The sequence below is a fragment of the Amblyomma maculatum genome, chromosome 7 (assembly GCF_055883805.1).
Source record: "Amblyomma maculatum isolate TAMU_Amacu chromosome 7, ASM5588380v1, whole genome shotgun sequence".
Lineage (NCBI taxonomy): Eukaryota > Metazoa > Arthropoda > Arachnida > Ixodida > Ixodidae > Amblyomma > Amblyomma maculatum.
In genome coordinates, this window is record NC_139350.1 from 77,713,901 (window position 1) to 77,785,989 (window position 72,089).

Here is a 72,089-nt window from a genome sequence, read left to right on the forward strand (position 1 = left end):
GAGCTTGCTCTCCGCCCTCAACTCTCGCGGTGTGAGTCAAAAGCACTTACACCTGCGTGCGCGCTCATCATTTGCATCAGGCCGGTGTATTCCGAATCTAAATCTTGTACTTGACCAACGAGATTCATGCAGTCGAAAAGTGGCGCATCCTCATGCTGCTTTTCGAGAACCGAAAGGGAAAAATAATAGTGAAAAACAAAAAAGTAAACCTTTCAAGTGCGGTGTGGTGAGTAATGCTCTGACGGCACAGGAAAGGCAATCTCAGGTCTGCTGGCTTATCTTTGGCCTCCAAATGGATGTCGGCTGTCCACTTGAATTTTTTGGTGGAGCGCCCAGGGAACGCTTCAGCGGGAAGCTTTCTTCCATTCTGTACATTATTCCTTACAGCCTGCTCTGCGAGACTTCCTTATACGGTGGTTTCCGCGCGTAATTTGTCAGGGTTGTTTTTCCTGACTATTATCACGACGAAAATCCAGCCATTTTCATGCGTAAGCAACGTAATCTGAGCGGAAATACCTCCATAATGCAGCTCGTCAGAGTGCTGCTATAACTTAGTGAACTCTACCGGTCTAGTAGATCTCATTACGCCTTAAAAGATACTACATACAGTCTACCTCAGGGGTCTCTTCTGGCATCTTTATTGTTATTGATACATGGCAATACTATTGTTCATAAAGTTTCACGCAAAATCTGCTTGTACGGACAAGACTGCATCATGTGCAGCCTGACACTCAACGAATTACGTTTCCGCCTACAGGATGCGGTCTAGACCACTACCACAAATTGACGCGTCACGGCGGAATAGACGCTCAATTCAAATGAAGGCAATTATACTCCACTGACTAGAAACCGTATATTAAGAAGCTCGGCATGCGATTTCAATTCCAATCCTTTGGAAAGTGCTTCCGAATCTAAATTAGTGGGCGTGCATACCAAATTAGGATATTTCAGGAAAAACTCACGTCGAATATTTACCCAGCAAATTATACAGGATGTGGAATTTCTTGGCGAAAATTTCACACAGTCTGAGATGTATAAGAGCTGTCCCTCCCACTTATTACACGAATTTTTAATTATGTAATCACAGTGTAGGATCCACGTATGGCTACATTATCAGACTCTTAGAACGCACACAGGACCCTGTAGCCGCGTTTTTGTTAATGGATACAATTTTGAACACAACGTTTCATCAGTGATGTAATCTTTTGGCTGGGAATTTTATAGTATACTGGTATTATAGGCGGCTCTACTCCGTTTTGATAAAACTGGGATTGATAAAGCTTTGTAGGCTGCTACTAGCACTACTAAGAAACTCCCAGCCAAGCTCCTTAAACGCTTTGCAGAAATTTGTAGAACAAAGAGGGTTACACAATTTACGCGTTCTAAGATATCTTATAATGTAGCCATATTTGAATCCCACACGGCGCTGACATATTCAAGAATCGATGTAATATGTGTGAGGTACAGCTGATAGTTTACATCTGAGGCTGTGTGAAATTTTCGCCAAGATATTCATTAGCCTGCATGCTTTGCTAGCTGCATATTCTATATGAGTTCTCCATGAAATGTTCTTTCTGATATACACTCTAGGGTATTTAAATTCGGAAGCGTTTTCCAAAGGATTGTAATTTAAACAGTATGCCGAGCTTCTTGGATTACGTATTTTAGTGAGTGGAGCATAATTGCATTCATTTCAATTGAGCGTTCATTTCTGCGTGATGCGTCATTGGTGATGCTTTCTAGATCGTATAGATCGGTATCGTCAGAGTGATAATAGCACTCTGACGAGCTGTATTATGAAGGAATTTGTTTTCAGCTGACGTTGCTTACGCTTGAAAATGGCGTAGTTTTTCATCGTGGTAATTGTGTGCAAAGACAATCTTTAGAAATGACGCGCTGGGACCACCGTTTAAGCAAGTCACGCAGGGCATGTTGTGAGTAATGATGAAAAAAAATAGAACAAAGCTTCCCGCTGGTCTCTGTACGCCGTACCACGTGGAGAGCCGACATCCACTTGGATGCCAAAGATAAGTCGGCAGTCCTCACTTTGCCTTTTCTGTGCGGCCCGACCATTTCCCACCACACCGCACTAGAAAAGCTTGCTTTCTCCTTTTTTTTTCCATTATTTTTTCCGTTTCGTGCTAGGAAAGTAGCACGGCCATCCGCCACTTCTGACTGCATGAACCTCTCTGGTCAAGATCAAGACACTATTATATTGAGAATACACCGGCTTGATGTTTATGATGAGCGCCTCGCAGGTATAATTGCATGCTTTTTACTCACGCAGCGCAGGTTCGGGGTGGAGCATGTTCAAGGCACACAGTCAGAATTCTCCACGCGCTTACGCTCTCAATGAAGCGGGACAACGTGCGCATGTTCCACTTTTTAAATTTCTGTGAGTTAGAAAGCACAGCGACGGTCATTAAATATAGCACAACACTCGCTGCACTGGATGCAGCATTGAGCCTTACCGCCTTGCCTATACCCTTTCTCAATCACATCCTCTCGACACTTATTTCGACCACTACGTAACCAGCACCTCAGAGCGTACAACGCTGCCAACATGTTGATGACATGCGCGGATTATTCAAAATAGAATCTCGTGGATCGAAAGCGAGAACTAAACATTCTAACTCTACATGCAAAGCCGAAGTCAAGCTTTGGCAGTGTCGGACTCGAGCACGACCAGACGCTTATGACAGGTGACCAGCGTCAATCTTCAGGAAAAGTCCGACGGGGTTACGATATCTGATGGAATCGTTCTCGGCCACGCAGTCCAGCCATTGCGCCAACCTCGTCCAGCACACACTACACACCATGGACGGTGCACGTGCGCAAGCCCTGGGGCAAGAAGGTGAGGTCAGCAACAGCCATCACAAACAAAATTCTAACAGTACTCTACATATTGCAAGTAGCAGTCAACTGACGGCCTATTGTGCACCCACAAAAAAGAACAAAAGTAAAATAACGAAAACACCAACCCTCGCCCCACCAGGCTTACCCTCAACAGTAGGATCCAATTTCCCTCTCTCTCTTTTTTTTTTCGCACCCTCTGGGCGATGCCTCTCGCGCACAAGGCCTGAACATCTGCAGAGCGACCCGGCAGGAACAAGGCGCTCGCAAGCCCAGAGTAAGGGAAGAAAGACTGCGCGCTCGGAAGGAAAGGGCTTTGTACTCCGACTCCACTAGCTCCCCCTACTTCTCCGAGAAACAAGGGACCCGCGGACGACGCTTGAAGGGAGGGAAAATTACTTCTAGGCCCAGGCAGCTTTGGGTCAACTTCAAGGTAACCTTGTATTGTAAATTTAATGCTACTCACCACAGGAGTCGTGAAAAGTGCAGCCTATATTTTAATAAAGCGACATGCTTTGTTTCAGCGGAACAGAATATGACGTAATGTCGTAGGGGAATACTGAATTAAGTTTACATGCTTACGTTGCCGCTGGAACCGTTAAATTAAAATTGAACATTAGAACGCAAGCATTGTACATGAATTTGTTCGACAAATATGTAAAAGAACCAAGGAATAATCCTACTCGTGCTCTGTGCAGCTTTTTGCGAGAGCAGTGGTGGTGGTGGTTTCCATGGGGGGATTATCTTTACTCTATCTGCAGGCAATTCCGCGACCTGAGTACTTAAACTTGAAGATCGTGTTTCTACCACAGTCCGCTAAAGCCAAATGTCTCGAAAAACGTCGAGATTTTTTTTTTTTTTGTTACTGCTGGCCGCTCATTTCACGAACGCTCAGCGTGCACGAAGCGAGAGACGTCGTCTAACAAAACGTTGTTTCCTCAACTTGTACCGGAGTGTCTCACTACCGTCACAAAATTCGTGAAGAGCGCAGCTATCCTTGATGGTTGGTTCATATGAGATAAGTTATGTTCCGGACACGAAACTAGTACTAGCATCACGTCCATAAAACAGCTGATTCACTCAGCCACAGCAAAGACAAGCGAAAACAATTAAGAATCTTAGCGGCAACCTGCAACTCCCCTGAATGATTTTTGAGATTGGTCCGTTAGACGCCCTCATTGCCTTCTCCCAAAGATGCTTCTCCAAAGACCCGGTATCCCTGCTTTCAGCATCAGCTTCTGCGTAAATAGTTTTATAGACTTTAATTTGGCTTCTGACCACGGTTGTATATCTGAGCTTACTAAGGCGACGCTTTCGGCTATAGTTGGTATTACACAACGAAAATATACGTCCCTGCGTGGAGAGACATGGCACACTGTGTCACAGCGCCCTTCTTTCCCGGGGTGCATCACTTCTCAAACTCGTGGAGACGCGTTTTGCAAATCTTACAACTACAGTTAGATAGATAGATAATGTTTATTTGAGTGTGCCTCAACAGTCAAGTGGCCTGAAGGAGCGCACACTAAGTCAGATATATCAGAACACTTAACATTTAAAACCAGGCACGAAACCAACAATTAGGCAAATATGTCCGTGTCAATAAACGTTTTGTTATACAAGATTTGTATACGAGTCATTGGACAGTTGGCGTGCAAATCTGGATAAAATGTATCAAAACATTTTGCAGCCTTTGCACGCGGCACACTAAAATTCAGTGAAATCAGTAGGGTCTCACAGTTAATGAAACCGCGCACAATTATTTGCAGAAACTGCATGTCACGTGTGAGTCGCCTGTCGCCAACAGTACACATATTGAGGTCTGCCAAGAGAGAATCGTAGTCGTAGAAACGGCGGCGTCCAATATATCTGTCATAAAAGGTGCGTATGAACTTACGCTGGACATTTTCAATTTTTGCGCAATAGGTGGCAGATAAGTTATTCCAAGCTACTGACGCGAACTCAAGGCGTGGTCTCACAAGGACACAGTGTAGAGTGCGTAGACATTCGTGCCATTTAAAGTTTGTTGTTAGTCTAGAGATAAGGCCAATATGTCTCAATGCCCGTAACACAATTGAATTTACATGCAATCTAAAATCAAGCCTTGAATCAACAACAACACCAAGGTCTCGTACATGGGCCACACGAGAAATATGATCCGCCAAAAGTATATAATCAAACACAACTGCGTCGCGTTTCCTAGTTAGAGACAAGACGGAAGTCTTCTTAATATTCAACATTAAGCGATTCAACAAACACCATTTCTCGACGTTGTTAATGTCAGCTTGCAATTGGCGGCAGTCCTCAATATCTCCAAAATTACGGAATAATTTGAAATCATCTGCGAAGTGCAAAATTCTCGAGTCCTTGACATGTAACGGCAAATCATTAACAAACACTAAAAACAACAACGGTCCTAAGTTGGAGCCTTGAGGCACTCCCGAAGATGATAGAAATTCGTTGGACACACAGCCGGAAAATCGGACCATGTTACGGCGGCTGCCAAGGTAGCTTTTGAGCCACCTACAGTACAGTCCGTATTTTTCCATCTTCATCAGAAGTACCTCATGGGAAACCGTATCGAAAGCTTTAGTCATGTCAAAGTAGACTGCGTCTACCTGACCGCGATTAAATACATGTGGACCAGTATAATCAAGAAAGCTGCATAAATTCGTTTCCACAGATCAACCTTTTAAAAGCCCGTGCTGCAGAATTGAGATCTGCTTGAAGTATGAGCCCATGCGTTCGTACATAACCATTTCAAAAACTTTCGCAAAAGAACAAATCAGTGACACAGGTCATAAAGTTGTTCACATCACAAGCATCGCCAGACTTGAATACAGGAACAACTACTGACAATTTCCAATGACAAGAAAAAACACCAGTTCGCAATGATAAGTTGAACAAATGCGCTAAAACAGGGCCAAAAATGTCAGCGCATCCTTTGATTACGAAGCTAGGAATTTCATCAACTCCTGTTGAAAGTTTTGGCATAAGTTTCTGAATCTCCAAAAGAACCTCATGCTCGGTAACATTATCATAAGCCAAACAGGCAGCGCTGTCTTCAGAAGTGATAATAGCAGGTGCGTTATCATGGCGCACAAAACAAGAGCTGAAGTGATCAGCAAAAGCTTGGCACACATCTTGAGGTTTAAAACAGATACCATCGCGCGTCTTTATCACAGCAGCACTAACTTTATCATTTCTTTGCTTGCGCACAAAATCCCAAAAACTGTTTGGTTCCTTTTTCAAAGTTCTGTTCAAGAAGTTTGTGATACTCAGCTTCATCACGTGCAATCAGTTTTTTCACAATTTTTCTGCACAATGAATATCTTTGGTACCAATACTCACTTTCTGATTTCACGTAGAGTTTATGATACTTCTGTTTTTTCTTCAAGGGATGTCTCAAATCGCGCGAGAACCAGCAAGGAAATCTACACTTCCTCGATTTACGGCGTGGTATACATGTTTTCATTATACCCTGTACAACTGATGTAAGTATCTCGACGCCTGTGTTTGCATCATCAATCTCAAGCAATTCTGACCAGTGGTAGGCCTGAAGATCATTGTACAGCTTCAGGTAATTGCCATACGCGTATCTAAATTTTTCTGGCACCATCTCACGCACTGGACGAAAAGACAAAAAGAACGACAAGGTAAACGGGTAATGATATTTGTCTATCAGAACAAGAGGATCGCGCACCACTTGCACTCCAAAAAGAGGCACATTAGATAGAATTAGGTCTAAAATGTTTCCAGCACAGTTCTTCATTGCATTGCATTGATGTAAACCATGGAAATTACTAAACTAATTAAACATTCGGCTTTTTCTCGACTTGCTGTGCAGTTACTAGTGACTAAACCAGTGGACCAATCAACCTTAGGAAGATTAAAGTCTCCATAAATGTGAACCTTATATTTCGAAAAATCGATTTTTTCCCCAATATCTAAGAAATGATCGGTAAAAACGTTAGGAGCAGAATTTGGTGGAAAGTAGTAACAGCCTACTAGATAGTGCGATTTGTCACACGTTGGAATTTCCAACCACACACATTCTTCGTATGTCTCCAGGTCTGGTCTCCTAAACGCATTTAGCACAGAACGGCAGTTAAACCCTTTTATAAGGTACATGCACTGGGGAGCAGCTTTTATCTCCAATATCAGAGGTCCCTTAAAGCAAGGCATATAATCCCATTTTCTAACCAGACCTTATTTCGACCTAGGCATCCTACAACTAAAATGTGCAAAAACCAAATGTATATCCCTTAGCATAAGCGTTATTATCGCTTTGGTTTACATGTTGCATTTCCTTGATGGACCACCCAACACTGAACGCAATTCGCAACTTTCTTATAATGTTTGCGAACTGCTTTTGAAGTGATTGCAAAGTGCCATCGCGATGTGACGTGGCATCGCAACTAGCGATTCCCAACTCCGGAAAAAGTTATGTGTCTGGTAATACTACACAAACTCAAGTAAAAAAAAAAAGCGCCATGATATCGTGAATGTAGCCAGCTTACCACCAAGGTGCTAGAAGCAGCCAGAACTATAAAACATCACCTGCACAAATATCACTCGGAAGTTTTTGCTTGTTTGTCAAAGGGTAACACCGGCTGTGAGTAACAAACCTGCGAATGTCGCTACTGAGGCGAAAGATTTAAAAAAAGCCAACAGGGCATTTCTGAGTGGAGTTGATACCACGGTTGAATAGCAACCAGAGCTGTTTATTTGTCTTAGCTAGAGCAGAACCACTTCTGTTATCTTGTTTGTTTTGGCCTTAGCTTGGATAGTCTTGCTTTCTAGTCACAATGGTTTGTTTACGTCAGCAGCACAAGCTGATCGCTATCTTCGCATTTACCGGATAGGTTGTTCATATTGGAAAGGTAAAGCTCAAAAAGGCACAAGACGAACTTTCGCAACTGTGAAAAAGATTAAATAGAGAAAAAAGACTACCGCCCTTTAGTTGCGAAGACTAAGATTTTATTTCGACACCGGGATAAAACAACAAGAGAGCTGACGGAGGCCTACTTGATCCGAAAAAGACAGTCGCAATGTTGGGCAATGCGACTGATAGGGCGTGAAAGGGGAATAACGTACGAGGCAATTGCAAGTGCTGACCTAAGTTCAAAATCGAAGTGTTCACCTATATACCATGCAAGAATGCACCACCGTCGTGACAAGCAGGTACAAACGGCAGCGCGAAATCATTATGACAGACTAGCTGATTCCGGTGTTTGGAAGCCATCTATTGCTCTCTCTACAAAAGAACTGAAACATTTGCGTAGTCCCTGAACCTCTTGCATGGTGCGCTTGTGCAAAGTCAGGCCACGACTTGCCTTTCTTTAGCTAGGACGGCTAATTGGGCTAGTTGGTAAGAATCCACACTATAGGAACAGCGCAAAAATGCGACGGTCAAGAAATGAACACAAGAGTCTATCAACTGAATTTTATGGCAAAAAAAAAACGCATCTCTTTTTAAAAGTGTCGCTGTGCTGCAAGTCACGCGATTAAACAACGCATGCCTCTGGTCAATGAACTATCAACACGAGCCGTCAATAAACATGAATTTTTTTTTTTCATGCAAAGTAAATGTGGTGCGGCTAACGTACGAGTCCCTCGCTTTTTGTATTTAGTACGCCTCTGCCAGCTCTCGGGTTATTTTATCTCTATGCCAGAAAAGCACTATTCCTATCAAGAAAAAGCGAACACCCTTAGCATGAATTGCAGTGTTCGGTGAGGTTTCTAAAGGGCCGACATGACAGGGAACGACAATGCTCCCACAATCTCTTATTAAGGCCCGTTTGACCTATGTGTGCTCTTCCGCACTTCAGCGGAGTGCTGTAAACAACGCCTATAGCACATTCGACGTACTTGAACTTGTGCCTAATACTACAGCCTGCCTTGGCGTCCAAGGGGAAAGGCGTCCAAGGTTCAAATCCTGAGCCAGAAGCCTCACCTTTTCTTTTTCCTTTGAAGGTTTAAGAGAAAGAGGTACAAAATGTTTTCTAATAAAATGCGTTTTTCCCGATAAAATTCAGTTGATAGTCATTGCCTTTTGTGTTGTTTTCATGTCCCTTGTCTTTTTGCGCTGTTCCTATAGTATGATTGCCTTTATTTGTCGCTTACTGAGTCGAAATAAATAGTTGCAAGCTTTCACTCGCGTGCCATGCCCTTCCTCGTCTTCGCCTCAATGTGCGCTCATACTTCGATGTCACATGCCCACGGCGTTGTCGGGTCGCCGATCGCCTTCCCACGTGCCAAAAATGCTTAAGCATACCAAATTTTGGGGGTTTTCCATCTAAATTTGCAAGACACCATTAAGTTGGCCATAATCAGATGAGGCTGCACACTAACTTTGGCCCAATTTGGACGATGTCAAAATTTGGTTTCCAGAGCCATGCGCGGCGAATTGCTCTGCACGCGCCCTTCGTAGACTGATGGTCGCCACAGGGCGTTTCGTTTTTTTCTGCGGCATCCTATCTCTACGCATGTACTCTTTTTCTCTGCTCTTGGCTTGGCCGCGCAGACAGCGCGCCGCGTGCGTCCGGTTCTATTCCCTTCTTTTGCTTCCTTGTTTATTTTTTGTTTGCTTACTTTCGCTACTCCCCCCCCCCCTTTTTTTTTTGCATTGCAGTTTTCTTCGCGAAGCGTACTGGCAAGGTCTTGATCTGCGCACGCGGCTCAACTTGTTTTTTTTTTTTTTTTTGTATTTTGCTTGGTTGTGCACCAAGCAAGCACCTATATTTGCGGCCTGGTCCGCAGCAGTCTAGGCCTCTCTGGCTCAAAGTTGAAAAAAAAAAGAAGGTTAAAGTATTGATGGTCAGCAGAGCCTCCCTGATCTCTCCTGGATAAAAAAAAAAATGATAAAGTATTGCGCAGTGCTCACATACCAGCGGTACACGAGAAAGGTTATTAAAGTTAAAGGAGAACCCACAGCTGATATGGTCTCCCAACAAAAAGTACCATGGCGGTTCGGTTCGATATGGAGCTCCGGACACAGTTGGTTCGTGTGTATACAATGGTGCGCCGATGCAAATTAAAGTACAATGAGGGGCTAGTAACGAGATGGATACAAAGGGAGCCAACCGTCACTACTGACACAAAGGAAAATAAGTGTGTGTGTGTGTGAGGGGGGGGGGGGGGGCCTCTAAGTGAGCTCCGAATTTCACGTTCGAGTAGAAATTAGACGAATTCTTGGGAAGTCGACATTTATTCACTCTGTGTACCGTCGTAGAGATTCCATATCTGCTCTGATGGCGTCCAAAAACATTCACGCGCTCCACTGAAGGCAGAAGATCTTAAGCCAAAACTTTTTGCGCTTGCTATAGAATCGCAAGTTTGTCTTAGACTCCAATCCATATTTAACTGTGCTTAGTGCGCGGCAGTACGTTAAGAGATAGGTAGCATGTCAGAGTGGGCCAGATAAATAAGTAAAGTTACTGACATTCAAGTGGCAATCAAGAAGACGAAATCGGCATGGGAGGACATGTAGTGCCATAGCCTCCTTTATACTCTGTGCCTGTCAACGCGCCGCGCGAACAATAGAGCGGCGCCGTCGAGTAAAGTTGCGCGGTCCCCTCGCTCAGGGGGTTTACATGAGACCGACAAAGTCGGGTCGGGGAGGCCTGTCGGGCTGAAAACCGGCTATCGGGCTCATGTATACGCTAGGGGGTCGAGCTAAACGACCGTCGGGTCGGGTCCCGCCAGCCCGACTGCAGGGGGTGGGTTGGCTCGACCCTACCCGATGGGCGAGGGGCATGTATACGCTGACGCGTCGGGCAGGCGCCTCCTCTCTTGCCTCCTTGCAGGTCGGGGACGGGACCGTGAGCTGTTCGTCTGAGCATTCCTCCTCTGCCTCCTCTCCCGCCTGCGCCTGGTTCACTTGCGCGACGCACGGTGTAGCAGCGATCTTTGCCCGACAGAATCGAGCTCATGTAAACCCGGACGGGTCGGGCTGGCTAAGCTCGACAACCGGCTCCCCCCTACCCGACCCGCTTGCGTCGGGCTCATGTATACAAGGCTGCTGAGGGCGCCGATGACGTAGGGGTCGAGGCGCACGGGTACGAATGTCGGCGCAGGGCGGGAGCGCTGTTATTCGCTAGCGGGATAACTGCTCCTAAGCATGAGTCGTGCATATTCAGCATATTTATTTGTAAGGCCGACATCCACTAAGCATAACAAGTGATCATGATACTTGTTAGGCAATAACACCAACGCTATATGACATTTTATGTCAGGCAGTTTCAAGAAATTGCGCATGGCTCGGAAAACTGCATGACTGCTCCGCTAGCATCAATGGTAATAGAAAAATTAAAATGCTAGTCTACGCTGCAATTAAACAAAATTTAAGAAGAAAGGCACCAGCATTTATTTACACATTTCACAACAGCAATTGTGCCTCAAGAGTACCATGTAGAAGTGGTGTGATGAATAGCTGCCACAAGTGGGGAAAAAAGTTCACGGTGACTGCTGTCACTGATAGCACTTCAGAAGCCAGCTTGATTTACAGATGATTGGAACAACTGCATCGCAGTATGCCATTGAGATCTGTAAGAAAAACAATTTTGGTATCAGCTGTTACTTTCAATGATTCAGCGCGTCGTACAAACGTTTTTTTTTTTAACTAGAAAAACAAGGAAAGACAAATATACGCGTTGCATCTTTCTGTTTCGATCACTCCAAAATAATCGTCACAATTTAGGAAAAGCTCGTGTTATTATTTTTTCACAAAATTTCGCAGTTAGCGAAACAAAAAATACTGCGCTGGAGCACATGTAACATACCACACAGACGAGCTAACCAGGGAGGAAGTTCGCATCGCAGTCCAGAAAATACATGTGCACATTTAATATTATTATTACCTTTGTGATGCGTAATAAACCCACTTCTGGTGCTGTCATTATTTCTCACAGACCTTAATTCGGTTGAGTGCGAGAAGGGAAACTAATGTAGGCTTTGCAAGATTTGGTTTAACTCACTTTAAAGTAGTCATCTTCACAATAGGTAAATCTTGTGATTCTATTTTATCACAAATTTTCATAATTAGCGTATACTTCAAAAAGAAAGCTTCGCAGGAGCACTCTACGCAGACGAGCGAGGCAGGGAAGCAATTAGCATTGCAGTCCAGAAAGCACAGGTGCGCATCTAACAATACTCTTGCAGTATTGACGCTTAATAAACACATTGGTGCTGTCACTATTTTTTACAAGCCTCAAAGCAGCTGAATACTACGCAGCGATCGCCGGAAGGATAAAGCAAAGCTGGCACTTACCAGTTGGTGCAATGCTGTATTCCTGCAGCACCCGAAGGCAGAGAAAAGAAGCATGACCTTGCACACAGCAGAACAGTCCACGAAACAGCGAGACAGCGGCAGTGCGTGGCTATCCGGACCGCTTTGCAACACGGCGCACCCGGCACTCGCCTGGCGAAGGTGACCCCATAGAGGAAACGATTGGTAAAGAGCGGTCACTCGGCGAAAACTGGCCCCAGGAAATGACGCGCGACTTTTTGCGCTGCCGCCGATTGATGGATGGCGGCACCAACGTGCGCATGCGCGGACGCGCGCACTACGGCACTCGCTGCAGCGCTAACCCGCCGGAGCAGACGACAAAAAGCTGTCGAAGGGAGCGAGCTGTTGTCTGCTCGTGCCTCGCCTGTGTGGCACAGACGGCATATTTTATCTCTCGTGGGCTGCTAAGCGGAACGACTGCGGTTTGGAACGACGTCAAGGTGAGCAACGTTTTTTTGCTGAATTACGCTGCATTTGAAACAGTTTCCATGACCACGCCGGCCGGTGCTAATTAAGTTTCGCAGCGAGAAGTTCAGGCGCAGTTCGTGACGCTCCTGCAGATTCCAACCGCGGCGAGGATTAATATGTTGTGTTCCTGCGAAACTGAGCCATAGAGAAAGGGATTGGTAAAGAGCGGACACTCCCATAGGGACCAGCGGCCCATTTGACTGTAGTGCACCATGCGGCCGGCGGCAACTGCTTCCGGTCTTGCTGAAAGGCGCGCGATTTGAATGCTAGCCATGCGCTGCGCCCTTCCCTGCCCTTTTGGCGCATTTTTGTTTTAAATGGTCTGCTAGTGTTTCTATTTATTTTCAGCATGCATAACAGGAAAAATAGATTCCCAGTTCTCTAAACTGGCCGTCAACGCAGCTGCGCCACAGCCTTTGCAAAACAGCACTGCAGAAAAGACGCCATGTGCTTTGTGAAATGAATTTATTTTGCTGCATATAAACCACAAGAGATGCAACAGATATAGACGGATGCATTGACAATACTTGACACACATTAGGCGATGTGCACAATACAGAAAAATAAAAATACACAAGGTTAGAAACAGCACTGAGGTAGAGACAAAAAATAGCATAACTGATTTCCGAATAATTGCAAATGATATGTAACAAAACAGGCATTATACATAAACTACACAGTCCCAGTCGCGGCTACCTTAGCAAGGGTAACTTGTATTGTCTATGGCAGAGAGGAGTACTGACGCTTGAGTGAAGGCCACACCATTCACTCGTCGCATCTGCCGTGCTTCGGCTGCAGACCGTGGGTCCATGCAGTGCTGTTGGAAAAGGAATGAACATGATGCAGAAGATTGCAATGAAATGTAAGGCCACTGCACCGCGCACACATCTGTGCATGTGGGTGGGTACTGAAAACTTGGTGGGCAGCAGTTATGGTCCAGAACAGAAAAGCTGTCATTCGTAAAATTGATACGAAAGCTACAGCCCCAGATTGCTGGCGCTCCTTGCGGACCCATGTTCTCGTGCATGTACTTTGGTTCTCGCTTAATCAGTAATTTTGCAGTTCGTACCGGTATTCTCTCACACACTCATTATCGTGCAGTCGCATGTTGCCACATTATGGGGAAGACCACCCGGCATAAATATAAATCTCCGCTCTAAACAAGCGGCGCCAATGTGCTTGCGTGACTCAGGGGCAGCGTGTCTAAATCGAAATCCAAGGATCCTGAAGGGCTGGAATTCAATCTCGTTCTCCCATCTCAAAGGCAAATGTCTACGTTTGCAGCGCCAGCCAGCTCGGCCATATCATCTTGGTCCCGTGACGTCACATAGCCAGACAACGTCCTTAATCGGCCATGTCTCCTGCCAGCTGCCACTGCCAGAGTCATGCCCGCGACCTTTCGTTCAGGACTTTGACACCGGATTTTCGAAGCGGCGAGCTTCGCTACGCCATGTAAATCAAGGTCGATGTGCGCGGCACCAGTCGCTACTGCGCATGTGCCGTAACCATGGCAACGAGGAGCACTGTTCCAGGGGTGTTTCGCCTCTGCACTCGCTGCAGAGAGGAAGAGAAGGGTAGATGTATTCCAGCAGATGCGCTCGCTGGCGCGGAGAGAGCACTGTTCCACGGGTGTTTCGCATCTCCACTCGCTGCAGAGAGGAAGAGAAGGGTAGATGTATTCCAGCAGATGCGCTCGCTGGCGCGGAGAGAGCACTGTTCCACGGGTGTTTCGCCTCTGCACTCGCTACAGAAAGGAGGAGGAGGTACTTATTCATTATTAATATAACAGCGCGACCACGAAGACAAAGGACAAGATAAAAGAAAGCCACAGTACAAGCGCTGACTCACAACTATGCCTAAGCCCTTTACTCCAAGGCCCAGAAGAAACAAACATGAAGAAAACGAAACAGTCACGTGAAACAACCCCGGGGTTCACCTGCTGCACAAAAAATCACTTAAAAAAGACACCTCTTTGCTTGAAAGAGCAAGAGAAGTCTTGCTGACACACTTATTGTCCGTTGAAATAAAATATGATTCCACTATCTCTCTCGTCATCGTCTCTTTGTGGCGATACAAAATCCTAACCTTGTCAAACTTAGGAGTGCACTTCTTCTCCTTCTTCATTATTTCACATGAATGGCAATGTGATACCAGAAACGTTTTGTCCTTTCCACTTTCCAAGTTGTTCCGGTGTTCCTGCAGTCTCTGTTTGTCCTGTTTGTCCTATATAACTGGCTCCACAAGAGAGTGGAAGCCTGTACACAAAGCTGTCTTGCATCCAACATATGGGTTTCTATGTTTCACCCCACATTCTTGCTTCTTCGCTTCTCTTTCCCTTTGAATAGCCGGGCAGATACTCTTCATCTTGAGCGGGGCGGTCAATGCGACGTCAACGTCATACCTCTTGCCTACATTTTTGAGGCCATGCGAAATTCTGTGCACATACGGACTGCAACCTTCCTCTTCCTCTCACCCATGCTGGGCAGGGATTTCAATCTGTGCGTTCTTTTAAGGCTCTTCAGTACCCGGCAACTGGCCTTAATAATAACCGACTCCCGATAAGCGGCCTTTGCAATTCTTGTCACTTGTCTTTCAAAACTCTTGCCCATGCCGTGGTAACAAGATTTCTTCAACGCATTTAATAAGCAAGTGTTGATCATCCCATTCTTCACTAATTTGGAATGCCCCGAATTAAAGCTTAGCAACGGCTTCATCAATCTCGGGTTGTATTCCCAACAAACATGATCACCACCGAATTGAATCAATAGATCTAAATACTGTAACCAATCTGTTACAATGTTTAGATCTATTGATTAAATAATGGTGAAATAATGAAGAAGGAGAAGAAGAAGTGCACTCCTAAGTTTGACGAGGTTAGGATTTTGTATCGCCACAAAGAGAAGATGACGAGAGAGATAGTGGAATCATATTTTATTTCAACGGACAGTAAGTGTGCCAGCAAGACTTCTCTTGCTCTTTCAAGCAAAGAGGTGTCTTTTTTAGGTGATTTTTTGTGCAGCAGGTGAACCCAGGGGTTGTTTCACGTGACTGTTTCGTTTCCTTCATGTTTGTTTCTTCTGGGCCTTGGAGTAAAGGGCTTAGGCATAGTTGTGAGTCAGCGCTTGTACTGTGGCTTTCTTTTATCTTGTCCTTTGTCTTCGTGGTCGCGCTGTTTATATTAATAATGAACAAGTACCAACTCACCCAACAAAATATCTTACGAAGAGGAGGGTAGATGTATCCCAGCAGATGCGCTCGCTGGCGCGGGGAGAACGGGAAGTTTCCGCGCTGCGCATGCGCGCGCCGCCGCGGAGGGCTGACTGGAGCTATAGTGTTCTAGTGGAGCTGGAAAGTGTCTGCTGGCATCACATGCCAGCAGACACTGGCATCACAGCTGGCATCACATGCCAACGTCAGACATCTTTTACTGTAATGGGCGCTCTATTCTTAAGTTAAAATCAAAGCATATTTTGAAACGCCGGAAGCCCGCGTGAGTACCCTAAGTTTCACTGGGCAAGTGAATACGATTCGCATTCCTCCTGATTTCGAATTCTTCAGCCGATCCTTTACTTTGCTTGGTTGTAGGAAGCAATCTGTCTATCACCTGTTATGTCATTATGACGTGTTTACAACAGTCGACTGCACTGCACATTCTCAGTTGCCAGCTATAAACGAGACAAGTTCCCTATTCATATTTCTTTCCTTCTCCTTAGGATTGCTCATGTTTTATTTACTGACATCTGGAAGTAGGGAATCGTGGATAAAGTGAAAGACACAGTAAAGGTCGCCATGACGTTAAAGTGATGGCACATGAAGAGAAAAGTATACCAAAAATTTCAGATGGCTGCCGTAAATCACGAACATCTACCCGGCGTGAGTGAGTACGATCGTGCAGCAATAAGCGAAGCATCTGGTATGAGCCTGGTTAAATGTTTAAACAGCGCGTGCGCATTTACAGAGAGACGCTATCTATCAGTTTGCGTGTGCACGTATAGAGAGGGAAAGAGAGAGAGGGAGGGGAAGATTGGCGGGATCATTCCGCTCATTCCGCCTTTCACTACAACCCCCCGCTGTTCCCCCCGGTCAATTCCGGGCACCAAGGGAGTCACGTGTCCTGGATTGACCGCAGCTTTGCACATAGTTGCTCGCCGCTTTCGCAAAAATGTTGAGCAGAGCTTAACGAATGCCAAGGAAATATGTGCCCGCCAAGGAGGCTTGGTGCTTGGAAGTCTCGCCATTTCTGTTCACTGGGTTAGGGATGTGTCGGGCGCCCATTCTTAAAACTTATGCGCAAGCACCGCTTTGAGGTGATCCTGGCCGGCGGCTTGCTTTGCGAGAGATGCGGCATCAAACTTAATCCCAGTGCGGAGCTTCCTGGAGGTCTTTTCTTTCCTGTTTTTCAATGTAATCTGGGGCGGTAACATCGTAGACTTACTTCTCAGTGCGGTACGTGTGCTCCTCATCGAGCCCTGCTACACAACCGTGCCCAGTCAAGCGCATTCAAATCCCACGGAGAGTCAGCACGTGGTTACGATGTTTGATTGCCCATCCCCAGCTCATGGCTTCGATCTCTGTTGCGCAAACTGCGCTTCGATGAAAGTGAATCGCAAAGGCACCCGTGTACTAGCAATACTAGTGCATCTTGCCCAGACCTGGACGGCGTCCCCCATAGCTTGTGTCGCTTTAGCACTTTAAACCACGTTCAATATACCAAGTGCACACGTGGTTCTGGATAGTACGCGTGATTCGGCTTTGGAAGTTAAACTTTCCGCGAGACATCATAATTTTTTGATCATAAAAAAAAGAAAAGAAGTCACTTTGTAACCTTCTCACAGGAGACTAACCTAAGGACTTCGCGCCCCTTGAAAGGACCTCTCTGAAGGTGTGTCCCGTCGTGGCATTTGATCAGCATGTTCTGCAGTCAACCAGACAGAGCGCTCATTCAGAAGACACACGAGCGTCCAAGAGTTCAACCAGTTCTCGTCGTCTTCGTCTTTGAGAGCCAACTACAGCGCATTCGGAGGCTGCGTTTGTTCTAACTCAATCAGCGATTTATTTTGGTCGAATGATAAGAAAGACAATTTGTCCATGATCCACCAGGTCGTCAGCATCATTACCTGGGGTATAAAATTGATGCTAAAATGAACTACTTTTCCTCCTCCTCTTGAGTGATTCTATTTCTTTCTTAATCCTGCTCGATGAAATGAGATCGAAGTGCCTGTCTGTCTTCCTTTAGCTAAAATTTCAGCAGTTCTAAAACGACTTATGTACTGAAAGAGAAACCGATCCTCTTAGCCTGCATGCGCCAGCGCGCAGGCGTACGGTTGAGGGCAAAGCCCCAGGTTGCCAGAACTATCCGGAGCCATTCACTACGGTGTCCCTGATAACCTAGAAGCTTTTCTGGTGTTATATTATTTCAGAATCACACCGCACACGCAAGGCTGCAGGAACGAACGGAAGAGTAAGTACGGCCTCAAGGCATGTACACATACACACACGACGCATTCAACCACACATAGATAGACGTGTAGAAAAGCGCACGCAGAAAAAAGTCACCCAGGCACAAGCATACAGGCACAGGCGTGCACGCATGCGCAGGGACGCACACTGAAACGCAGTCTGACACACCTGTACACATGAACACGCGTGCATGTAGACACACGCGCGACTGAGAATCTACGATCTTGCGGGGGAAGTCGGGTGTCTTTAACTTCACGTAATTATTCATTGACTTCGCAGAAAGAAATTATTTATGCTTCATAAAAACCTTTTCCGAAGACGGAAAGGCAGGAAATAGACGGGAAAGAGTCCGAAAAACCGGACTTTATTCTTCGTGCTCACCAAGGCGTCGTAAAGAATGCGGAGGCCTTCAGCGAGGTAGGGTGTAGTGAACATAAAATTGGGCTGTCTACAATTCGCCTACACTTGAAGAGAGGACGGAAAAATCTGGGCAAGAAGGTTGTGAACTATCTAGTGGTGAGAAGGAAGAGGCAATGTGATTGAGGATTTTGCTGTAGAGCAGATATTTGGTTTTTACCGAAGATGACGACATTAGTCTTCAAGGAATTAGCGATAATCTCACTGCTATCATAACGGAGTGCGAAATAGAGGTACGCAGTAGGGTAGTTGTACAGGATGCCTACAAACGCTGTCAGCAAACTAAGTATCTGATTAGGATACGTCAAAGCATCAAAACGTGTACAACAAAAAATACAGGGTTATAAAATTTAGTCACTAAGCTTTAGGAAACTGATGACAAGAAATACAATATGGAAAGAATAGGCCATGCTATATACAAAGCAGTAGCCTAAAAGTTGCGGAATGGTACCAATATCTCATCGCCAATATGAATAAACTAGTGGATGTAGGCGGGGGGTTCCACAGTGATCTTTACAGTAACCTAAGTTATCAGGTCTGTAATGAGAGATGCAGTAGTGTAGAAAAATTGGACTTTCCACTGGTAACACAATAAGTAACGAAAGCCTTGGATGCAATCTAAAGAAAAAAAAAACAGCTATTGAGGAAAAGGTAGCAGTAGCTTTGTTGAAGAATGTGCTGGAAAAATTGCGCACTCTGCGCAAGGTCTGATCACCTCGAACACGTACACTAGAAGCGTAAAAGGATGCTAAAGCTTTCCTAATTCATAAGAAAGAGTTACTGTGACCAAGCATGCGCGATCGAATCCCGGCCGCGGCGGACTCATTTCAATGGAGGTGAAAAGCCAGGCGCCCATGGGGTGTGCGATGTCAGCGTATGTTAAAGAACCCCGGGTGGTCCAAATTTCCGTTACAATCCACTACGGTGTCTCTCATCGCCTGAGTCGCTTTTGGACGTAAAACTCCGCAACAACAAACCAAACAAAAAAGAAGGCATCAACGACATGCATTAATACAGACAGCTCAGCTCACTGTGTTTTACTTACAAGGTAATTAGAGAGTTGATCGGTAAAAGAAACAGGACAGCGTTATACTTATTTAACCAAACGCTCTGGAAAACCAGTAATAGAATCAGGACAACCATATAATTAATCAATCAAAGAATAAGGTAGGCTATCAAAATGCTCACAAAAATATGCAACTTTTTTAAAAATTTATTTGGTTTATTAGAAACCGAAGCAAAGGCAAAAAGGCTAGAAGCCTGACAAAGGCCTTTGCTCCGTATGCAGTTCGGCACACAGGGATCACACTCGTGTATAACCACAACTGCAAGCACAAATTACTTTCATTCAAACCTAAAATGTAAATGTTTATCTAATAACGAGAGATAATCTTGGATATTTGGCCATAAAGAAAAACCAAGAGAATGCATGTCAAAAAATTTTCTCTGAAGAGAAAAAAACATACAAAAAGAACAAAAACAAATCTGCAAAGTGCATGATAGTATATTTATATCAGTTAGCAATATCAATTACAGTGAACACAGTACATAATGACAGAATGAAGATATAATACAGGCGTTTAATTATGTTGTCACGTTTTTGTGGAAACAAAGCATAGTAGAAACAACACTAAAATGCCATATCGGTGAAGAAAGCACTGGGAAACAAATCAGATGAACTCAATATTTTATCGTAGTATTATATTCTTGAGCAGTTTTTGGGAAGTGACTTCTTAAAATTTTGCAGGTGTTCAAAGGAATTAAGCAAACAAAGAATTTGGTACCGTATTGCGTTGCCTCCCATAATTTGTCCTCACAATGAGTATCTTCGTGCGATGTGTTCGAAAGCAATACTGTGCCGAGGAGGTTGCAGTGCTGTGAAGTTTATTCTTTTGGACGTGTTGCAATAGCCTATAATATTATATTTGGTTAGCCTTTATTAGTGAATATTTTTTTGAACAGTGAACTTGTCATGTAAATATCGAGGGTGCCCACGATAGTTCTCATATACAGGTGAGAGCGGGGCAAAAAGCGATACAAATGTGCAAATATTTGTTTTTTCAAAGGTAGAGAAAAACAAATATCCCAGCAATATTTGGCACCTCTCTACAATCCCGCCCAGACAATTGGAAAAGCAGAGCTGTAGCGTTAGACTGCAAAATTTAATATTTTGAAAAATTCAAAATGTCGAGATATGCCCCAAGCTCTGTGGCAAAATGCGACAGGGCGTGGGGCAAAATGAGACGCCCTTAAAAAACTAAAACGCACCCCTTATTTGCAACAAATACACACGTAGTTCGCTCCATGGCCACCAACACAATCTTAGTGAGGCCATTGCCCGCATGAACAACATTAGATCCAGAGAGACCCCGGAGTTGTTTTCTTCCATAGACCGCCACACACAAAGAAACTCCAATCTTTCACCTTTTACGCACCTTGTGTACGCAAGCGTTTTGAATTTTCCATCCTTCTCTGCTCTATGCTTCGTACCAACTGCCGAATTTTGTCTTTCTCTTGTATGTCCGGACCATCCTAAACAGCAAAAAGATACACACAGACCTTAAGCGCCAGTAACAAAGCCCTTTTTGTTACTTCAAGCCATGGAACGTACACAATGTCTCGTTTAGCCCCCATGCGTAGCCTCTTACTTAAATAATTTTATCGTTTCAACAGGCCGGAAAAAAGCTCCGCGTAAATAAAAAAGAATAACCAATTGTAGTAAATAAATACGTGAATCCAGAACGTTTAGAAATTCAGCTTTCACGGGCAGAAAATTAAGGCGTGCCGAAATCCTCCCTTTTCCGGAGCTTTATTTTTCTCTTCAAGCAGAACCAATCCAGTCAATCATTAAAACGTATGCAGTGGAATGTAACGGTGCGTGTTGGCTAAGAACCAAACCATTACAACTTTTTGTGTTTACGCTAGAGGCCGCTAAGCGCTAAAATGTCGCGTTTTGCCTGGCTCTCCCCTGCGCAGGACTCGCTTCCGTAAAGTAATCGGCTTTTTGAAAATCTGTTTGTGCGGTGGTTTCCCAGACTAGGGAGCAATAGGATAACCTGGAATAAAATTGCGTATAACGAAGTTTCCAGCCTTTCCGGTATTAATGGACTCAGTTTATAAAGACAACCTACCGCCCTGATTAATTCTGCTGCTAGATTCAACACGTGAGCAAGCCATGACAAGTTCTCATAAAACCAAACGCCTAAGAACTTTTGAAATCAACATGCTCTAAACTTACATCGGGAAAATTAAAGCCGATATTTGATACCATTGGTCTATTGATTGGGGAAAATATCATGTAGGTAGTTTGCTTGTGTTCAGTTGCAGGGAAAGAAGTGTCAAGTAATCATTAACATCATTTTGAAGCTGTACCAAAGATTAACTTGCGAAAAAAACCTTACAGTCGTCTGCGTACATGATTATTTTAGGAGAGTTAGGTATTGTACAAAGATTAGTTACATAGATTATGAACTATAGCGGACCAAGAATTGACCCTAGGGGGACACCTTTCGTTAGTTTTGCGTGCGCACGCATTTCCCCGATTACATTAGCATAATGATACCGATCGGATAAGTAACTGTGTACTAAATATAGCACAGTTCCGTGCATCTCATACTTAATTAGTTTATATAAGAGGATGGTGTGAGACACAGAGTTAAACGCCGTCTTAAAATCAAGAAATAGGCCAAGAATATGAAGTATTCTCTCAAAATTATCAATTGTCATGTTTAATACCTAGTAATGGTAGTTCCATCGATCTGTGTTTTCTAAACCCATATTGCATGCCATTTATTACATTACACTTATTGAAAAGATTGTGTGTCTGGGGTTCAAGACACTTGGAAATACTTTAGAAAAAATCAGTAACACCGACATAGGTCCGTATAGTTCTTATTTGCTTGTGCATCACCCCCTTTAAATACTGGACAAATACGTGCTATTTTAAGCGATCAGGGAAAACTCCGGCTCCAAACATTTTGTCAATAATGTGCGTTATAACAGGGGTAATAAGTTTCATACTATATGTCAGGGGAGAGAGAAATGCAGCGAATGTACTGTATACTGTATATGTACTGTAGAAAGGCTGTATATAGCCTTCATACAATATGCGAAAGACTCACTGACTGAACGAAACCTTAGCAGTCATGCAAGCATCATCAAATCACGGCGTAGATGAGCCAGATGTAAGAATAATGAATTCTATAAAGCTATAAGATACCTGTAAGCAAGGACGCTGGGCAAGGGGACACGCTCATTATAGGTCTGCTGTTTGCATGAGGTATTCAGTCTTTTATGGGACACTTTGGGAAAGGCGTTAATGTAGAACATCTTATTAATCGGCGCTTCGCTGATGACGTTGCCTTGCTAAGTGAATCGGGTGATGAGTTTCAAGCCATGATGGAGGACTTGGAGAGGCCAAGCAGCAAAGCAGATCTTAACATTAATGTGCAGAGAACTAAAATAAGGCTCAACATTTTTAAAGAGAATAGCGAACTATGGTGGGTAGCCAAGTGTCGAATGTGCTAAATGGGTAAGAGCAGGTAGTAAGATATCTGAACTACCAGAGTAAAATCACCATATAAAAGAATTAGAATGTAGTGAGTGCATTTAGCAGGCACTCGCAGATCATGAATGGCGGCTTACCAGTGTTCCTAAACTGAAAAATGTATAACAACTCTATTTAACCGGTACTCACCTATGGGGCAGAAAAATTGAAGCCATAACGATTGGGGTTAAAGTTAAGCTCAGGACAACGCAGAGAGCTTTGGGGGGAAATGATAGTAGCAATTTGCTAAGGGATAAGAGAAATGTGTGGATCAGGGGATAAACTAGTGGCCAGAGTATTCTAGTTGATGTCAAAAAGACATGAGCATGGCCAGGGTTTGTTATGCGAAAGAAAGGTAACCGACGTTCTTACTGCATTCCGTTCTCATGGAATGCAGTAACGCAGTACCTCTTAAGTGAGTACCAGCAAGATGCAGCTGTGATATACTTTCCTCTTGAGAGATATTCGTAACCTTTCTAGTGCGCGTTCCAATTTGATTCGATCTTTCACTTAGTTCCTTTTCCTGATCCAGATCTGCAGCCGCTAGCCTTCATAAATAGTTTTCCATTACTACTTCTAGCGTCTGGCTACCAGTCGCAAACTGCTGTTTGTGACTATAGTGTGTGGGGGATAATAGAGGCAAAAAGTAAAATGTCATATGCACACTGCATGTAGAGGATCCACAAGGGGAGCTGAAAAACGGCAGCCATTCACGCAGTCGCTTCGTACTCTTACAGGCGGGGCTTAAAAGCTCGAACGCTAAATAACACATTGCGGGCTTTGGTAATACCAAAGCCTCCTTCCTTGTCGGCAGGAAGAAGACAAAGCTGATTGTCCTTGAGGTAGGCCACAGTCTTGCTGAGAGGTAGCAGCTTGCTAGCTGACTTGCAATGGTTCAGGACGTCCACACCTTCGGAAACGCAACGTTCCACTTCAGCCTCAGGAGCGAGTCTTGAAACCTGCCGGACCCATCTCAGAAGCTCAGGAGCGGATCGCTTTCGCTCAACTGCAAAATTCAGTCCTCGAGCGAGAACGTCGTGGACTGCCTTCGGAATCTTGACACCTCCGAGGAGGTGAACGTGGTTTCTGTCCAGTGGTTGGTTGGTTGGTTTGTGGGGTTTAACGTCTCAAAGCGACTGAGACTATGAGAGACGCCGTAGTTGAGGACTCCGGAAATTTCGACCACCTGGGATTCTTTAACGTGCACTGACGTCGCACAGCACACGGGCGCCTTGCTTTTCGCCTGCAGCGAAAAGCGGCCGCCGAGGCCGGGACCCGCGTCCTTGGGCACAGTAGTCGAGCGCTGTAACCACTGCGCCACCCCGGCGGGGTAATCTGTCCAGTGGTGGTTTCAGTGGTGGTTTCTTTGGAACGAGCGTTCGAAGATGTGGGAGGATCTGCTGCCACAAGAGCTCAGTTGTCCTGAGCTTGTGTCGAGCGCTAAACTCGGGGAATAGCGTAGGTAACATGAGCTTATGTACTTTAAGGCTCGATTTAAACTAGCATTTCACTAAAGCAAACTTAAAGCCAGACACCGTTGGCACACGTTCATTTGGCAATTTTATGCTTTAACTGCATTTCGCAGTGTCAGAACGACCCCCCCCCCCCCCCCCCCCCCGCGCTCATCGCAGCTCTGCTAGAGCTGCATAGAAGCCTGCTAATCTTGTACATTTTGTGGTAGCTTAAAGCTTTATGCTAATGATCAGGCGTGAGATAAATGGGCCACAAATTAGGAACTTGCTGATAAACCGAATAATAAAGGGCGCGTAGGCGCAAGCAAAGGTCCTCATGACTATCCAGCAGACGGGACCCATTAACGCGGTCGCGTCATACATTTAATGGCACTGATTCCATTTATACTTCAAATGCCCGAAGTCGTCGAAAGATAGAAAGGGTGAATTTGAGGACTTCATCAAAAGAAATCATTTCAATCGCGCAGCCACCCATAAAGAGAAGTAGGGAAATAGTAAAGGATGCGACCATTCAAGGAAGCTGATACAAGAAAGTTCGAGATTCGCTCACTGAAATGCCACAGTGGCTTGGAAACCGCGCAAGTCTAATTTCTCGCATACGAGACGGCACGAGGTTGTAAAACTGCCGACGCAAAGAGGGTGCAATCGACGAAGTTAAGGCAGTACAAAGTGAAAAAGCGTCCGTCGCTGCAATAACGTTTCAGTGCTGTAAACAAATTCTCCGATGGCTAAAACAATAGCTAAAAGTTGCACAATAAAAAAGGGGATATAACCAGACAGGCGGAGTGAAAATGCCCAATCAATTAGAGCAAAAAAAAATCCAAACTCCCGCTTTTTCCTCACGCTGTGGGGTATCAGTGGCAATTAGAACATATAACTGAAAATTTTGCAAATGGTCATCCAAAATGGAATTAAAGGTCGACACTGGTAAACAATTGGCATGGTTGAGATAAATGTCATCATAGACCATATTAAACTGAGATAGACGAGAACTGACCTATGAAAGACAACAATGGAGATAAAAGTGACTGCGCATATAAGATATGCGGCCTTTGATACTGGCTCGAGTACAGGAATGAGGAAAGCGAAGTGAGCACACGTGCAATCCGCCATTGTGGCTGCCCCGCTCCCCAGCTCAGCACTTGCGCCTAGCCGTCTACGGGAAGGCACTCCCACTCACCTGCTACCACCAGTGAGTTTTTCTTGTGTGCAAACCGCGGAGTTACAGCTTGCGCAGCGCATTGTGCTGCATGTCACCCGCAAGGCTATACGCAGGCACGAAGAAGGCCAACTTCGTCGTCTTCAGCCGCTGAACTAACCGAAACAAGGTCACCCGAGAGCCCCCGATCGTCAAGGAAGCACCGACGGCAGTGCATTTACCGGGCGGAGCGATCTCGTGGAATCGTTCGCTGCATCGACACCTCATCACCCGCTATGTGAAGTAATTGGCCACAGCGCTTTATCTCTGCGCATTCCTGCAGCGAGGCCTAACTGTGGCAGCGCTTCCCCACCGCACCTTCTTTTGCAGACCTCAACACAACGGTGAAATAAAGCATGCCGAAGGGAAAAGAAGTTGAGCTCTTCGCTTACAACCAGTGGAACGAAAGCCTCATTGCACTTGGGCCGCAAGCGCAGTACTTGCGTCGGCATAACTCTGGCGGTGTCCTTACGGTGGCCGGCCCCTACTTCATCCAGAAACAACTTGCTATTCGCGCTGCTGTCGCTATCCGCGCTGCTGTCGCCGCTGGGGCCACGCCATTTAAGACAGCCACAATAAGCATCGATTTGAAGGCGAAAGGCGTGGGTCACACGGATGCTGCTGGAGTTGCCAGGTCACAGGTAAGGAAGTGGGGTCCCTGTGGGCACCTACGGGGAAAGAATGTACCACTTATATCCTTATACATTGAGTTGGTCACGTAAACGGAGTATTGCGTTCGTGAATTCTTGAGACGATTCGTGAATCTCGCTGTCACAACGAAGCGCTGCGAATTATACATGAATGCTACCATAACATTGTATAAGTAGTCATGGAAATGAAAAAAGAAATGGAAAGGGCGTATTACTGATTATTCTCACTGCTCATACTATCAAAACATAATTTATTATACCCTTCTATCGGTGTTACTTTTTGAGTCTGGACTAGACAAGGTAATTAATGGATTTAAAATACAAGCACAACCGAAGCTGAAGTAACTCAATTATTCATGGCTGTTTACCACTTGCAACAGACCCTAGACCTGCAAAGCGCTTTCAAGTGATCTCCTATGCAAAACATTTATGCAATACAAATACGTTATGCGATTCTTGATCATTCATGGTGTTAGAAGCACCAAGTAAACTGAACAATTCTAACTGGACGAATTACTGAGGTGCGTCGACAAGTATACGCGCTTTATTTTGGTCGGGTGTGGTGAAGCATAATAGAGGGTTTACAAAAGTACGTCTGGCAACCGTGAGCGGCACGCTGATCCCGGGCTGGCCGCCATATTTCGTTCGCTCCATCCGTTCGCTTCGTCTACGTCCGTCAGCGCTCGCCGTTCTGTTCGCGCTTTTCACGTTTTAACCTAGTGTGCTGTGCTTGGACCTCTCTTCGGTCCCTGGCGGTTTCTGTTAGCGACGCCTAGAAGCGTATTTTGACAGCCGAGACGTGGCGGGGCCCACCGGCCGCGCTGCCGAGCGCGGTTACAAATTGCTCTACAAGTCCTGCATGGGCCCCTCGGCAATCCGCAGCGTCATCCCTATCCAGGTACAGTATCCAGAGTTCTGCAATGTAGATTTTTTTTTTTGTCTGTGCGCCTTTGCTGTTTACTTAAACGCCTATGAGAGACCATCGCGAGTTTGTTTGCTTGGTTTGCGCAATCACCGTCGCTCATCCCACTGGAAGATACTTGGTTGGTGAAACGAGCGAGGATGCATTTTATTTTATGATAAAAGGATCATGCGTAATTTGACGTAAATTGGACTGGCGATTAGCACTTTCCTTCCCATGCCGTCGACGCAGTAGTTGGCACGAGTTTCGGAAATAATCGGGGGATGCGTAAAAAAAAAGTGTCATGGTAATTTGTGCTTCCAGTGATTGAAGATTGATTGGTGTGTGATAGGTGATGACGAGTTAATAAAATCTTTGTAATTGACCAATTGATGAAATAAAGAAACGAAAAAAAGGAAAATTGGAAAGTAAGGGTTTAAAGGTGTCAGAATGAAAAACCAGTGCTTGGTGATGATAATCAAGGAAGAAAATTTAGAATGTGTAATTGATTAATTGAAATAATTGAAGAATGTGTTCAAAAGTGTCAAATTAGGATGGAAAGCCGATTGTTGCTGACGCATGCGTATTCGTGTATAAAAATATAAAACATCAAATAAAATAGAAATAAATACAAAAATGATGAAATATAACGTAACATACATAACAACATATAACATACTACACTTGTGTGTAGTATGTTACTTTTGATGAATTCATATTTCACTGCATCGTGTTCTTTTCGCCCCCCCCCCCCACCTCCTGCTAGGGACCAGTTAGGGCCTGCAGTATTTGGTAAATAAAATAAATAAATAAAAGAGCTAAAATATAACACGTGAAGAAAGAAAACATCGCGCATGTCTGTGTATGCGAGAGAGACACTATCGCGTTATACCTTTAACGGTGGAGCTTAAGTGACCCCCTAATTTTTCTATAACGATATGATATAATATAAATCTTATTTTATGAACACAGCCAGTTGCACAAAGCACAAACACTTCGCCGTGATGTGAGTTGACTTTTCAAATTTCTTTTCGTTTCAGCCGAGTTCCTCCTCCTCCGAGTTCCTCGAAGCTTCCAATGTCAGCGCTTTCATGAGATTACGGCTTCAAACGTTTACTTTCTGACAGAGGCAATAAACAAGAAATCGAGATATTTAAAAATTCTAGTGAATTTCAAGTAGCTGTGAATTAGCGAACCATCGGGTGACTCGAAAAAACACAAAAGTAAAGCGCACGCTTCGTTACTTTATCGGCCGCGCTGGCAGGTATAAAACCTGAGCTGCGCGCTTTGGACGTGGACCGGTCGAAACGGGCTGCACGTGAGCATGCTACAACACACTAGTGGGATGTCATCTTTTCCTGCTTTTCTAGACGCCGCGGGTTTGGCAGCCGCTTGCTTTTGCAGCGTGGAACACGCACCTCGGGCGCACTAGACAACCGTATTGCTCTCTGCACCAAGCACTACCATTTCGTACGACTGTGAAAAGTAGTTTCGGTAATCATGCCCATGTCTTAAATCCAATACACAATGGTAAATGCAACCTACGTACAAAATGTTTCAAAGAACGTATTTGCACAATAGCGTTCGTTATACATGCATTGCTTCTTCTCCCGTGTCCTCCATCGCACTCAAAACAACCTTGCTGTTTTAGGTGATAGCACGCTCTGTGAACTAGCTCCCAGTCAGAGGGACGTGCAGTAATGCTTTACATGATGCAAGTGACCCTTGTAAAGCCAACTAAGACTGCAAACGAACGGTCGCATACACGCGTATACCTTGATTCCATGCGCGTCTACGACGGTGCGCTGGCTGCAGAAGGGCACGCCACAACATACTGGCATCATTCCGAATAGAGCTTGGAGCTAACAGCGACTGCTGTGATGTTCAAAAATGAAACAATCGCTTGTGAGCATTCCAATCCACTTTTCGGTGCATGCACGGGTTCTACGAAGGCGCACGTTGACAGCGTACTCGATGAGAGGCGCGGGCGGACTGAGCAAAACATGGCCGCCGCGCGCAGTTTCTGTTTCTTTCACTAGATGGCGCTAACTTTTGTAAAGCCTCTATTAACTGCTTCAGCTTAACTGATCCAGCAGGCCTGTTGGCTGCCATCTGAAGGTATGACAGTAATTGAATTAAGTACAGTGATTAAATTACTATTTCCGTGTAATTTATAATGCAATCGATTGCATTTTCTGCTTGGTAGTTTATTAATGTAGTTATTAATCTTAAAGCACCAATTTTGCTGCAAACGTAAATCATTCTTAACTTACTTTTATTAAATCGCGCCATTTCTCGTACAAGATACAACACCTAGTGTACCACCAAAGCAGGAACGACGCGCGGCAAGCCTTGGTCAGCGTAAGGAATCGGGCAAAAGGAAACAGAATTGAGTAGGACTGTGCGTCTGGGACTTGCGGTGTCCTGTGTAGCCGGGTCACTTACTGCGGCTATCCTATGGACACTCGCAGCCACTTCTCAAGCAGCACGATGCAAGCGTTAAAAGGAAGCTTAGCAGATTGATCGTGCAACACGCTTGAATTGAAAGGGACAGTGACATTCCTGTTGCGTTAGCTGCGTGGGACACAGTGGTCCTGGCTATACTTGTCGCCAGGGGGCGACGTAGAAGTGGGGTGAAAGGCGGGAAAAAGGCGAAACGGTCCATGGCGTAAGCATCACTGAGGGCAAGGTGTCGAGATCTGTTCCTGGGGACACGGAAGCAATGAATGACCTACAGCTGCTTCGGGCGCTTCAATAGCTGTCTCCCGCGTTTGAAGCCGCACGGACGAACCCCATGGGTTCACCGCTCGTTTCTGTCTTGAGCGCAATAAAAGTGACGACAGTTCACCCATGTTTCTATTTTTGTTGTTTTCTTGCCGTTATCCTATATTTGTAATAGCGCATGCTGTATGAGCGATGGAGGGCATAGTGATCTGGAAAGAAATTTGGCGGGAAGCGAATGGAGTGTGCTTGTTTTGTTCACTAGGTTTTCTTAATTGTTTCAAGATGGAAACTAAAAAGTATTTTAAAATATTTGCATACCTTTTTAAAATTGATTGTAATTTAATGTCATTACTTTTTGGCAATGGCAATTATAACGTAACAAAAGTACATTTTTTCATTTAAAAAAATATGGGTTGTAATGTAACTTAATTCACTTTCAAAAGTAATTTGACCATGTATTGCCGTCCGACACATGGCTTCCCATATTAACTTTGAAATCTTGTGCCATTCCCTTTGAGAGTGTCACCAATCACCCTTTCCCTATCGCGTCCATTGTACTTGAGAACAAACATTAACAGTAAGTGTATCACCGTCGTTTCTTTTCCACCGTACAATGTAGTTATTGTTCTTAGTAGGACAATCTTCTTTCGATTTTGACTCATATTGTTACGTGTCGACAAGCAAGAAGACGGCACTGCATGGCCACAGGGTGAATGATGATGTAATGGCTGGCCTAGCACGAGGGCTTCTCTCGCGCCGCTGCCGATCTTCTTCTTCGCAACAATATGAACAAACTAACATTACAGTGCTGCCAGACTTTCCGGAGCTTCGCCTGGACTTTAGACTGTTCCTTAGGTTCCAGGAATATAGCGAGAGTTGAGCTGCATGGTGAAAACGTTTGAAATAAAAAAAAAAGACGCTACACTTTTCCAACCTATATCTTTGATACATAGCGGTTAGTACGAGCCAAAAATTGGTAACAGCCCGCCGTGGTGCAGAGTATAGGGTGATCAACTGCTGTGCCAAGGATGCAGGATCTGCTCCGGGCCGCGGCGGCTGCTTTTCGGGGAGGCGAAAAGTAAGGCGCCAGTGTGCTTTGCGATTTCAGTGCAGATGGTGTAAATCTCTGGAACCCTTTACTACGGCATCTCTCATAGCCTGAGTCACTTTGGGACGTCAAAACTCATAAACAAAACAAAATTAAAAACGCTAACAAGAGAACTTGCACACTTTTCCAGGACGGCGGCTATTGCGTCAGCTCGGCAATCTTCACGCGCTCCTACCCGGGGCACACAACCCCTGGAACGGATGAAAGGCAGCTCCGCTGTCCTTGCTTGGACACTTGCGAAACACGGAAGAACTGCCACGACGCCTTTCTGCGACGACGCCACGTACTAGAGAGGCGCCCCCAGAAAGATTCTTTCGGTTCCGCGTTTCGCGTAAGTATAAAAAAAAAACAATATATCTTCGCTTTTTTTTTTTTTTTTTTCACTTACGCCGCGTTTAGCGGCTGCTCCTGAATACGAGGTGGCTACTGAAATAAATCGACTCTTTTGTCCTAATCCCTAAATTAGGTACATGCGTGTTGAATGCACTAAAACCGCTCGCCGACAGTGTGCCAGCGAATGCCAGAATGCTACTCGTCATGTTAGATCGCTTGAGAAAATCCAGAGTGAAAAAAAAAAACCGTGTGCACAAAGAGATGACAGCACAAAGACGACGATAGTGCTGAAATAAGTGATTTAGAAATAATGTACACGTGCAAAGCACGAAATAAATTTCTATATCAATCATCATGTAGCAGAAGAAGCGCAATGATAAAACAAGTCTGCCCTCATCCATCTCAGAGCAATGATAATGTTACGGACGAGGAAGAAGCGGGCCGTGGTGCGGGAGGGAGCACTCGGGCCCGCTGGTATTCATTAAATATCATCGCGTGGTCATATAAAATCAATCTGCTCTTTGTGCTCGTCGGCTTGCCACCCTGTAATAATATCATTTCGCAATAAAAGAAAGCTGCATTTACAAAAACTGATAAACAATTTCTTAAAGCCGCCTCAGAGCTCTCATTAGTGCACCCGATACCAACCCTTGCAGAGAGCAGCTTTCTCTTGCGGTGGAAAAAAGTAATTCCTTGCGTAGCTAATACAAGATTCTAATAACAAACGGTTATTGTTAGCTGTCAGCGGCAAAATATCAGTCATTTCTTTTACAGGCATGTGCAAAATTTCCCGCCGAGTGTCATAACTGATGGAACAACAAGATCGAGACAAAAATGGCGCACAACGTGATACCCCGCTCGCTTTCAAGAAATGTTATCTGCTACATTCCCTATATCGGGAAAATAAAATTGTTCTGTTACACTGAACACAAAAAAATTTCACTTCTGGGAAGACAAAATTGCTGCTAGGTGCCACACACGCTCAAAAAAACCTGGGAATTCAGGTTGTACACAGTTGTCTAGATACGATGGATCAATTGGTTCTGATTTATATATATTGATACAAACTGTAGTTGACGACGAAGCGGAGATAGTCAGTGGCTAGTTGACGTAGACGATGAAGTGGTTGCTAGTTGGCGTAGACGACGAAGTTGGTTGCCTGGAACCGCGCTCAGACCGTTGCTCGGACCGCTCTCGGACTTCAGCTGTCTTCTAGGCTCAGGGCGTTGCCTGGACGTTTGGCGGAATACCCGTTAAAATATATATATATATATATATATATATATATATATATATATATATCTCCCTTTGAGGCACAACTTTCCTGTGGTCTTTTTAACCAATCAGTTTAGGCAAGTGTGATTTTTTTCTTCCAACACAGCTAAGAGGGGGCTAGGCGGCTAGGTAAGAATAACAAATATTAGCCATATTTTCGGCTTTGGTTATTTTTTTTTTTGCAATCTTGAGTTTTTATTTTTGCCTTCACCTTCAAAAATTCCGATTACATTATTTCCAATAAAGAAAGCGTCACCTGAATCTTTTTTTCGGGATCAAAAAAATCAGGTCGCTAACGCATTCGCGCGCCACAATTGTGGTGTTCTCAGTCCTGGTCTGAGTAAACGATATTAACTGCGGCCTTGGCTCTATTACCCCGTTGCAGCAGCAGGCCGATATGTCTGTGGTGGGTCCTTCATCCGCTCCAGGTAGTCGGCGCACGTGACGGTGCAAGGCGCAGCGAGCTCACCGCGCTGCCTGCAAACATCAGCCTGCCGCTGCAGCGGGGCCGTATTGGCACGGCTGCAGCTGATTTCGTTCGCTCTAATCATTACTGAGAGGACCGCAGTCGAGTCGCGGGAACGCTCTAGTCACGTGATTTTATTTATGTTTCACGGGCAATGCTTTCAAGTCCGAAAAAAAAGACGTACACGTGATGCTTTCTTTATCGCAAATAATAGAGCGCGGTTTCTGAAGGTGCTCTGACAACGCTGACAACTCTGAAATGCATATTTATGGTTTCAAGATATCTAGTAATATAGATAAATTACTCTAATTAAGTAATTATTAAAATATGGCCTTTGTTGTGCAGGTCTGCTGGTTGTTGTATGCAAAATGGTGTCCGTGGCCTACTTGAGATATTTTAGTTCATTTACGTGGCCCAAGATAGCTGGGACACCCGCTATACCTACAGGCGGGCGCCCGGCCGGAAAGCAAGACAGACACGCGAATAAGTGAGGTATTCGCTCGATCCAGAGACTAACTATGGAGGCAGATCACTTCGAGAAAAGATGTCCAGCCCAAAACGTCTCTGATTCAGGAGGATAATTCTTCGAGCCTCTTTCCGCCAAATTGCCAGTATCTACGACTGCAACACGCTCAATACCATCAAGGTGAACGCGAGATGAAGCACGCTAATGGCAGTTATCCCAGCAGCCCGGCATGATAACAAGCCTCAAGTGCGACGGCCAACCTGGGGAGGTTCTGAACAGCGAACGAGCGATCAGCCACTAAGCAGCTCGAAGAAACGGTCCAGTAATTTTCGTGATTCCAACACATGTGAAAATTGTATTTTTGTAATATATAATCGGAGCGCAGTAAAAAACGGCACAAAACTTTATTTCTTCTTTACATTCCAGGTTTGGCTTCTCGGTTGGCTGCTGGCCCCTGGCCGCTTTTTTGGACGCTGTCGACACGCTAGATTGGGTGGAGGCGTTTGTGGCACTGGTCATCTTCGTCCCTGGAGGAGCAGCGATGGGGATGACATCCCGGACGCCGCTGAGAGACTGGCGGACTCAAGGACCTCCACGAGCTTTCCGGGTACCTCCGTGTGTCTGCCCTGCAACTGGAGTCATGTGGCGTGTTCCTCTACCCCCTGCTACAGTTCTTGGTGTCGTCCCAAGGGGCAGGTAGTGAGTTCTACGACACCGTCGTCGAGATCCTCGAAGCTGAAACCCAGGTGAGCTTTCGAGAAGCGATGGGCAGAACGCTTCGTGCTGCGCGATGCTTTCGGGCGAGCAACCGCGCTCACACACTGGCACGTCTCCTATAGCTAAACGTATCCAATGCTTTTTTCATCAACACGATATATTCTTATGCTCTGAAACAAATGGAGCGGGGGGGAGGGGGAGGGAGGGGGAGGGGCGCCGTTGTCGCCTCGTCTAGTCTATAGTCTTTTTTTCGTTCGCTTACAATTTGCAAATAATAAAATGGAAAGTAGTAATCCGTATAAACGAGCTACGTAACTAAGAATTTCTCGTGGTGATCTACGTTCTGAGCATTCACACTTTCTTCCCCAAGCCAAGCAATACGGATTTAGGTAATCATACCTAAATACTTTTTTACTTTTAACGGAAGAAGATTAATACTGCTCACCAGGACATTCGTCTCTGAACAGCCCTCAGTTGGTTTCACTTGGCTGGGGCTCAGCGTGCACTTTAAAACCTTGGTTACCATGGTACTCCGGGTACATAAAATGCTTGACATTCCTTCGCGGGCTCACTATCGAGACTGGTCCCAAAATGTGAATGTGAGATTATTAAATGCACACCAAGCGATGCATTTATTATATATTTGAGAATTTGAGGAAGAGAGGGAGAGATAGAGGAGCTTTATTGCGTTGCAGTCAAATAAGACAAATACGCAGTGCATTAAGTGGAAGCCAAAACGTTTTTCAAAATGCATAAACTTCGGTGGTTGGAAAGAAGGGGCTTTTTCATCATGCATGTGTCAATTTTGTTGTGAATTCTGTCGATAATAAAAGACGAAATCGCTGGTTGAAAACACAACGCGAGCACGCCCTTTTCGCTGCCGTGAGCGGCGGGGGCGGGGCGCCTAAAGTGGGTAACAGGCGGATGCGACGTCAATCGCTGGATGCAGGCCTGCTGGCTAGGCCGGCCGCGCGTCTTGCACGCTTGCTTCGCTCCATCACGCGCTTTAGTGACCGACGGATCCTCGCAATCTGTTGCTGGTGCCATGTTTGCCAGGCGACATGGTGCTTTATAGTTTCCTAGAGGATAATAATCTTTCAGCGCAGTGGGTCTCTGTCATGAAAAAAAAATTGTTGCCTTTGGAATCAGCTGTGTTTTTCCCTGATGATTTTCGGGCTGAGGACGATCATCGAATTTTAGCAGCGATTGCGGTCACTTGGGATCTCAATTTATTTATTTATTTATTTATTTATTTATTTATTTATTTATTTATTTATTTATTTATTTATTTATTTATTTATTTATTTATTTATTTATTTATTTATTTATTTATTTACAAATACTGCTGTCTTTGAGGGGAGACATAGCAGGAGTGGGTAAATACAATAGTAGAAACAAATAACATCGGTAACATAAAAATAGATAACATAGAAGTATTCAAAACAGATCAACAGGTCAAATTGTTAGGCAACAGAACAGCGAACTCTTCCGTGCAATCAATTTCACATTTCAACAGTTAGTGAGAACAAAGAAAATTTAAAGCTATCTATACAAGGTATGAAAGGAAAAATGTTTAATGGGTGGTTCCGTCGGGTTGCACGCACGCTTGAGGGCACCAATTGGAAGGGTGCCCTGATGCCAGATGACATGTGAAGGTCTTGTGCAGCATGATGATGCATTCACGTGTGCGCCTATGTTCTAACGTTTGCAATAATAAAGTGTGCACATGTGAAGACGGTGAAAAGTAGCGATCTTACCGGGCGAAAATGAATCGAATAGCTTTATTTTGAACTGACTCTAAAAGGTCAATGTCGCGAACCTGATGAGGGCTCCAAACAGTTGAAGCGTACTCTAGGATCGGCCGAATTAATGATTTGTAAGCAGTTAATTTACATTCCTACGTGGCACTTTTTAAGGTTCGTAAGAGATTGCCAAGTTTACGAAGCGGGTTTTCAGTAATATTATTAATGTGAGCATTCCATTTTAAGTGACATGAAAAAATAACACCCAGGTATCTGAACTCGTTGACATGGGTGAAGCAACTGCCGCTATTGTATCAGCGTTATTACCGTTATATTTAAATCAGCGCAACTGACGCCCGGTGCCGTTCTCTCATTGTTCCCGCACCTAGTTAGGTTAATACCGTTGTTGCACGTCTGGCTTCATCGTCGTTAAGCTTAACCTAGGACACCGAACTTAAAACGCAATTCGCTGCTCACTTGTTACACAGCTCGCCGCCGTTCTCGACTACGTCTACAATTACCAATTAGGTACAGCAAACACAATGCATGATTAGTAGAACGAATCTGCATTTGCAATAGTAATTTATAACTGAATGTCTGCAATGCCGTGCTGCTAACGCGGCAACAGCACGCTCAAGCATCATCCGAAGGCAGCACTACCTCCATATGCCGCGCCGGCCGCACCTTCCGCAAGTTGGCCGCGGATCCCTTGTGCTACAGTCAAGTAAGCGTGCTCAAATTTGTTGTTACCTTAAATAATGAGCCCAGGAATAACGGAATGTCAAAAATTAACCCCTATTCAGGATCGCTGTCCCGTACCGAGATGCTGGTAGGAGTGGTAACTGTGATATAAGAAAAAAAGTTTCTCTCCACAGCTGCGTAGCGGCAGTGGCCGCGGTGCGTCGTGGTTCATCTGATCTTCTCATATTGTCACGTGGTGGTGACAAGGTCGATGGCACAAAGGAAGAGTCGAGGATCGCACTGAAGAAACTCTGACTTTCCGATAGGTCCCCAGGAACTGGAAGGGATCTACGCCGGACCTTTCAGCCATGCTGCCTGTTACCGCACGGAATATCACTGGGCTCTTTCTTGCGGCGTGTTGAACAGGTTTAGACGCAACGCCGCGTAACAGGGTCGACTGCCAGTTGTTTCTTTTTCCAGTTGTTGGGCTGACTTGCACCCGCAAAAGAACTAAGCACCTCGGCTGCGGCGATAGCAACAAACGTGCTCGTCGATCGTCGAACCAAAAATAATGCTCGTCACACTCGAAGCCGCTCAATTTAAAGGCCGCTCAGAACAATCTAGTTAACGTCGTAAACTGCTACCAGCACAAGCTCGAAAATAGTAGAAAGACACACGTGTGGCCGGAATCTTCGAGACAGACCTCGGTGCGTCTTGCGCTACAACGGAACTGATAAAGGTGCGACTCGCGACATCGAGCATTAACAAACAAAGAATACAGAACTGATACGTGATCCAGAATCAGAGTGATAAGGCCGTATGCCGGCGGCTGTTAACATACAACAAATAAACTCCTCCATTAAAAAAAACATCGCCTCGATGTTCCAAAACAAAGCAATTTAAATATAAACACTGCAAATTTTAAACACCAGATTATTAACGCGCGTAAAATGGCTTCAATCGTACACATGTACAATTTCTGGGCGTGCGCGTCACCGTTGTGATGCTGACGTTCCGTCGGTAATGACTTCATATTCCAGTGGTCCAACGCGGCGAATGATTTTGTATGGTCCAAAGTATCGATGCAACAACGTTTCACTTAGTCCGCGACGGCGAATTGGTGTCCAAACCCACACTTTGTCTCCTGGCTTGTATTCTGCGTGGCGTCGTCATCAGTTGTATTGTCGGCTGTCGGTGCGTTGTTGGTCTTTAATACGCAGCCGTGCGAGTCATCGGGCTTCCTCTGCACGCTGCAGGTAGGCGGCGACGTGAAGGTTGTCCTCGTTGGTTACGTGCGGCAGCATTGCGTCGAGCGTCGTCGTGGGCTTCCTGCCGTATACAAGCTTGAATTGGGGCGCTCTGTTTCAGGTCTTATGTTCAGCGTCGACGTACATGGCGATCATGTCCGCTATCGTTTTGTGCAGGTGCTCCGTAAGGCCATTTGTCTGGGGATGGTACGCAGTTGTTCGTCGATGGCTTGCATGACTGTATTCCAGGATGGCTTGCGTCAACTCTGCCGTAAACGCCGTTCCCCTGTCCGTGATGAGCACTTCTGGGGCGCCGTGCCATCATCGCCGTGTTGCAATAATGGCAGCAATCGGCGGAGCTCCTCTCGAACAATCTCGAGGATGTGATCCCGAAGGTTCTCTCCGCTTGCAGACGCGCAGGGGTAGTGGCTTGAGGGCTTGAGTAGTCCGGCTGAAGTGGTCGCTCGTAGTGGCGCATCCGGATGTCCAAAGTTTTCGCGATGGTAGACGCTTCAGTTTCAAATTCCGCTACAGTTCTTGAGAGATTTCGCACAAGACCTGCAAAAAGCGACTCTTTAACGCCTCGCATTAAATATTTAACTCTCTCACCTTCTGTCATGTTAGGGTCGGCGCGGCGAAAGAGGCGCTTCATCTCCTCAACGTACGCCAGTACTGGCTCGTTAGGGAGTTGAACTCTTGATTGGAGGAGGGCCTGAGCTCTTTCCTTTCGGACAGAACTTCCAAAGGCCGTCAAAAACGCTTCCCTGAAAATCTCCAAATCCTTCATAGCTTTCTCGTGATTTTCGAACCAAACTCGGGCATGTCCTTAAAGAACAAAGTAGACTTGCCGGAGTTTCACGGCGTCGTTCCAGCCGTTGAATTCTGCCACAGGGTTGAAAAGGTCCATCCAGTCATCCGCATCTTCACTGGGCAATCCTTGGAAGATGGAGGGCTCCCTGGGCTCCACGAAGACGACTGGTGCAGTTGACTGGGCCATTTCCAAAGTTGATGCATTCCGGGGTCAGGCAGCAGACCATTCTCAGGTTGTAGGCCTTGGAGTCGGTGGCTGGCTCGGTGACCTGTAGGCTGGTCTTCCAGGGCGAATGAAAAAGGCTGAGGTCTTCGCTTGAACGCTCAAGGACAGCACCTCCACCAGATGTCACGTGGTGGTGACAAGGTCGATGACACAGAGGAACAGTCGATGATCGCACTGCAGAAACTCCTTGTTGGGCTGAGTTGGCCCGCAAAAGAATTAAGGAACTCGGCGGCGGCGATAGCAACAAACGTGCTCGTCGATCGTCGAACAAAAAAAGAGTGCTCGTCACACTCGTCAACGCTCAATTTAGAGGCCGCTCAGAACAATCTAGATAACGTCGTAAACTGCTACCAGCACAAGCTGGAACATAGTAGAAAGACACACGAGTGGCCGGAATCTTCGAGACAGATCTCGGTGCGTCTTGCGCTGCAACAGAACTGATAAAGGTGCGACTCGCGCCATCGAGCATTAACAAACAAAGAATACAGAACTGATACATGATCCAGAATTAGAGTTAAAACAGTTAAAAAACAAAAAATACAGTTTCGAAGGTTTCGCGGCAATATACATTAGCTACTGCTAAGTTGGCGTCGTAAAAATTATATTTTCAATTCAGTTTGAGACAGAGTTATATACACTAGGTAGTTTTATAAGTAACCCGTTTACTACGGCGCTGCTCAATCCCCAAGCGTCGTCTGCTGTAGCGCCGATGCGAAATAATATAGGCCTTGCGATGACCAGGGAGTGCGCGAGTGCGCTCGGCCAGAGCGCCCGTCCGCCGCGCTCGCTTCCGGCACCGTTCTGGTAAAAGCTGCTGTACGTCACTGTTTGGGCGCTGCACCCATCCGCTCGAGGGCGCATCCGCCAGGTTGCCTCCGCCCGGCTGCTGCATAGAATTGGTCAACTTCAACCTTTGGACACATCGGTCGCATGCGTTCTCGGAGGCACATTGCAAGCTCCTCCTACTTCTGCAAAGATGGCCGCCTCCGAGCGTATAACGAAACAAGGCCTAGGTGGACGGTGCTTGTCGATGAAAGATATTCTTCATGTCGCTATTGCTCTATTCTTCGTTTATTACGATTATTCAAAGCGACTTGGATGTTCACCTTGCCATGTGCACAAGCATCGAGTGACAGTTTCTTCAGTTGAGTTGGCCTGCATCGAGTTGACTAGTGGCCGACAAAACTGCGGAAGATGTACGATACTTCTACACAGTTGTGGGGCCTCGACGTGTTTATTTGGAGCCGTTTGTGATTGCGGCCGGATTTTTACGGACAGTATCAAGAAGCAGCTCCCCGCAGTAAATTAGTCCCCTGTGCGCGTGTAGACAGTTTTATAGCAGCGACAATTAGTGGGAGTGTAGCGAAAGTGATACGTTCGGAACGACTGCTGTTTTGCCAAGTTGGTGAAATCGCCTGCAAATATATCTGTTACGAGTGAAAATTTCACTGCCCACGCGTTGTTTTTCTAATGTTGATATGAATTTTAGGCTGTGCTAGTCGCATTCATTCGTCTGCGTGCAGCGATCGCGAGCATACGATGTTCGTGTTACGTGCCGATCACTGATATCAATAATCGTGTTTCGTGTGTGTGCTGTGCTTCTGAACTGCCGGTGGCGTGAAGTGACCTTTCTGAAAGCTGTGTTTTACGTGCGTGAAGCGATTTTGGCTGTACGGAGAAGCGTCGGGAAGTCGGCACCAATCTCCTAGATGCTTCGTGAACTACGTTTACGATGGTTGCTTGGGATTAATCGTTGTGCTCCGAATGCTCTCATTACAACCTTGCGAGGACGGCATTGTTGTTAGTGTTCTTGGCCTCTTTATATATAGTATGAGTTGTGGGCACATTACCACGGCGGGCTTTTAACCAAGTTTTAGTGCCGGGAAAAAAAGAACACACATTCTTGTTCTGTGAATGGAATGATTACCATAGAAATGGCTGAGAAAGCTAAGAAGGTCTGTGAGATTTTTTAGGACCAGTGTAATAGATTGGGCAGTGTTATATGGTACACAAAAATTACAGACACAATCTGCAATGAAATGCCATCTTATGTGTTATTCAGTTTGTCCATTGGAACAGTATACGGATAGAAGGATAGAAGTTTTCCGCACTTTGTCCAGGACAGTCCTGGTGATATTCTTATAAAATAAAACTCTCACTGTGAACCACAATAATAGAGTAAGAGTATCTGCAAGCAAAATTTCAGTAGCAAACCACCTGCATGAAAGTGTATAGGGCTCCATGTATTCAGCTTTATCATGTGGCTCACAGAGGATAGTGTGAACGTTGGGGAGCAAATACATGGCCCAAGGCAAATGCTTACATCTGGCATGCCTTACGCTGCATGCACTAACATTTCATGAGAGTGATGCATGCTGGTACTCTCAAGTATGACTCAAGGAGCAAAGATTTAGGAATATTCATAGCAGAAATAATTAGTAGAAGGAATGTAATACCTCTGTCACACGAACACTTTCGATCCTCATTAAACTCGATCTGCATTCAACTCGTGCAATCGCGCCCGAGCCTGCTTGGATCGAAGCTGTTTCTGAGCGCTCTTTAGTTTTGAAGCACATCTGAGAGTGGGCACCGCCACCCTCGATGTCACCTATTGCACACGAAGGAAGCTTCTCAGTGGTCATTCAAACGGCCATGCAGCACCGGATCCTTCAATGCTTCCTGCAAAACCTCAATGAGGATTACAAGTGTTCGCGTCGCAGAGGTATAACATGGAGCAGGTAATTTCAGACTGAGTTTACTAAGAAATGGGCTGCTACCACAGTTCTTTCAAGTGCATTACAATTAAAAACGAAAGTATATGCAGAAAATAGCATCTCATAAGCTTTTGTAATCTCAATACAAGCAGTTCAGACGTCACGTCAAATCCTGTGAACAGCTGACCAGTGGCAAGAAGTTTGGCTACAGATATTGTTTTGCAATACACATTTCCCTCTTTGTCTTATGAACAGCCAAAAAAGTGCTTTTCATAATGGCAATAACCTGCACCTATTATTTACTGCAGATTTCTTGCTCTCATTGATTCATTTTTCTTTTTTATTGTTACTTAATTCTTTTCGTGGTTGAAATTGCCTACAATCATTTGACTCGATTGAAAAGCTCACTACACATATCTTGCTTTCTGAATGCTGAAATAAAGTTCGATCTGTGCAGGTAATCGCATTTGTTCCCCTCCCTGTAGTGACCACGCATGCACGGCCTTGTCCCTGCAACGTGTCCATCATAAATATTGATTGTGGCTCGTGTGTACTGTGCCTGGAAACAGCCTTGGGTGCGATGCGACCTTTTTGGAAACTATTTTGCATTAATGAAATGATCTCCACTGTCTGCTTTCTGTTGTGACTACAGAAGCATCGGCACCACTCGGTGGCTTGATTCTTCATGAAGTATAATTCTTGCAATTATAGCTAGATTATAGCAAGCCTGCCTTGTCTGTGCCACGTCTTGTTCTGATTAATCGTTATGTTGTGGGTGCTGATATTATGAAGGTATGCCGACAGCACTGTTAATTTTCTTGTCTCTCTGAACAGGGTACATATGTATGATGGGTACAAATGGTTTGGTGCTGAGCCAAAAACAAGAGGCGAGATTCGTGTCCCAATACAGCACATGCCGTGTAATGAACTCCTTTCTGTCGTTCTATCCTTGGCCCAACAGAGCAAGATGTCACCAAATGAATGGCTAAGAAAGATGGTAAGGCCCATTATAAGACTGAAATGAATTGGGCAATATTACGGTGCAGAAAGTCCTAACGGAAGTGGAAAAGTCCTAACGGAGAGACTAAAAATGAAATCGACTTCATAATGTGTTCAACCCCCGCCATTATGCAAGATGTAGAGGTAATCGGGAAAGTGCGATGCAGTGACCACAGGATGGTGAGGTCCCGAATTAGCCTAAATCTGAAGAAGGAACGCAACAGATTAGTAAGAAAGAAACCCATCAATGAATTAGCGGTGAGGGGGAGGGCAGAAGAGTTCAGGATCTCGCTACAGAATAGGTTTTCAGCTCTAACTGAGCATGGTGACATTACCCTAGAGGCAAGGAACAATAATTTCAGGGATATCATTACTGAGTGCGCGTTAGAAGTAGGCGGTAGGATAGTTAGAGAGGATATCGGCAAGCTGTCTAAGGAGACGAAAGATTTGATTAAGAAACGCCAGATTATGAAAGCTTCCAATCCAACAGACCACATCGAATTGGCCGAGATATCAAAGCTAATCAATAAGCGCAAGGTGGCCGATATAAGGAAGTATAACATGGAGAAAATTGAGCATGCTGTAAAGAACGGGGGAAGCCTTAAAGCGGTAAAGAAGAAATTGGGCATAGGCAAAAACCAGATGTATGCGATAAGGGACAAGGCGGGCAACGTCATCACTAATATGGAAAAGATAGTCAAAGTAGCCGAAGAGTTCTATACAGATCTCTACAGTAGCCAAAGTAGTCACGCCCGTAATGAGATTTGCGGTAGGGAAAAACAGTCAGACGTTCCACCAGTGACGAAGGACGAGGTCAAGAAAGCACTAGAAACTATGAAAAGGGGGAAATCAGCTGGAGAGGATCAGATAATTACAGATTTGCTGAAGGACGGGGGGGATATCGTGCTAGAAAAACTGGCCACCTTGTATACGCAGTGCCTGGTGTCATCGACGGTACCGGAACCATGGAAGAATGCAAAACATTATCCTCATTCACAAGAAAGGGAACTCTAAGGACCTTAAAAATTACAGACCAATCAGCTTACTGTCTGTTACGTATAAGGTATTTACTAAGGTAATCGTTAATAGAATCAGGACAACCTTAGACTGCAATCAAGCTAAGGATCAAGCAGGGTTTCGGAAACGGTACTCTACTATCGATCATTACCATACCATCAATCAGGTGATAGAAAAATGCTCGGAATATAACCAGCCCTTATACATAGCATTCATTGATTACGAAAAAGCATTTGACTCAGTTGAGACCTCGGCGGTGATGCAGGCATTGCGAAATCAGGGGGTAGACGAGCCGTACGTGAAAGTGCCGGAAGATATATATAGTGGCTGCACAGCAACCATAGTTCTGCATAAAGAAAGTAACAAAATTCCCATAAAGAAAGGTGTTAGGCAAGGAGACACAATCTCCCCAGTACTATTCATAGCTTGTTTAGAGGAAGTATTCAGAGACTTGGAATGGGAGCAGTTAGGGATAAGGGTAGATGGAGAATACCTCAGTAATCTGCGATTTGCTGATGACATTGCCTTGCTAAGCAACTCGGGGGATGAACTGCAAATAATGATTGATGACCTAGACAGGAAAAGTAGAAAGGTAGGCTTGAAAATCAATATGCAGAAGACTAAGATAATGTTCAACAGCCTCGGGAAGGAACAGCAGTTTACATTAGGTAGCGAAAGACTGGAAGTAGTAGGCGAATGTATCTACTTAGGACAGGTAGTAACCGCAGATCCGGACCACGAAAAGGAAATAACAAGAAGAATACGATTGGGATGGAGCGCATTTGGCAAGAACTCGCAGATTATGACTAGCAGCTTATCGGTATCGCTCAAGAGGAAAGTATACAACAGTTGCATCTTGCCTGTACTCACCTATGGGGCTGAAACGTGGAGGCTAACCAAGAGAGTCCTACTTAAGTTGAGGACAACCCAGAGGGCTATGGAACGAAAAATGGTAGGGGTAACATTAAGAGATAGAAAGCGTGCAGAGTTGGTCAGAGAAATAACTCAAGTTACCGACATTCTAGTAGAAATTAAGAAGAAGAAATGGACATGGGCAGGACATGTAGTGCGAAGAGAGGATAACCGATGGTCGCTGAGGGTAACAAACTGGATTCCAAGGGAAGGAAAGCGTAGCAGGGGGCGGCAGAAAGTTAGGTGGGCGGATGAGATTAAGAAGTTCGCAGGGGTCAAGTGGATGCAGCTAGCACAGAACCGGGTTAAGTGGAGAAATATGGGAGAGGCCTTCGCCCTGCAGTGGGTATAATCAGGCTGATGATGATGATGATGATGATGATGATGATGATGATGATGATGATGACTGTGCAGAATAAAAGAAAGTACAATCTGAAAGGAATTTTCAACATGGTTAAACATCCTTCCAATTCCAATGACACAACTATGTACAGGTGCTTGCACACTTTTATCAGGGCAGGGCCCTTGATCACACTGAGGGGAAGACGAATTCAAATAATTAGTTGCAACTGAGCAAGATGAATTTTCAAACAAGTTTTCTTGAGACTAAACTGTGAAGGTTCGATTGTGTCAACCCTCTGCAGCATGGTAATTCGGATAGAATCCCGTCGCACAACCACATTACCTTTCATTGCCTTGAACTGCATAAACTGATACTTCTTGAGAATGTTAAATACTGCTGCTTAGTGTAGCAAGAAAATGAAAAACTTGTCAAGAACCAAATGTTGAGGAGAACCAGAATGGGGAGGATAAACATTTAATTTCTGGCTTCAAAGACCTCTAACTAGTAACAGATGCGAGATGCTACAACTGGGGATATGCATATAACAGCTTAAGCTTGCTGCTACAGACATGCAAGATTCATTTTTGTTCATGGTATAGCATGCAGAAATCTGGATAAAATATCCTTTCTTTGTTGAGTTTCCTGGCTTCAACCAGAGCAGTGCAGCATTACTATCAGGCAACACAAACAGCCTGAAATCTCAGAGAAGCCACATATACCTAAAATCACTGGAGTGCTTCTAAGTACTCCACAGATGTTGTCAAGTGACAATTCATGCAGTTGCATCACCATATGCCTAAATAGCAATCTCGGACTCACCGAAAGCTTAGTGCGCCTCACGACGCCGGAACACAGCACCTTACAGCATGTTATGTGTCCTCTCAGAGCAATGCACTTCTCTTTCCCTGTTGAGGTCACTGGCTATTTTTATAATGTCCCCCTAAATTAAGCTGTCACTGTATACACCCAGTGCAAGGACCCCTTTCTATGGAAAATTCCACAGAGCCTATCTGCACATGCATCACTGCACAAGTGTGAAGAAGTGGGACTACAGTACAAGGCAGCATGCGTGAAGAAAACACATTTGCAATGAATGAGCAAGAGAAGTGCTTTGACAACATAACTATTTATTCAATTTGTAATAGAAAAGAACCCAGAAATATGGTCGTCCACTCTGCTCAAAGGCGAAACAGCACTGCCTGCTAGTTTACAAGGTGCGACCATCACTATTCGATGTTGTGCTTATGACTAGTATCACTACTGCATTACAACAGTCCCCCCCCTCGTCTACTTGGGGACTACGCGGTAAAGCATACAGGTTCTACCAAGTGTGAACCTGCATGGACTAGTTTCTATCCAGTTTTAAGGGGAACAAAGAGGAAACAAAAAGCACAAAAAAAGGATCACAAGAAGCAGTAGTGCTGTCCAATGTTATTCGACACAGCCCTGAGGCCTGGAGAGTGAATGAATGCAAATGGCAATGGCAGAGAAGAAAATGAACACACTACAGCGCAGGTAGGAACGCATCCACAAAGCTTCTCAGGAATTTGTGTATGATCCTGGAAACATCTAAAAAGTAACACTGAAACACAGGTGTCACCCATAATTAATTAGAATGATTATTAACGATGCGACCTTAACGGCGCGCACACTCCCAGACACCCTTAGAGTGAGGGGGGTAGCTGTTCCGGTCGCAAAGGAGATACCTTCGACTTGCATGGCAAGCTCAGCCGGAATTCAACTACCTTGTAATGACAGAAGGGGGTGGTCGTTTGGTGCCCCGCTGTCGCCGGTTCAAGCCAGAGTAAGGGTCGGAGTCAGAAGTAACAAACACACTTTATACACAACAAGAGATGATACGCAAACACTAAAATTACACAGATGAGAGGTTTACAAAAAACCAAACGCTAAGCATGCAACCACAGAGGTATTCAATAAAACAGAGGCTTTACAACACAGATCAAACACGAGAGTCACATAAACAAACAACAAATTGTTCACCGGACACTGTTGCAGTCCGACACCTCGAGAGTCACGATGTGACCGCCATACAAGACGAGCGCCGCTCCCTCGCAGGTCCGTGGGCTTGCAAGCAGCAAGTGATCCCCAGGAATCCAACCGAAGCACTAGCGAACACACCACAATCACTGACTGACTGACTACACAAGCGACGCGGCCTCCATAAATAGGTTGCGCCGCGTCTGTTAAGACACGCCAAGGCTACCGCGCACACACACTTAGCTTCGCTTGTTGGAGCGCACCCCTTTCCTTCCGTCGAGCCGGGCTTCGTCATTGGCTAGGTCCCGTAGAATTGTCTGGAGACGTCTGGCATTTTCCGGACTGATGAATCACCGTCATCGCCGGGTGATGAGAAAAAGAGTGACGGCCTCGCGTACAAAGCTAAGCTACGCACTCTCTCGCGCGGGGAAGGAGAGTATTCTCGAACATTGTAGGTCCTTCGATGCGGTGCCGCGCGGGCCTCGAGCCGCGCTGGCTTGGTAAAAATGTGCGCCGATTTCATGACGCTGCCCCTCCCTCAAAGAATATTGTCCCACAATATTCACAATACACTCGAACACAGCGCGCACATGCATGCGCGCACAAAGTAATAAAGTAAATGGGGCAACGGCACACATAAGCGCATCAATAATCCAAGTTTCACAAACTGCAATCACAAACTACAATTCACGCATCAAAAGTCTCAAGTTTCTGAGACTCTGCTGACAAACGTTTCACATATCACTACACTGATGTTCAGAAATATAACTCATTGTTGTCAATATACATGCCAAAAATCAGTAACACAGAAGCACAGTTTTTTTTATGAGAAGCCGTCAAACTCAAGTAATACCCTCGCCTATAATTCCACACTCGGGATGCACCTCCTCGTTGGAACTTATTAGTTCCGTTCCATCTTTCAGGTGAGCAAGCTCTCTTTTTAACGAGGCTCTATTGTTTCTTCCTTTCGCGAGTTCGGCTCCTTTTCCTTTTAGTATAGAGCCTTCTCAATCCCGATTTGTTCCCGCTTCTGTATCTACTCTTACTCCAATCTGCTTCCCGATCGGAAATTTGGCCCTTGTCTTTCGTGCGACCAGTATGACGCTTGCGTAGAGTGCTAGCGCTAGCATGCTTAGTAGTTTCCTGTCGGCCGTCTCCCTTCTTCTGGGCCTGGGCTGCTCTTCTTGTCCTTCAGGATCTTCTTCCTTGCTTTTTTTCGCGATCTTTTCTGCTCGATTTCATTTCCCTTGGCAGAATCGGCTTCTTTTCTCATCTTTGGTTTCTTTCTAACCTTTTTTCGGGACCCGATTGCTCCAATTACACATTCATCAGATGATTTCTCTCTAGCTGAATCACACTGTGAACTCGTTCGATCTTCTTCAATTCCTTCAATTTTCTTCCTTCTTTTTGGGACCTTCGGTCGTATTACGTTGGTACAGGGCTCCTTTTCCACTGGAGACTCGTTCTCCTCACTTTTAGTTAGATCCTGTTCCTTAAAAGTTTCGTTAAAATGTTTCTTGAACCCTTTCATCGCAGTGCAGCCCTCGCTTTCTTCCATTTCTGAGTCTACCAGTCTAGGATCTGCGCTGCTCTTCTCCTCTGAGAAAAATGGTTCCTCATCTTCCTCAGTGGGAAGAAGTTTCTCATCTTTTTCAGTAAGAAGAACCTCTTCGGTATTCGAGCCAGCGCTCGAAACCGGCTCTTGAATTATTGGAAGAGTACTGTCTGGCACTTCAGCTCCATCTGAGCTTCGTGCTGGCTGTTATTCAACAGCTCTTCCTCTGGGTCACTCATGCACTCCGACGTGGAGCTAGAATCTTGCCCTTCCTCTTCAGGCGAAGAGCAAATGAATGAGCCTTCTGACTCAACGACAATCTCCGTAGCATCTGCGTAGCCTGTCGCCTAGGAGGGCACATTCTCTCTTTCCTAAGACATCTTAGCTCCAGTTAAGTCATCTCGTTCTGAATTTTTCTGTTGCGGGAGCGATCTGTTCCACAACCTTTCTCTGACATCTGGAGCTAGTTTCCACAACACCTGTAGTCGTAAACGAATCACTCGTTTCGCTGTACATCCTAATATAGGGAAAGGTAACCTCCAGACGCTCGGCGGTACCCTTTAACCGCTGAACTTCAGCCAGCTTCTTCAGAAGGATATCCCTCTCTTTTAAGAATTTTTTCTTTCTCGAGCCTACGTTTGTTCCATTCTCTCTCGTTTCCGGCCTGCTTCCGGAGCCATTCTCTCTCTCTTTCAGCTCGCTTCCTGAGCCGTTCTTTCTTTCTACTTCTTGTCTCCTTGCCTCTGCTTAATTTTTCTGCCATTCTCTCTCTCTTTCTGCTTTAACCTCTCTTTCTTTTTGGTCCACCCATTCTTGCAGTTCAGCTCCTTTAAGACTCTTCTCTAGGCCCAACGCAATAATCTCTTTGAGATTCATCTTCAATCTGAACTGCCTAATGCTAACACCATAGCACAACGCAAGAGACCTTCTTCACAACTGCTTCAGCGCGGTACCTCTCGCTATCGCTCTGCTGCTACACAGTTTATGACCTCCTCGTAAACTCTTCCAACTCGCTCTCCGTCCTCTGAGATTGAGTGCACCAAACGTCCTGTAGCGGACGCTAGAATAATTGTCACCCGTTAATAATTAGAAGGATTATTTGCGATGCGCCCTTAACGGCGCGCACACTCCCAGACACCCTTAGAGGGGGGGGGGGGGGGGGGTAGCTATTCCGGTCGCTAAGGAAATGCCCTTGACTTGCTTGTCAAGCTCAGCCAGAATTCAACTACCTTCTAGTGACAGAACGGGGTGGCCGTTTGGTGCCCAGCTGTCGCCGGTTCAAGCAGAGTAAGGGTCGGAGTCAGAAGTAACAAACCAAACACACTTTATGCACAGCAAGAGACGATACAGAGGAATACACAAACACTACAATTACACACGCGAGAGGTTTACAAAAGCACAAACGCTAAGCATGCAACCACAGAGGTATTCAATAACACATGGGCTTTACAACACAAATCAAACACGAAAGGGTCACATAAACAAACACCAAATTGTTCACCGGGGACTGTTGCAGTCCTACACCTCGAGAGTCACGATGTGGCCGCCATACAAAACGAGCGCCGCTCCTTCGCAGGTCCGTGGGCTTGCCAGCAGCGGGTGATTCCTAGGAGTCCGGCCGAAGCACTACCGAACACGCCGCAATCACTGACTGACTGACTACACAAGCGACGCGGCCTCCATAATTAGGTCGCGCCGCGTCTTTCTGTCAAGACACGCCAAGGCTAGCGCGCACGCACACTTAGCTTCGCTGGTTATAGCGCTCCCTTTTCCTCCCGTTGAAGCGCTCCCCTTTCCTCCCGTCGAACCGCGCTTCGTTATTGGCTAGGTCCCGCAGAATTTTCTGGAGACATCTGGCATTTTCCGGACTGATGAATCACCGTCATCGCCGGGTGATGAGAAAGAGAGTGACGGCGATGCCTACAAAGCTACGCGCTCTCTCACGCGGGGAAGGAGAGTTTTCTCGAACATTGTAGATCCGCGCAAGCTTCGCGCCGCGCCGACTTGATAAAAATGTGTGCCGATTTCGTGACAACAGGCAAAAAAAGAATACAATCGGGAATGCATATAAAAACCTACACGCATCTAACACGTTACAGGATGACATATCATGCAGCATGAGCTCTACAGGAGAGCAGAATCTGGTGGGGCGGTCTGAACCCAGGGCTATTGAACCAGGCCCAGACTAGAACCTTCCAGTGGCAATGAAGCGATGGCGCTGTTACGCATTCAAGAAATGGTAACCCAGCATAACATGATCAATAAAACGGCACAAGAACACGATCACAGGAAAAGAAGAGGGATTGAAAAGCTTTTCATCTTCTTTTCCTGTGAGCATGTCCTTGCGCCGCTCCAATGGTCAGTGTGAATCAACTACCCCTACAGCAAGTACTTCTACTATCATAAGATGGACAGCACGTGTAGCATCCTAGCGGCATGTTTCCATTGCAAGTCAGATGCTATTTGAGTTCCGAATGACTTACATGTGCATGCGTCTTCTAGTAGTTATGTAAAGCCTCACTGGTCCATACATTTACATTCAATGCTTTTGTAGAAACAAACTCTCTGACGAAGGATCCTGCAGCGGTGGACCAAAGCATGAAATGTGTTCTTTACGGTACAGCTGGAGCTTGGTGATATTGTAAAATGACCCAGAAGCCTCTCAGTCAGTTCAGTTCAGTCGTTCAGTCGTGTCCGACTCTTCGTGACCCTATGGACCATTTCACGCCACGCTTTCCGGTCTCTCACTATCTTCCTAACATCACGTAACTATCAGAAGCCTCTATGTGCCTGTAAATACAGAAATTTCAGTGAGATGTGCAATCCAAAACACAAAGCTAACTTAGATGGGTCTTTAAGCATAGGTGGCATTGAGAAAAAAAAGCACTGCCTGTTTCAGTTGATTAAGTAAATAAGTGTAAGTACAAAATACAACCACAATTTCAAACGGTTTGATGGTGGGCGACCGCGAGCATTTTTTTAATCAGTCTCAAACAGGCCAGGTGACTGTAAACAGTCAATAAACGCATTTTTCTTGAATTTGCAAGATTATCCCGCAGCTTTCTCATTATATGCAATCATAATATTGACCTAGTAAACCTCTTGCAGTTCAGTGCTGCTTCGTTTGCCTCCGTGTCTTAGCATTCGTTACTTGTTACAGGAGCCACTGAATAAAAAACATCTGGGTTTGCAAGGCATTTAGCCACCCGTGGCAAGGACTCCTAACATCCACACACACTCGCTTTCTTCCATTTTTCTTTTATTTGACAGTTCAGAGTTCCAAGCACAGTTTTCTTTCTCAGAAGAGTATTGAATTCCCAGAGGAGATATTTTTATTGATATCACAAGGTGCAGTTTTGCCATCACTCTTTTGGAGAACTGCACTGTTTTTACGTGTCACTACAATTAGTTTCTGTTCTTTGAACTGTATTGAGGATCTGTGTATTCACACCGCGATGAACTTGATGCATGGGCTTGCAGTATAGTTATGAAACAAAGCAAAGGACTCGGGTAGGTAAGTACACAAGTCATAGAAGTATTGTATTTCATGTTCACAGTCAATTCAAAATTCCTTCAAGTCCGCATGCACGCCTGGCAACTAAGTGACATGCCATTACATTTGGTCACTATTTTACAATTGGCCCCTAGACAGTTTTCCTCTACAAGTGGGAATCATTAGCTGATGCAAGGCAGTGGGGGCTTAGTATTTCTGGGTGCCAACTGACCGTTGCGGCCATGCACTATTATTCTGTCGTGCAGTGTCGCAACTTTTCAGTGCTTACTCTTAGATGTATTGTTTTTACGTATGAGAAAGACTGAAATAAAGCCACAACAGAAGAATAAAACACTCATTCCATACAAAACATCCAATATTTACATATTTGTACTTACAATAGTCATTCCATATCCTGCAATGTTTCGAAAACTTTATGGACTCTTCCTCAGCAGCAGTATGACAAATAGTGCTACGTCTGTACATAATACAAATGATGTGCATGTTTGTTTATGCGGTGCAGTCAATTTTCTCACAGTAAAACAGGCTTGTTGTCAAATTCGTTTAATTTCGGATGAAAACATTAAATGACCAGCTCCTGCATATTTGCCGCGTGCGCTGTACCGAAGAGAACGCGCGAACACAGGCAGGGGAGATATGACTATATACACTTTACCTTTCAATGTATACATCCGGGAGTACTTGAAAAAAATCCTGCCGTCTTCTCCTCATATTAACATAAACACTCCAAGTAGGTGGCGAAAGCAGGCGCCGCTGGGGCATGCGTGCGTCTACGCTGTTGCTGGACGATTGCATCGCCGGCGACGTAATCGCTGTACTAATCGTCAATTCATACTACTTGTGTTGTATATGCAGGGGCTCAAAACTCTACAGCTAGGGTGCAAATTAATTTGATAGCCGACGATTGAGAGCCACCGTGAAGAGGAAAACTTTCCTCAAACCATCACCGCAGCCGCCATATGCTGTTTCGACGTTCGAAGCAGCGCGTGCCGGGCGCGCCAATCAGAGCGCTGGAGAAATCCGCCTCCCAAATGTGACCATATAGCACCCGATGCGCCTCCCGTGCCGAACGCATCCGCCAGCTGGCGGATGGCGGATGGTCGCAGCGCCTCTAAAAACGACCATACGGCGGCCTTAAACTCGCTTCATCCGGAGTTGCAGGTGCTGTGAACCTGACTGATTTCACAATGCAGCTGAAGCCGGACAATTTCCAGCGTTTCGTTGAACAGCGCACCACGCCAACTAAGCTGCAAAGACTGCAGCTGCAGTAATCGTGCGTTTGTCGTTGCGTCGTTGGGTGATACTCGAAAGTTGTATAAATGAGCTGTGGACTAGGATTGCATCGCACACAATTCCTATTCCTTTTCTTGCTACTGCAACGAGCTTTAACGTTTAAAGGGCAGTTGTTAAAGCGGGCCAGCTCGGAAATGTGCTGACTTTTCTTTCGCTGTCGACGTACTCGGCAGCGTCTTTCGTGGTGTCGTTGTCTTTCTTGAACTGTTGTTTGCTCGAATGCGTACGGTAAGTTTTCACGATGTTTTACATTGTTTGAATAATCAATAACCTTCTAAATTTAGCGGTCAAGTCACCTGAAGCAACGCGCACCCAGCAACGCACCCAGCGCTGGCCTGGCATACCGCGAATGACGTCATGATAGGCCTGACAATTACGAACAGCAACGGCGTTTGCTTGGAGGGCGGACCCGCTGGTGCTCGTTTTCTTGCAAAACCTGCGGTTTAGGTTGATTTCTGCCATTTTTAAGTATGATAGTCTTGTTCAGCGGTTAAAAAACTATAAAATGCCGCACAGAACTCATTTTTTGCGAAAACCTTTTCAACTTCCTTTTAAGCATGGGATCGAACGCTTGAAATTTAAGCGAAATTAACTCTTGATGCTATCATGACACCTTTTTACGAAATTCACTGGCTTTTATTCTTTGCTGTCGTTGCATTGCCGCCGACCTCATTAACTCCACATTTAATTTTAATTACGTCGTTCCTCAGGGCACTGAAACTTTTCATGTGTATATGGACGTGGGGTTGTGCACACGCGTTTCCTTTTTTAATTCCTACACATGCGAAAGAGCATGTGGAATAACACCAGGATGTTAGCATTTGATACCGTGGCAGTGCTAGGTTTGAAAACTAAAACTTTTTTGTCCACGTTCATTCGCAGCGCGCCAGCCCAGTCACAACAGCCATTTTGTTCTTTTTTTCTTCGCTCCATAGGATATGCAGTGAGGCTTTCATGCACGACTCCGCTGCGTCCTACGCCGACGAGGCTGGAGCGAAGCGTATGCAGACCCCCCTGCCGGAGTCCGCAGCTGCGCACGGCGATGGCGGACTGAGTGTCTCCAGCGGGTGCTGACTGCCAGCGGTGGCTTTTCAGGCCGTACTTGGACAGCGGTAGCACTAGCGAGCCGTCTTTTCTCATTTATTGATAATTAATTTAGTTATTAGCACGTACAGACGGAAGCAATCACAAGAAATTAAAGAGCATTTGGCACTGGGATCACACCGAGAGTGACGCCTGTGATATCAGCAAAAGATTTCAGGCAATACCTAAATGGAAAGAGAATACTCGGCCTTTCTTGTTAGGACTTATGTCTGAGTCATGGATTTTTAACATATCGAGCTTCTTTCGACGGTTTGAATATTTTGTTCCGAAAGTAACACTCCGACAGCCAATGCGAGACTTCGGGTGGCCGCAGGTATGCCGAGAAGAGGCGTAGCTATGGTCTCCTCATAAAAAAAAGTCAGCCTGCCATGACATTTGAATTCACGTTACCCCTATGCCACGGGCAGGAGCTGCCAACTCGGGTCGCTCCCAGAATGAGCCTGCCATAACAGTTTACATTGTTGTTACCCCTACGACACGCAGGCACGTCCATACGGATTGGTTGAAGCGTGACTTGATATGTGGGCTGGTAGCTTACGCTCCCGCGCCAATAATGTAGCACCTTACACTGATAGGGCGTGATAGGGGACTAACGTAGCAGGCAAAAGAAGCTTCCGCCGTTGCTTTCGCGATTCAACTAGAGTTAACCAGAGCTAAGCCACAACTAATTGTTTTCGCAAGTTTTTAAAAATAGTAATTGATACGCAACGAAAATGGGCAAGTTTGAAGATGCAACTTTTTGTTGTGCAGGAAAGCAAATTGATGACGTCTGGCTGTAAAAAAAGTCCACACTTACGGTGTCTTTCGATTCCATTTCACTGCCGCGTCGAATGTATCTCCTGTAACGGTGAAAAATATGAAGAATAGAAACTGTGGCCGCTGTCAGTCTCCTAATTCGTGTAATAAGCGCCACGATATGACACATCTACTGCCTTTTCACTGCTGCGGCAATACGTTTCTTTGGGGAGTGAGTGCTTTTGAAGGCAATTTTCTGAAAAGCAACTGCTTATAAAGAGAAGAAAGTAAAAGTATGCCGCGAACTTAAGCTCCTCCCTTTGAGGGTATGACGCGATAGCGTAGGCAACCAGCCCAGATAGAAACCCCGCTCTTACCAAGCCTTACGAACGTCAAAAGCGTCTCTTAGGATTAAAGAGAATGCAACGGTCCTAGCAGGCTTATTCTGGTATCATCCTCCCATATCAAAGGAGAAGCCCGAGCTGACAGCTCCTGCCAAACGTAATGTCAGGCAGCCCTGCGTCCATTTAGTGCTCGGCAATGTCGGCTGCCCGCTACTGCCTGCGAGGGCCATACTCGTAATTTTTCGCTTATGTCAGAGCACGTTAAAGAACCCCAGGTAGTCGCAATTTCCGGAGCCCTCCACTACGGCGTCTTTCATAGCCTGAGTTGCTTTGGGACGTTAAACCCTACGAACCAAACCTTACCACAACTCCAACGGCCATCGACGCCGGATTTTCAGCGAACGTGGTCTTTAACGCTATCGCGTTATTAATTTTGTGCCATTTTGTCGTAGGCTTTGTTAACGCTTGATATAAAGCGTTGAAGGTGGTAAATTTTGGTGTGCTATTTGAAAGCGTTGCCCGAGTCATAAGTGCCGGCCTGGCCCTCTCACAAACATGTAATCACCATCGCTCGCTTCGTTTGTGCTATTGACCGTTCGCTCATGGTTTGCGCATGCGTTTGACAGCTCACTCTTTCGTCCGTTCCTCGCCCTCTCATTTGTTCTTTCATTCGCTAGTTGGGTCTCTGCTTTCTTTTTCAAGAGATCCCAATATTTGTCGCCATTTTCTTACACCTCGCTGAGTTGGTCCAATAAATAATTATTTTGATTTTGTCGCGTCTGCCTGCCCTAGTGTGAGCATGCTTACATATGTTTTGTGCAGTTTCTGTGCCATCTTTACGCTAATAAAATGTGGGATGAATATAGTTCCCGAGAGTCAAAAATGAAATGAGTGAATGAATGGTCGGATGATATGCTCATCACTGAACTTAACTGCAACATGTGTCACGACTTCAACTTTTTCTTCCCAACGTTGGTAAATGAAAAAAAAAATGTTTATATCATCTGTATGCATATAACACACTTGTCTCCTCTTTACTACTGCATTGGAGTAACTGGAAAACCCAAACTTTGATTATCGCGCGAGGTGCTCTGAAATGTGAGTCAGATGCTTGCTTTTAGTCTTCTCATTAATACTGCCCCTATTTTCTCATCCCCTTCACGCTACGGCATTTCTCTCAACTTGGCTTTCCTACGCATCCTGGTGACTCGTTTCACTGTCCGAAGATTCCACTAAGACACCATGCTAACTACGTTTTGTCTAGCTGCCAGTTAATATTTAATAACATTGGAAACCATTAAAACATAAAAGCGGTCTCTTCAGACGTTTTAGTGAAGTCCGACGACAACATCGCACATGGTTTAATGTCAGCCATCGCGTGCTTTATCTAATTCATGGCAGCTGTTTACGCGATTTGGTGGCTGAGCACTTGGAACTGTAGTTTACTCAAAAATGGGGGGGGGGGGGAGGGGGGGAAACAAGGTTCTTCTCTTTCCTGTGTGCGCGTTCCTGGGCTGCTTCTCGATGCTGTCCCTTGTGCCGAAGAACCAGTTATAGCGCCCATTGGCAAACGTTCTTTCGCGAACAAGCAATTCCGGAAGTGACTAAATAACTATAAAAACTGCAAGAAATACTTAAGCGAAGCTTTCTAGGGCATATGAGGCGACAGCGTTAACGGCTCGCGTCCGGGACTCACCTTCTGTGTTCTCTTTAGCTTTCACGCATTTTGCAAGAGGTCTAGTGACTTATCTCTTAATAGGCGCCTCCATTATCTCGGAAGCAGCCTTTAGACTGCAATCGAAAGTAGCCAAATTACATGGAAGATAACCAATATAGCTAAAACAGACGCTTGGGCAAGTTGTAATCCATTGAGGGTAAACAGCGCAAAAAAGACGAGGATGAACGAAGTACACAAACGAGAGCAATTCGCCCAAAGGAATTGTGGACCTGGGCGAATTGCGCTTCAGGTAATATGCTTCGGCTCTAAAATTAGCATGTGCATGCATCCTGTCGACGTTTGGTCACCATGGTGGCTCTTCCTCTATTTCGATGTCCTTCACTTTCATTTAGAAAAACATGCGGTGCAGCACAGTGCAGTGGTGGCGTCGATGTAGAACATCCGCCTCACACGGAAGAGGACCTGGTTCGAATCCTAGTGCCGCGCAGTTCTTCACCGGATTAGAAAAAGACAATAAATCGCGTCTACATGGAATTATATAACAGGTTTCGAGTGCAACCTGATGCCAGTGAACACCTCCGGAAACACACTCTTTCGCCAAAACAGGTTCTCTCCACCCTAGTGCACTAATTAGCCACAACCTAATGTGAATACACTAATAACCCCCGGCCCTCAATCCCCAGCGGCTGGGAAGCAGTTGACTACGGCGACGGTCACACCTGTGACGCAGTGAAGAGTACTAAGACAGCAAACACAGGAACGGGTTAACTGGAGGAAAATGCGAGAAGACTTTGCTCTGCAGAGGATATAGTCCGGTTGATGGTGATGACCATAAAGTTGAAGACCAGACATTCTCAAACATCTACAATTACTGAAGTCTCTCTCCCTGCTCCACAATCGCCCAGTATTCATTCTATATCGACGGATTATTTTCCTTACTAAACTTTTACACGAAGGCGAAACCAAACATTTTTCGTTTACTTTTTATTCACAGTAATTTTTATTCTTACGTTGATATATTGATAAACTACTCTTGAGAAGCCTGCTAGTTTCTCTCCCCATTGCTACCTGCTATTTTCTCCATACATATTCTACTTCATTTCCTAACACCTACAAAATCATCTGTTCCTGCAGGAACAAGAGTCGCGTAAACTACAACCCGGTATTGATGGTTGTCATTCAATAAGCCAACGTCCTCAATATCAAAACCACTGAATACTCCTAGAACCTTCTTCTTTGTCACATCACGTGTACTAATAGAAATACAAATGAATGAAACACTAAATAAATATATAAAGGCAAACCAGCCGTCGCTATCAAGGCCCAAGAGGCAGGAACAGCAGAGTCGGTCCACTAAGCCACTGACCTTCCGAAAGCTTAATGATATGATGAATAATCTGGTGATTTTCTTTCATATTGCGAGAAGGAAACTTGAGCTTTTAGAAGGCGTGTTGCGGAGACATAGCTTTCATTTAAACCAGCTTCAGAAACGTAAACTCTGCGCAGCTGCACTCAAAGATGGTACCAAAAGTGTGGTTCTTCATGGTAATGACACAGAAAGAGTTAATTAGGCTTAATGTGTTTTATAATTTCTTTACTCAGGGCGCAGGTGGCATGACTACATGAAGGCACTTTTTTATCAGTGGCGTTTATAGCCAATATCGTAGTTTCAGCCATTGGCTCAGTTGTAATCTCTGCAAACGTCGAAAAAGTAATGTGGCTTTGCTTTTAGTCCCATAACTTGAAGCGATGTCCTCTCGCAAGAGCCGTGCGCTATAAACAACTGCCTCTGTGAGCATTGTCCGTGTGTACTTGTGCTGTTTTTGTCGTGAAATCTATCCACAGTTCATGCGATGTTAATTGTAAGGTGTTCTAATTGAGGCGATTAATCTCGATACTAGAAGCCTCGATGGTGGCTTAGGACACCTTTGATTAGCGGCATGGCAAGTAGAGTCAATAGCTCAGAAGCTATATGCTCTGTTGTGCGAATTAATACTGGAAAAAAAGTAGATGTCTTCCGGTAATGGACACACATTCCACTCGTCGTATCTAGAGGGTCTTGTAAATGGGTTTTTTGAAGTTTTCTAGCGGTTCAACGTCCCAGACTGACTCAGGCTAAGGGAGGCGCCGTAGGGAATGGCTCTACTCAGTTTCACCCACTTCATATTCTTTAAGGTGCTCTAGTGTCACACAGTAGAAGCGGGCCTTGCTTTTGCCTCCATCAGAATCCATCGCCGCGGCAGGAATCAAACCCGGGTCTCGCGGCACAGTTGTCGAGAGCCCTAATCACTCATCCCCCGCGGCGGGCGGGCATTACTATGGTCTTGTTTGTCGTATTTGCGCTATTCAACTGATTACCATTGTTGCAGCCGATAACATCCTCAAGATAACAATGCTAAAATGCCTAGTACTGTCTGCAATCTCTCTTGACCTCACGCCAAAGGTGAATTTATTTCGAAGCAAATTTAGAACCATATTTTCCCCATCACGCAAGTGGCCTTTCCGCGAGAAACACTAGTTTCCTCACTCACTGCTATTGCAAGGTCAAGAGCACACTGCAATCCAGGATGCTAGAGTAAATCTGCGAAAAAGATTGAGGAAGATATTGCACTAACAGAAAAGGAAGCGACCATGGTAGGAGAAAAAGAAGTTTCTATACATAATTTTTAGATTACAAGCGTTCAAAATGTTTATATAGGCAGATGCCCGTTAATAATTAGAAGGATTGTTAACGATGCGCCCTTAACTGCGCGCACACTCCCAAAAACCTTTATAGTGGGGGTAGCGTTTTCGGTCGCAAAGGAGATGCCGTCGACTTGTGTGGCAAGCTCAGCCGGAATTAACTACCTTGTAGAGACAGAAGGGGGTGGCCGTTTGGTGCCCAGCTGTCGCCGGTTCAAGCCAGAGTAAGGGTCGGAGTCAGAAGTAACAAACAAAACACACTTTATACACAACAAGAGACGATACAGAGGAATACACAAACACTAAAATTGCACAGACGAGAGGTTCACAGAAAAATGCTAAGCATGTAACTACACAGGTATTCAATAACACAGAGGCTTTACGACACAGATCAAACACGAGACAGTTACTAAACAAACACCAAATTGTTCACCGGGCACTGTTGCAGTCCGACGCCTCGAGAGTCACGATGTCGCCGCCATACGAGCGCCGCTTCCTCGCAGGTACATGGGCTTGCCAGCAGCGGGTGATCCCAGGGAGTCCAATCGAAGCACTAGCGAACACGTCGCAATCACTGACTGACTGGCTGACTGACTGACTGACTGACTGACTGACTGACTGACTGACTGACTGACTGACTGACTGACTGACTGACTGACTGACTGACTGACAGACTGACTGACTGACTGACTGACTGACTGACTGACTGACTGACTGACTGAATACACAAGCGGCGCGGCCTCCATTAATAGGGCGCGCCGCGTCTGTCTGTTAAGGCTCGCCAAGGCTATCGCGCACACACACTTAGCTTCGCTGGTTAGAGCGCTCCCTTTTCCTCCCGTGGGGCCGTTCGTCGTCATTGGCTAGGTCCCGTAGAATGTTCTGGAGACGTCTGGAATTTTCCGGACTGATGAATCACCGTCATCGCCGGGTGAGGAGAGGGCGACGGTACGCGTACAAAGCTACGCGCTCTCGCGCTGGGAAAGAGGCTTTTCTCGAACATTGTAGGTCCTTCGATGCGGTGCCGCGTGGGCGTCGTGCCGCGCCGGCTTGATAAAAATGAGCACCGATTTCGCGACAGCCGATGAATATGGAATTTTGCCATAGTATTTACTGGATCACCGCATTCTGTGCGCGGCGTAAAAAAGAGAATTCATTTTGAATTAAATATGCCTGCTAATGCGTGGTGTGGGAAGATTGCGAACCACAGCCACGACAACTAACAACGGCATTCTATAATTGGTCTCTGGAACTAAAGAAGCGAACACCTAGTGCGATTTTTCTCATTTCAAACTCACACGGCGCGCGAAAGGATTACCAATTTCTAGAGGCACCTGTCCGGGGCATGGTGTCCGTGGATGGAAGGTATCTCGCCTGTAATTCTAGATGGAGTACAGAACTGCGGCATTGTTGCGTCGATTGTCGCCACCTGCTGGGAAGTGAAGGCAAGTAGCCTTCTCCAGGATAAGGGTATGGGCATATCTGCGGCTGTGCGCCCTTCATGCGTTTCCTCCTGGAAAGATGGAAAAAGAGAAGCATCATTTTCTGAACGTAACTTATCCAGTAGGTGTAGAGATTACAAACTACCTTGTAGCTTTTTCAGACAAATGTTTTTCTTTCGTGCAAGAACATTAGCAGAGTATTAGCACAGGTCACAGCACGCGCGGTGATGCTGAAGCATGTGAGAGGCCATAGGACGAGGCGTGTGCTATGCGTGTGAAGTTGCGTGCGCTATGTTATGTGTTGAATCCTGGGTGCCTTGCTAGCGCCTGTCCTGTGTGTTTCCTGTCGTGTGTGCGTGTTCTTGTGCGCTTGAATTCATTTAAAATAAAGCTATGCACCATATACCCAAACAGATGTTTTGCTAAATTCGCGTGTGCTTCTGGATTTATGAGCTGGTGTTTGTGTGTTTGGGCTAGTGATGTCTCTGTATGCATGCGAGCCTGTATACAACAACACTTGTATAACGTGTCTAAAACACTGGATCAAAATGTGCAACGCAGGAACATACTAACGGCGATTAGTAAAAGAGAAATGTAAATTGTATTTTTCAAAATACTGAAATCCTTTCCAGCATCCTGTGCTCAATTATAGAGCCACGTGATCCCACCTGCGGTGGACATCAACGCTGTAGTAAGATTAGTAAAAAAAAATTCCGAGATTGTGGCTGCACACGGTACAGCGCGCCCTTTGTCGTAACGACAGTCAGTGTTCCGCTGAACGCACCAAACTTCACCGGCGTTTTATAATTGGTTTGGAGGAAAGGAAAGGCGCGGTCTCAGTTACACACTTCTCCAGTGAAAATTCGGCAGTTATCTCGGAATTTCATCGCTGTTTTACGTCCTAACTATATTTTTATCTAATTAAGTGACACTTATTACAAACTTCTGATCACTATCGTGAATTGGTTTTGCTCATTAAGTCAGTAATAGATCGAATTCTCGTTGGCTTGACGTCACATTCGTTCTACATCAATATTTTTCTTATGGCTATTAATACGTCTGATTTTAAATTTACATTTTTGGCTTTAAATTATTAACTAATCATCCTATTTACATAATTTATGTTTAGCAAGCTCACACCACCCTCTTTCGATTACAACCACTCGTTTGATCCGAACTCTTTTGAGCACGGAACAAGACTGCAAAGACGTTCGATACACACGTCTTGCACACAGGACTTTTGCCGACATATTCTAGCAATGCTTTGCATTAAAATAAATGAAACAGTTTCTAACTGTTGACCAAGGTGGTCGGCGTGCTTATTAGTGTTAGATTTGGTGCTCGCGTGGCTCATCCCACCGCTAACGCCAGTAGTTGAATTTGGGTCTCGCGTGTCTCATCCAACCGCTGACACCAGTTGTTACATGCGGCTCGCGGCCCCATCGGTAGCGTTGGTCTGGCGGCTCCGTGGCTAGGCGGACGGCATCAACGGTCCCAGCAAAGACGAGGTGTCGACCAACAAAGCAGCGTTTAATACAACATCATGAAGGAATAGGCAGAGAAGCTGACCCGTAGAGAATACTGACGCGCTAACACAGATGATGTCTGCCGTCGTTTCTGTGACGTCTTCCCCATAGACTCTGTTTCATCGGGGTCTGCCGCTGCTTTTTATAGGCTTGTCAGTTCAGAGGGAAAAGGAGAGCCCGCATGTCCGAACAAGGCGAGATGACTCAATCGTCGGTTGTGCCAAAGAAATCTCCTCCACGTCCTGCAGACGGGCGAGGGCGACGCACTCTCTCTCGAACGCCGGGCTTGGCCAGCGCTTGCACACACACGCACGCACACACATTCGGCGCGTGGCACGGTCACGCCGAGACACGCCCGCGGGAGGAAGCGTTGGGCGGCCGGCCGGACGGCGCTGAAATGGCCGAAACGCTCGCTGCTTTGCCTGATGATACATTGTGGCAGCGTCGGTTGTCACACTGATCGGTGGCGAAATGTAATAGTGCGCAAAACATCAAACGAAACCAATTTTTCATCTTTGACTGCAGAAAACAAGCCAGAATCATTGAAATCGTCCTTATAATTAAGTATGATGCTTGTATTTTTATTTAGGCGAGTGTAATAGCTTGGTAACTACATTCTACTCTGCGTCACGGAGGAATGATGTGCTAGTTACTACCGACTTAAGTTGTATCCGACTATAGCTTCGATCTCTTTAGAAACAGTGTTCACTCTCAGTAAAGAACACAATTTTCGCTTCTTTTCATGGGAAATGTGCAGTTACTACGCAAAGGCAGTCGTGGCACTGTCGAATCATGCGCAAGCAGCAGGCAAGATTAGTTGCGCTGAGTTAGCGCACACGTCAGAACGTAGAGATGCGAGATTTCTGAAAATTTTTAGCAGTTCTTAAAAAAAACTTTTCGTGTTTTTTTTAAACAGAAAATGCCGGAAAAAGAACTGCAACAGATTCCAAAAAAGCAAGACCACTTACACTCGGTGTAGTTTCAACAGATCATTCATATATAACCGCATATCCAAAGCAGGTGACAAGCGAGAATTACTCTCAACAGTATCAAAGCCTGCTTGTATGTAGCTGGTGTTGTCCTTTACTAATGCCACTACCTGATCACTTCCGATCGTTACATTTACTTTGCTCATGTCGCCAGGAAATAATTGCTACACAGCACAGTAACAATTATTGCCTGTTTGGACTGATAATAATAATAGTGGTTTCGGCGTAGCTGGCCCGTTTCATGAGTGCTTCGCCATGAATATGTGGTCCGCCTGTATGTCAAAACTGCCAGACACGAAGCATTTATGAGGTGTCTACAATACTTACTCGCATGCACTTCGAATCGAACAAGCTTCACTCAGGAGGTATCGAAAATCTTGAACGAATCATCAGTTTGGCTTTGTAGCTCCGGAGTGATACCGTTTAGGGGAGATGAAGCCCCTTGCATATTTTTGATTGTAGGTGGTCTGCTTTGCACATACAAAATCTCGACTCGCCTATTTTATTTGGTGACTCAGGAGATAAATAGCGCAGCTGATCAGCGCTGATTTCATTCTCACAAATTTCCATGATGCTCAGCCGATATATCTTATACTAGAGCAAACGTCTTCTCGCACGCGTTACATTGGTAAATCTACGCTAAACCTATACGAACGTTCCTGCGGGTTAGTTGGTTCATGAGCGATGAATGAAAAAAAAACTGTTTTCTAATGCAACGACGAAGGAAAACGAACAAGCACATGTGGTGTGGTGAAATTGATCACAGAATGTGTCCGCTCTATTGGTGAATGAAAACAATAACTCATGCCTACGGTGCGAATCGAACTCGGATCCCGGGCGCTCGGAACGGGAACGTTCCCAGTACTCGACGACGGCTTTTGTTTTTCTTTATGGCATGCAAATACTTGAAGTCCGATTTAACCAGGTCGCACCCCGCAACCTGTCATACACAGTGCCACCAGCATCGAGGTCTCACTTTTCCTATACTTCAAAATTCCTGAAGACATATATATGCATCGAGTAAAGGTGGCCAGGCAGCATATTATCCCCCTCCCCCCCTCCCCGAATTATAGCACAATAAACCTTGCACAGAGACTTAGATGAACGTGGTGGCTCTGGGTGGCGATCTGCCATGCGGCTCTTGCACAGGCTAAACAGTCCCATGGCACAAAAAGATCTCATGGAACCCCTGAAACTTCTATTGTGGGCAACAATCCTACAGTATAGTTAGTAATATCAATGTCCTTTTTGGAGAGTCTGTTGAAGAATATAGAAAAAAAAGAAGAAACAGTGCACCACGTCAATACACGAGGCAATGATCTAAAGTTTCTGGCTGCCACAGTCGACAGTCAGGGGCGGATTAAAGATGATGAAGGCCCGGTTCAAGAACTAATAGGAAGGTCTCTATAACCTCCCACCAAATATCCGCCTCATGTTGCTATATGTTTAAGACTTGACGCGTTATAGAATTTCCTATACTGAACACACGCTAAATTCGCGCGGAGTACACGGGCACACCGGCGTCTAGACTGAGCTCTTTTTAGAAAATCGCAGCACACACAATACCTTCCCTAAAAAAATCGGAACTGGAATTCGTGAAAAATAAATTTCTCGAGTGGTTATTTTTTTAACTAATTCGATACCGCAGAACGAGTGGCTGCGTGTGGGCACTAACGAAGTAGAGATGGCTTGTGCTCATAAGTTATTGGTAATTTCTTACCGTAAATACGTTTACAATCATCCAGTAGTTTTTAGAACTCCTCAAGCAAAACAATCTGAGGCTCGCCTAAGGCAACGAGTCTGCAGAAACTGTGATATTATGTTCTATATGCTGGCGTAAAGTACAGAAAAATATGTTTATTTACTCCAAACGCTGTCATAAAATCGGTGCGCCAAATCTGTTCGAAATGGTGGCGCCTACTGAAACTGACATCGCTACTGAAATGGCACTGGATTAAAGCTTTAACATCTCAAATAATCAGTAATGTACGTTGGTTGGTTGGTTGGTTTGTTGGGATTAACGTCCCAAAGCAACTCAGGCTATGAGAGACGCCGTAGTGGAGGACTCCGGAAATTTCGACCACCTGGTACGTGTACAATTTATACACTCTATCTACATTTAAAAAGTCAGGGTATTCACATTTTGTACATAATTTCCACTTTTAAAACGAAGCATTTTTGCATGTATCACACACTTTTTATGCTTTCAATTCACAGAATAAATTGATATTACGAGATAGCTTACGCAGCTCGTTCCACCGCGTAGCCGCAAAAAAAAAAAAAAATGCTCGGCACTTAACCTTCACCCTTAAGTTTTCGTAGGACAACGTACATGGTTTGCTTTAAAATCTGTCGTCCCCATCGGGAATCGAACCACTATTCCTACGAGCACCTGCTGACAGCGAACCACTGGTCCACGCCGGGCTCGTTAGAAGCAGATCGTAATTCTTCTTGTGTAGCCCAAAGATAATAGTATCTATGAAAATGGCATTGCATTTATTTGATTACGATAATAATAATATTACCGGTGACAGCCCTGCAGCGGTGGCTCAGGGGTAAGGCGCTTACCTACTGTGCCCAAACAATGCGGGATCGAATCCCGGCCGCAGCGGCTCCTTTTCAACAGAGGTGAAAATCAAGACGCCCGTGTGCTATATGCGACATCAGTCCACTTTCAAGAAACCGAGGTGGTCGAAATTTCCGGAGCCCTCTACTACGTCGTCTCTCAAGCCTGAGTAGCTTTGGGACGTTACATAAACGCCATAAACAAACCAAAACAGAACTTATGACGATGACGATGTAGTTATTGAACAGTTCAGTTCAGTTCAGGCGTTCAGTCGTGTCCGACTCTTCGTGACCCTATGGACCATGTCACGCCAGGCTTTCCGGTCTCTCACTATCTTCTTAACATCACATAGCTTCATCTGCAATGCCTCGAGAATGCCATCTAACCATCGCGTTCGCTGCCTACCCCTTCTCCGGCGACCCTCAACCTTTCCCAACATCAAATCTTTCTCCAGCGACTCCTCTCTTCTCATCAGATGACCAAAGTAGCTGAGCTTTAACTTTAGAATTTGACCCTCCAATGAGCAGTCAGGGTTTATGGTCGACAATATCGACTGATTTGATCTTCTGGCAGCCCAAGGAACTCTTAAGAGTCTTCGCCAGCACCACAATTCAAACGCGTCAATTCTTCGGCGGTCAGCCTTTTTCACAGTCCAACTCTCGCATCCATACATCACAACTGGAAAGACCATAGCACGGGTTATACGGATCTTGGTTGGTAGACTAATGTCTCTGCTCTTTACTAGGCGGTCAAGGCTAACCATTGCTCTCTTTCCCAGAAGCAGGCGTCTCCTAATTTCATGGCTGCAGTCTCCTTCCGAGGTAATCTTCAAGCCCAAGAAGAGAAAATCTGTCACAGTTTCCACTTCTTGTCCCTTGATGCTCCAGGACTTGATAGGGCAAGACGCCATGATCTTTGTCTTTTTAATGTTCAGTTTAAGCCCAAACTTCTCACTCTCTTCTTGTACGCGCATCAGAAGTCTCTTGAGTTCCACTTCACTTTCTGCCATTAAAGTGGTATCATCCGCATATCTAAGGTTGTGGCATATCTAAGGAGGTGGCCAGTTCGAAACCCACCGCCGGACACCCACCGGTAAAATGGGTACAAGCGTCCCCGGCCCGGCGCCCGGCTCTCTCAGGGGTGTGCGTTTGGAAGAGGCTCTGCTAACCCTGCTGTGCTCCTTAGAGGGCTTAAAGTTTCGAACAACTAATGACCTGCAAAGGTCTGGTTCTCACAGGTCGGGTAGGGCAGCAGTCGCAAGGGGCTGTAACACACAGACCTGTAAAGTGGCTTTCACCATTTCGGCTGTTAAGAAGCCTAAAGCTCAGCCGTGTATATTCGTATAACATGCCTGCATTCCTCATTGTACTTTTTAAACAAGTGAATAAAGGTATTCGCGTTTACACAAGCATTTTCGAGCCTTTAGCAGGGAGAGTTTCGTGACATCTTCAACGTTGACCCAACTGAGAATAGATTGGCTCCGCTCACAGCATCGACAAATTACTCAGGCGGCTGTCAGCTATGAGCAGTCATAATCTCTGACTAATAATTTATTGCTTTTGTCAGCGCTTTAACTGCGCACGTTCAGATTATTAACTCACAGCTGACCTCATCAGCAGGTCAGTTTCTTTACCAGCTGGTACGAACGGGCTTCCAACTGAAAGCTACCTAGAACCCGTTTGATTCCATTTGGCCACCAACTGGGACGCGCTCATTTTCAACTGGTAGGCACCTGGAAGCAGTTAATGCCAGTTTAATACCATCTGGTACCGGTTAAAACCAAATGGAACTAGCTGAACGAGCTGGAGCTATTTTGGACTTTCAGGCAAGTACAAATGTCGTACTTTGACTGATGAAATTTGAGGCTGGTTTTGGGATTGGGCAAGTACATGATGCGAAGAACTGCTTATAGCGTCCACCGACGCTATAAAGCGGAGACGCTGAGATCAGCGTTACCAGCCCGTGTTAGAGGAAAATAGATATAAAATATCTAAGATGAACCAACTAGCTCAAATCTCTGTATTACTAGGAAAATAAATGTAGAGCGCTTGCTCGGAGCGCAAGCACGGCACGGACTGTTCAGAATGAGAAGCATGCCACGATGGTTACCTTGCTCTGGTGCTCCGTTGCGACCCTGCAAATTCGCAACAGTGGTGACTCCGGCCTAAGAAATGACAAACCCCAACAACCTACCGTCCTCAGGCGACCTTCCGCCTGACGCTACTTTGCGCCAAGGGGACGTCGCAGCTCTCCAGCTCCGCCTACCAACATTCTGGCCCAAGTGTCCGCAGATCTGGTTTGCCCAAGTGGAAGCCATCTCCATCTGCACCACATCCCCTCGGAGGCATCTCGGTTTTGTCATTTACTTTTCAACCTGCCTCCTGAAGTGGCTCAAGATGTGGCAGACATTATCGCTGGACCCTTGGGTGTGATGCCCCGTACCAGCGACTAAAGCAAGGCCTTCTCGACCGCACCACGGCGTCCGAGAGTGCGCGCCTGCGGCAGCTGCTCACCTACAAAGAGCTTGGAGACCGCCGCCTCTCCCAGCTACTCACTAGCATGCGGCAGCTCCTGGGCGAAAGCAACTCCGACTCGAATGGCGCACTGTTGAGGGAGCTCTTCCTTCAACGTTTGCCGCAGTCCACCCGCCTCATTTTGACTGCTGCGGGGGACTTGACCCTTGACCGCCTCGCCCAGCTCGCTGATCGAGTCCATGACGCGACTTCTCCTTCCGTCTCTGCCCTCACTTCTCCACCGATACCTCCGTCATTTCACGGTTAGAGGCCCGGATCGATCAGCTGGCCGCTTCTATCGATGCCCTTCGGACGTCCTCTCATGCCCAGCATGGTTAAACCTCGCCGCCGTTCGTCTTCGCCGAGCGGTCCGCACTCGTCCAGTCGTCGCAGTCCGCATCTCTGCTGGTATCACCGAACTTTCCAGCACCGCGCCCGCCAGTGCACTCCACCATGCAACTGGTCGGGAAACGCGGAGCGAGATCATTGACGGCGGCATGTTACCTAGCTCTTCAACCTGGCTGCGTTGCCTTTTCGTCGTCATTGACCGCATTTCGGGCCTGCGCTTCCTCGTAGACACTGATACCGAAGTCAGCGTACTGCCGTCCTCCAAGGACGACCTTGCTTTCAAGTCATATGGACCTATTCTCCGTCAACCTCCATCGCAACATATTGTCACCGATCCCTCAGTCTGGACATTGGCCTGCGGTGCACATTTCGATGGGTTTTCATCGTCGCTGATGTACATCAACCCATCCTCGGATCCGACTTCCTGACGCATTTTGATCTGGATGTCAGCATGCGTCGCTATCGTCTCATCGGCAGCAAGAGGCGCCTTTCCATCACTGGCGTTATATCGGCTGTCGCTTCCACTGGCATCCGAACTCTGATTCCGTCATGCCTGTACGCCAAAGTCATCGCAGACTTTCCCGAGTTCACGAGACCTTGTAATCTCCATCAGTCACCCCACCACCTTGTCACGCCTGGTCCACCTGTTGCAGCTCGTCCGCTCAGCCTCTTCGGTGAGCGTCTGGCTATTGCAAAACGGAAATTCGACTACATGCTCCAGCTGGGTATTATTCGCCCTTCATCCAGCGCTTGGGCCTCACCACTCCATCTGGTGCCCAAGAAAGAACCGGGTGACTGGCGTCCGTGCGGTGACTACCGGGTTCTCAACGCTCACACGGTCCATGACAGCTATCCCCTTCCACACATCCAAGACTTCACTGCACATCTGGAAAGCTGCAAGATCTTTAGTAAAGTAGACCTTGTCAAGGCGTACCACCAAATCTCTGTGGAGCCGGCCGATAATCCGAAGATGGTCATTACTACACCCTTCGGACTGTTTGAGTTTGTGCGCACGCCATTTGGGCTAAGCAACGCAGCTCAAGCTTTCCAAAAATTCATTGCTGAAGTGACGCGTGGACTCCCGGCGGTATTTACCTACATCGACGACATACTCGTCGCGAGCCGTTCTCCACAGGATCACGAACGTCACCTCCGGGAACTCTTTCAATGCCTCCAAGAGTTTGGCTTGGTCGTCAATGCCCAGAAATGCGTTTTCGGCTCTTGTGAGCTCGAGTTTTTGGGCCACCACATCTCGGCACTGGGAATCCGTCCATTGCCTTCTCACGTCCAGGCTGTTAAGTACTTTGCAGCACCCACTGCCCTACGCAAGCTCCGTGAGTTCCTGGGCCTCGTGAATTTTTCACGGCGCTTTATTCCACACTGCGCCGAGCTTCTTCACCCCCTGACGGACCTTCTAAGCACCACCAAGTCCTCACCCTCCGCGATTTCCTGGTCTCCCGAAGCTCAGGCCGCTTTCACGGCTCCAAAACAAGCCCTCGCCGATACAGTCGTCCTCATCCACCCTAGGCCTTCTGTGCTCACTCGCATCATGGTGGATGCTTCTAGCGTGGCCATTGGTGCGGTTCTCCAGCAGCAGATCGACTCCAAGTGGCACCCACTGGGTTTCTTTTCTCGGAAGCTCCAGCCTGCCGAGACTCACTACAGCGTATTTGGCCGTGAGCTGCTTGCCATCTACTCCACCATCCAGCACTATTGCCAATTCTTGGAGGGCCAGCCATTTTACGTTCTCACGGACCATAAGCCTCTCGTGTATGTGTTCCGTATGAACTCTTCGAAGTACGTCGCCCGTGAACTTCGTCAGCTGGCCTACATATCGGAGTTCACAACCGATATTCGACATATCAAAGGCCCCGACAACGAGGCAGCTGACGCACTTTCACGCATTCATCGACGTGTCTTCACCTGCTGTGGACTGGCAATCTCTGGCCTGGGCGCAGCTTAAAGACCCTGATCTGCAAGCCCTGCGTGCCCACCCCCGAGCCCTCCGTCTGCAGCTCGTGCCTCATCCGTTTGTACCCGGATCGCTTTGGTGCGACATATCATCGGCTCTACCGCGACTGTTCATCCCGGAAGCCTTTCGTCGTGCCATTTTCCATTCCTTCCACAACATTTGCCATCGTAGCATTCGAGCCACGCAGCGCCTCGTTACCCAGCGGCACGTCTGGCCGAACATTAACACCGACGTTGGCCAGTGGGCCCGCTCGTGCCTTGCTTGCCAGTCCGCCAAAGGGACACGCCATACCAAAACTCCCCCTCAGTCTTTCCTGCCGCCTGGATCGCGCTTTGACCATATTCATCTTGATCTGGTTGGACCGCTTCCCCCCTCTCAGGGCTACAAGTGTATTTTGACGATGGTTGACCGCTTCACCCGCTGGCCCGAAGCCGTACCAATTCCGAACATTACTGCGCAAGCAGTGCCAGAGCTTTCGTTTCAGCGTGGGTTTCCAGCTTCGGCTGCCCCGACATTGTTACCACGGATCGCGGCCGCCAGTTCGAATGTGCCTTCTTCACTTCGCTCACACGGCTACTCGGCACTAAACACTGCCGCACCACATGGTACCCTCCCCCCTGTGCCAACGGCATGGTCGAGCGGCTCCATCGCCAGCTCAAGGCTGCTCTCACTGCGCGCCTGGATCGCGAGCACTGGGTCGACCACCTCCTTATGGTGTTCCTAGGCCTACGTGCCGTCCGGCGTCGTGACCTTGGCTGTTCGGCGGCCGAACTAGTCTTAGGTACATTCCTGCGGCTTC

At 46.0% G+C, this 72,089-nt stretch overlaps 1 protein-coding gene across 1 annotated transcript; it reads left to right on the forward strand.

The window, feature by feature from the left end:
- The first annotated feature begins 26,056 nt into the window (after window positions 1-26,056).
- LOC146183692 (uncharacterized) lies at window positions 26,057-56,519 on the forward strand. Its single transcript, XM_084608402.1, has 4 exons — window positions 26,057-26,341; window positions 31,214-31,414; window positions 34,050-34,369; window positions 54,327-56,519. The coding sequence occupies exons 1-4, from the start codon at window positions 26,057-26,059 to the stop codon at window positions 54,463-54,465; spliced, it is 945 nt and encodes a 314-aa protein (XP_084464528.1). The 3' UTR covers window positions 54,466-56,519.
- Window positions 56,520-72,089: the final 15,570 nt, after the last annotated feature.

What these genes read in the sequence shown, in the direction of transcription:
- LOC146183692 (XM_084608402.1), top strand. Translation starts at nt 26,057, where the DNA reads ATGCCGAAGGGAAAAGAAGTTGAGCTCTTCGCTTACAACCAGTGGAAC. An exon ending in CTGGAGTTGCCAGGTCACAG is followed by an intron (nt 26,342 to 31,213) that starts GTAAGGAAGTGG and finishes ACACTTTTCCAG; the next exon opens with GACGGCGGCTATTGCGTCAG. An exon ending in TCCTCGAAGCTGAAACCCAG is followed by an intron (nt 34,370 to 54,326) that starts GTGAGCTTTCGA and finishes TTCGCTCCATAG; the next exon opens with GATATGCAGTGAGGCTTTCA.